The sequence below is a fragment of the Helianthus annuus genome, chromosome 15 (assembly GCF_002127325.2).
Source record: "Helianthus annuus cultivar XRQ/B chromosome 15, HanXRQr2.0-SUNRISE, whole genome shotgun sequence".
Lineage (NCBI taxonomy): Eukaryota > Viridiplantae > Streptophyta > Magnoliopsida > Asterales > Asteraceae > Helianthus > Helianthus annuus.
The window spans coordinates 30,735,496-30,807,584 of record NC_035447.2 but is presented as its reverse complement, the minus strand read 5'-3'; the positions used below and the strand labels follow the sequence as shown (position 1 = coordinate 30,807,584).

At 36.0% G+C, this 72,089-nt stretch overlaps 2 protein-coding genes and 1 non-coding gene across 6 annotated transcripts; 2 read left to right on the top strand and 1 right to left on the bottom strand.

The window, feature by feature from the left end:
• The first annotated feature begins 41,569 nt into the window (after positions 1–41,569).
• LOC110911252 lies at positions 41,570–44,971 on the top strand. Of its 4 annotated transcripts, XR_002576913.2 has the most exons (4): positions 41,587–42,016; positions 42,423–43,596; positions 43,690–43,811; positions 43,924–44,270. XR_002576913.2 is itself a non-coding variant. In XM_035984018.1 (3 exons), exons 2-3 carry the CDS (start codon positions 41,954–41,956, stop codon positions 43,509–43,511), a joined length of 1,152 nt encoding a protein of 383 aa, XP_035839911.1. In that variant the 5' UTR covers positions 41,586–41,885; positions 41,939–41,953; the 3' UTR covers positions 43,512–43,672. The 4 variants fall into 4 exon arrangements, 1 of the variants encoding a protein (XP_035839911.1); XR_004881299.1 differs by lacking the exon at positions 42,423–43,596 and having other exon boundaries at positions 41,570–42,016; positions 43,924–44,971; XM_035984018.1 differs by lacking the exons at positions 43,690–43,811; positions 43,924–44,270 and having other exon boundaries at positions 41,586–41,885; positions 41,939–42,016; positions 42,423–43,672.
• A 2,562-nt stretch (positions 44,972–47,533) lies between these two features.
• TRNAD-GUC lies at positions 47,534–47,605 on the top strand. The gene has a single exon. It is a non-coding gene; the product is annotated as a tRNA-Asp (tRNA).
• Positions 47,606–49,150: 1,545 nt separating this feature from the next.
• On the bottom strand, positions 49,151–52,339 carry LOC110911253 (serine/threonine-protein kinase D6PK). The gene is made up of 3 exons (XM_022155851.2): positions 52,052–52,339; positions 50,731–51,720; positions 49,151–50,147 (listed from the first exon to the last, which is right to left on the bottom strand). Exons 2-3 carry the CDS (start codon positions 51,708–51,710, stop codon positions 49,313–49,315), a joined length of 1,815 nt encoding a protein of 604 aa, XP_022011543.1. The 5' UTR covers positions 51,711–51,720; positions 52,052–52,339; the 3' UTR covers positions 49,151–49,312.
• Positions 52,340–72,089: the final 19,750 nt, after the last annotated feature.

Below are 72,089 nucleotides of genomic sequence, written 5' to 3'. Positions count from 1 at the left end.
GCGCCATGTGGCGTCCTAGTCAGCAAGGGGGGCATTATAGCAAAAGTGGTGTAGTGGGTATAATGCCCCATAATGCCCCATTCAATCCTTAAACAAAAAAAAAATTAATAAAGCAAAGAGGCTTCCATTGGTCACATCCCTCTTCAAGTCAAACATGGCAGGAAACATGGCAGGTTCTTGGAAGCCTCCCATTGGCTTATAGCATTTGACCCTTTGACCCATCCATATTATTCAAATAAAACGCCCAGCATGATTTTCGATTTAGCGTGATTTTTAAAACGCTCGGCTTCAAAATTTTTTAATTATAACGCCCAAAACGCCCGGTGTAGTGGGGGGAGGGGCGTTTTGGGGCGTTTTTTTTCAATTTTTTTAGAAATCACGCCCCACTACACATGGTCTAAGACCAAGTGCTATGAGGATGAACGGGGATGCTAAGGTGGAGCACGGCTCCGAGCATGAACACATGTCATGTGTAACGGTACTGCAATGTGTGATGGCGGCCTCGCATGAGGAGAGCTCAGTGAGAAGGGGCGAAGGCTTGCGGGAAAATGATCGGATGAGGAGCACCACGAGCTAATGTGGATGGAGCGGGATCTCAAGGAGGTATTTACTGCAACGGGGAGTGGGAAAAGGAGGTATAACACATACCTCAATATGACGGCAACGGAGAGTGGGAAAAAGGAGGTATAACACATACCCCAATAGAGTGGTCTTCGTACCGAAGCCCAAAGGAGACATAGTTTGGTTAAAAAAATCCAATATTTATAGTAAAATGTTAAAATCATCCTTAAGGTTTAAATGGATTTGTCTATTCCATCCAAAAAGTTTTTTTTTTTTCAACTAGACCCACAAGGTTTGCGTCTTGTTGCAATTTCCATCAAATTCGCTAACTTTGTTAGTTTATTCTTTTAAGAAGGGGTATTATTATCTTTTTATTTCTTTCGTTCTCTTTTTATATTTAAATAAAAAACGATAAATTTCTTATACATTTGTTTTTGTTTGTTAATTTTGTTTACTTTTAAATAAAAAAACATTAATTGTTTTTTTACAAAACCCACTACATAACACATCCATCACTACCACTACCACCTAACACATCCACCACTATTACCAAACCATCATTATCACCACCACCATGCCACCATCAACCCACCACCACCACTATCCAACCATCACTGTCACCACCATTGTTTAATGAAACCTTAAAACCACCACCCACCATAAACCCTAAACCACCATCGCCGCACAACCACCACCACAAAACAATCATCACCGCACCAACCTCTATCACTGTCGCACAAGCACCACCACCACAAAACAACTGTCGTCGCGTCAACCTCCATCATTGCGCAACCACTCTGCAAATTGGAGATTTGGGTATGAATGGTGGGGGGCATGAATGGTGATGGCAGGAAGAGGCTAAAGTGTGTGTTTGGAGTGGTGGGGTGGGGTTTGGTAAAAGGGTTTTATAAATAATTTTATTATTCTTTATTTATAATAAAAACAAAAATAAACAGGTAGAAGGTCCAAACTTCCTTTGAACTAATGTTAATTTTAAACTGGGTTACCGAATTGGATAGAACTAGCAACAAAACGTAAACCTTAAAGGTGCAGTTGCAAAAAGAAAGGATGGAGGTGGCAAATCTGCTCAAACCTTATGAACAATTTTGACATTTTGACTCTTTTTTTTTATCAACGTGAAATAGGTAGTTACAATATGAACCTTTATAAGTTAATTACATATATGATTTATACCATTATAATGTCCCATTTGTTTTTTCCTATCATCTTTTGACACTGGTACACTTACAGTTTTTATTCATCTATTATAACTTTTGAAACATGATGTTTAAAAAAATTGAAAATTTTAAAATATCAAGGCGACGTGCTTATTTTTATTTACGTTTCAATATTATTTGTTTTTCAAAACCAAGTTTGTGTGATAATATACAGTCATCGAAGCACAACCGTACGAGTCATCAAAGTTTCTTCAATGTTTTTTTTCTTTTTGTTACAACTTTTTTTCCTCTTATAACTTTTAGAATATGATGTTTTACAACATTTTGAATTTTTCCTTTGGACGCATTTATTTTTAAAGTAAGTTACAAATTCTTTATGTATGGAAAAATTTATAAAGTGTGGCCTTTTAAAATGATTTATTTCATATATACATATACAAACATTAAAAATAATAAAATATCATATATACCCAACCAAAGCTATATGATTTTATATATAATTTTACAAACATTGAAAATGTAATATATATATACATACACACAAACGTATATAGGATTACGTTCAATTGTGAACAAATTCTTGAGAGTGAACTGCGTGAACTAATCTTGGACCTTGATCATTTTTTAGATTAAAATGGTAAGATTGACATTAGGCAAATATTTTTAATTAAAATCCCTTAATTTTCTAATCTCTTTACTCTCTCTCTCTCTCTCTCTCTATCTATCTATCTCTCTCTCTCTCTCTCTCTCATTTTAATTGTTTCTTCATTATCTACACTTTCTATAAAAGGAGAAATCTCAATGACATAAGAAAAGCTGATGTGTCAGCAGGAGAGGGTGTCCAACAAGGCTTTTCTTATCTCATTATTACATCATAAATCCTAATATATAAATCACTTTAAAATACATTTAATGTTCTATCGAACCACTGCTTATGTATTCAAGTGTTAAAGATCTGGCCCACATTCCAAAGGGCAAACCACTGCCCATCTACAAGAAAGTAGCAGATGGTTCCTTTGGTAAACGTATACCTAGCAGCAGATGTTTTGAAATTGCGGGTAATCTGAATTTTAAAATGCATGGGGATATGTAATTTTCAATTAATGCATGTCACTCGCCAATAAACATCTGTTGAGATTCAAAATTCTGGCTCCACATTCAAAATTCAAACCATATATTCTAACCCTATAAATAAGGGTTAATAATCTGGCTCCACATTCAAAGCTCTCCCGCTCACATCTATGAGCGTGTCTCTCCCTCTCAAATGCATCTTTCTCGTGATTCAGCCGCTAATCTTCGATTACCCTTCTTTGTTCGAATGTTTGGTGATTATGTTTACATGTTATCGTTCCAGTATCATTGTTCCAACATCGTCGTTTCAATGAAGCTTCCCATCACACAACAACCTTTCAGTATCGATGTTGCAGTATCATTGTTGCAACATCGTGATTAGTTGCATGTGATATCTTCTTCGATGGGATACTTCCATGGTTTTATAGAAAGTATATATAGATTCGTGCAATATCGTGAAAAGTCAGATGTAGTACAACAGTTCTGTTTCGCCCTTTGCATGTTAGGTTTGTTTCTTATTTTTGATTAACTGTTGATGATGTTGAGAGTTTTTATAGACACTGAAATTTTAGAATATTTTAAGATGCATGTTTATATTATTAAAATGAGCTATTACATAGAAAAATACAAATTTAAAGAAATATTTATTAAGGATTACACGCTAGAGTTAACACTTGCTAGGATTTCATAGACTCTGGCCTTTCTCCATGTGATTTCATGTTCTCTTTTGATTTTCAGGTCAGTTAGCATGTTGCAGATTTTCTGATCCTGTTTTAGAAGTTGTGTCAGAAACTCCTCTGCATTCTTCTGGAACTCTGATGGAGGAGAGTGGAGGACTTCATCAAGCAATGCTATGCTGTTCCAGGTTTTGTTTTAATTGGTATCATTTATTATGTCGATTTTCCTATTTAGTTCATCGTCTGTTCTTTGTTCTTTGAGTGACCACATGGAGAAGTGTGTTTTAACATTGCTGGTGTCTGACCAGTGGTAGAAGCTGAAGTTTGCCATGTAGATTTTTTGTTGGTTTTCTGATTTGGAACAATTTTTGACAGAAAGTGATTTGTGGGACAATTTGTTGATGTTTTGAATCAAAAGTAATCATCGGTCTTTTATAGAGTTTAAAAACGCGTCTACATGGTAAATCAAGAGGTTAATTGTAATTGTGATAATCTGATTTAGTTCTTTGACACTGAAATTTTGTCCCTTGGGTTTCTTGGTATTTAATTTTACAGTTTTCCCATAAAAGTTGGGGTTTGGAAAGGTGTTTGCATTAAAAGATTGTTGTTTTAAAATATACATTAATTAATTAATATGTTTATATTAAATGTACACGTTTTCGTAATACCAAATTTCAGTATATAAACTCATAGTCACTTCACTTGTTTTTCATCACGTTTCCTACAAAGATATCATAATTTCAGGAAAGTCGAGTAATATAGTTTTTTCAAATGGCATCATTCACAAATGCAAAATCAGATGATTTCAAGCAGCGTTTTGTCAGGCAAATCGAGGAACAGGTGTATGAAGATAGGGCTACTCTTCAAGAGTTGAAGAGATGTTTTGATGGATTGCAAGTTGGCCTGTTCACTAGAGAGCAGGTTTCCAGAGATCTTATGCGGATGCCTTCAACCTCTGTTCGTGAGCTTTGTGTTGTCAGTAATATAGAGTGCGGTGATAGAGACGTGGAGTTCATGGCGATGTTGAAGGATATACAACGAGAGGTTCAGCAATCGATGGAGTTGAAGCTAAAGTTTCTTAATTCTTGATGTTATTGTTAGATTTAACAACTAATGTTGTTCAATATTTGATGTTATTATTATTATTGGAGTTTTAGTTTTAATGTTATGAATAAATGAATAAATTTTAGATTATGTTCATGTTGAATTGTGTTTGAACATGTTGTGTTTTGTTTTTAGTTATTTAGTGTTTGAGTAAGATTTAGATTATGTTCATGTTGAATTGTGTTTGAACATCTGTTTGGTAAGTCAACAGAGGTTTAATGGTATGAAGGGTTGGTTTGATGATGAACAGATGATAAAAAGATAAAACAAATGTTTAGAATTTGATCAGAAATAGCAGTTTTTTGAAGAATTTGTGCTCCTGCAAATTACAGAGAGTCAATACTTCGAGTTGTAAAAGGTCTGTTGTAGTTAAAGTTTGGCAAAAGAGAACATTTGCTGATGATGAAAAAACTGTGTATTCTAACGACTGTTGATACTAACAGTGGTTGGGCTAATGATGAATATGTATTGTTATATAACGTCTGCTGTAAGTATTATTATATAATTTTGTTTATCAATAACAGTTTTTTGGAAGAATTTACGGTATATTTTGGTGTTATAAAATTTGTGTTGTAGCTAAAGTCTCAAAAAAAAGAACACCTGCTGATGAGTAAATTTTTGAAGATGCAAATGTTTGCTATGGGTCAACAGATGTTAACGAACAACAGATGATATTCAATCTGAAAATGCTTAACAAAGGATTTGATACTAACAGTGGTTGGGCTAATGATGAATAAGTATTATTATATAAAGTCTGCTATAAGTATTATTATATAATTTTTTTTTGTCAACAACAATTTTTTGGAAGGATTTACCGTATATAATAATGTTATAAAAGGTGTGTTGTAGCTAAAGTTAGACAAAAGAGAGTATCTGCTGATGAATAAGTATAATTATATAACGTCTGCTATAAGTATTATTATATAATTTTTTTATCAACAACAATTTTTTGGAAGGATTTACCGTATATAATAATATTATAAAAGGTGTGTTGTAGCTAAAGTTAGACAAAAGAGAGCATCTGCTGATGAATAAGTATTATTATATAACGTCTGCTATAAGTATTATTATATAATCTTTTTATTAACAACAATTTTTTGGAAGGATTTACCGTATATTTTTGTGTTATAAAAGGTGTGTTGTAGCTAAAGTCTGACAAAAGAGAGCATCTGCTGATGAATAAATGTCTTAAGACGCAAATGTCTGCTATGGGTCAACAGTGGTTGGGCTAATGATGAATAAGTAGTATTATATAACGTCTGCTATAACTATTATTATATAATTTTTTTTATCAACAACAATTTTTTGGAATGACTTACCGTATATTTTTGTGTTATAAAAGGTGTGTTATAGCTAAAGTCTGACAAAAGAGAGCACCCGCTGATGAATAAATGTCTGAAGATGCAAAGGTCTGCTATAGGTCAACAGTGGTTGGGCTAATGATGAATAAGTATTATTATATAACGTCTGCTATGGGTCAACAGTGGTTGGGCTAAAGTCCATTAATTTCCAGATTTTAACAATTTCAGTCCACACCACTGACACTGGTGTGGACTGAAACTGTTAAAATCAGGAAACTAATGGACTGAAACTGTTAAAATCAGGAAACTAATGGATGATAAATGTAATTTATAAACTATTGGACTGGAAGTGTTAAAATCAGCAAACCACGGGGATGAAAATTGAAGTTTACTCTAATTTTTTTTATCAACAACAATTTTTTGGAAGGATTTACTGTATATTTTTGTGTTATACAAGGTGTGTTGTAGCTAAAGTCTGACAAAAGAGAGCATGTGCTGATGAATAAATGTCTGAAGATGCAAAGGTTTGGTATGGGTCAACAGATGTTAACGAACAACAAATGATATTCAATCTTAAAAATGCTTAACAGAGGATTTGATACTAACAGTGGTTGGGCTAATAACAGATGTTAGAATTACGACTGTTGAGTTACACCGATTGAAAAAAAAAAACTGTTTTTGAAACTTCTGCTTGCCTAAAAATACATCCACTGTTAAAGGTTACCGTCTGTTGTCATAATTTCTGTTTATCCTAATGACTATTGATTTACTAAACTGCTGACTGCCATCCATTATGACAACAGAGGTTCTGACGTGGGCAGATGTTAGCTAAAAATAAAACAACTGCTGAAAGTTATCATCTGTTCTCATAACTTCTGTTTATCTAACGACTGTTTGACTCACACTGTTCCCAACGACCAACAGAGGTTTCCAAACAACTGTCATCGGTTGGCGCAAGAGAGCTTCTCACGTGGATAGATCTTAGCCATCAAATATTTATAATTACTGCTACGTCAGCATTCACTTCTTCTCTCTATATAAAAGCTGTTTCATCCCTAAATCGAGGTTCTACCGCTGCAGTCTCGAATTCAAAATTCTCAAAAACAGTTTCCAACATATTAAAAACCCTCCAATTTAAATCCTGTTTCATCCCCAGATCACCTTCTTTTCCGATCATGTCTTTGAACATCAAAAACCCTCACAACTACCTCCCCATCTTCGAGAAAACTAGCAAAAATACAAGCTATCACTCAATAATTGACCTTTTAACGTCATCGAAATACAAATCAATTCTAACTGCTGATGCTCCGTGTAACACCTCGAAATTTTGTGTCCAATAATGTGTTGACACGTGTCATGAGTTTACACGTCGTATTAAATATTAAATAAAGGACTAAAATTGACAAACCTTGAAAGTATGTAAATTCGAGGGTTAAAAATGTCAACGAGGGGTAAATATACTGTATAGTAACCCTAAATGATGCTCGTACCTTCAAACGAATGGATCATGGATCGTACGGAGCGAAATGCGGAAGAAAGTGAGAGATTACAAACCACAGGGGTTAAATGTGTCAACATGTTTAATTTATACCTCTGAGTGACCCTTTGACGAACCCGAGGCTTTGTAACAACAAATTACGCTCACTAGAATATACAATATAAATTTCGCGAAGTTTCGTTTTAAAACGAGAAAGTTATGATCAATTTCGTATGCGAGGGGTTAAAAGCGTCAACAATAAAAGTTAAGGCTTTTCGGATAGTAATTAAACTAACCAAGGACTTAACGGTATGGGTAAAAGTCACGAGGCCCTTACTCGCAATTAATCAAGGCCCAAATCCCAAAGTTACCCCTTCGAAACCGAAAGGCCAGGTCAATGATTACAAAAGATTTGAAAATCTTGGAAATCAAGCCTCAGGCGGGTCGCGTTAAAGAAACGAGTGAGCTAATACGGGCCGCGCGCCATATAAAGATCCGATGTCTGACATGAGGATTCAGGCGGCCCGCGTGAGCCTAGCCTGAACCTTAATGCGGGCCGCGTCAAGGTGCCAGATGCAGAAAAACATCACAGATTCACTGTTTGACCTTGTAATCGACCTTGGATGCATTAATTGAAGCATGGGCGCCCCCTACATGTCCCCTAACACTCAGGGACAGCTGCTGATCATCCATGAACAATTATAGGATAAGTTGTAATGATCTTATGCCCAAAATTTCACTATAAAAGGCAATGTAATGCACCTTTGTTCATCACACCTTCAAACAACTCATCTGCTCATTTCTGGAGCTCAAAAGCATTCTTCTAACATCTCTGGTCGTGCACCAAGCTTCTGTAAGTATGCCTAACCCTTTGTGGCTTAGTTTTCCATAGTATTAGCTTAAAAGTCAATCCGTCGTAATTAACGATTGACTTTACGATAAATCACAAATGGTCCAGTGGTTTGTCGAATAAAAGGTAGCTATATGTTGGTAATCATGTGGGCTTTAAACCCCAAAAAGGGCACCCTCTGATTCCCACTCTAACTAGTCCGAATGTCGAGTCAAACTTGCTTAGAAAAAGTCAACAGAATGCTATTTTACGAAATTATGCATAATCGGTAATGTAGATGGCGTGTAACCTGTTTTAACACTCATAAAACATGATAATAAGTATATTAACTAGTCCAAGCTTGTTTGATCCGACCATTTACTGTTTTGACCCGGTTCGGAACCGAAAGTCGCGAAACTTTGACTTCAGTTCTGACCCGTTATGGTGCGATATAGATATGCCTTAGGACTCTCTTAGGACCAGGTTATATGATGGTATAACCCTCTGTGACCGGTTCGTTGTTTGTCCGAGTCTTTTACACCTTTCCGTTAAATGCTTAAAAGTTGACCGTAACGCCCTTTTTAATTTAAAACGAGAATTTCGGACATGTGAAAGGACCATAACCTTAGTTACTGATTTCTAAGCATGTCCCTAAAATTTCACTTCAATCCGAGGTCCAGAATAGGAGTTATGCTAAATAGCGCAATTACGGAAACTTTAGTAATTAAATGGCGCAATTAGCATAACGCCTATCTAAACCCAGATTTCGACACCAAACCTTTTACACACTGATGTAAAATAATATTTTGGGATTTTTAAAGATTTTTAATTATTTTTACCTGCTCATAACCTGCGGTTATGGCATCGGTTCGATAATTACCGAAAATACCCTTTTCGGACATAACTTGAGTTCTACAAGGTCTTTTGACCCGATTCCAGTTGCTACAGATTTTAAATAATAAATAAAGTATTTTGGACTTTATAAACTGTTCGGGAAACTCAGATTTCCTGTAGAACTCAGAAACCTCTTTTATAATCTTTAAAAAGACCGAAATACCCCTACGGGGCATAATATGAACTTAAACTCGTTACGGGCATTATGGAAGGTATCCTACTGATGCCACAACCCCTTTTAAAGCATATTGACTTAGGAAACTTGTGTAGGACTCTTACGGATACCCGTTGCGCCTTTTGCGCGCACGGTTCGGTTTACGTAACTAGTTTACATAAACTAGCCGAAATGGGTCAAACCTTATCGTTTTGACCTCAAAATCCAGAGTGTGGTTATTATACCCATATAAAACAAGCCTTCAAACTTGTTGGGTCCAAATCACATTCCATTCCCGGTTTTCGCCTTTCACGCGATTAAACCGTAATTATCCTTTGAAACTGACCGGTCTAAGCTAAGGCTAAATTAAAGACCCGTTAGGATTCTAATAGGTTATTTTAAACCTTTGTTCCAGAATAGGAGACCAGTAAAAGATAGTTGCATTATTCGATTAAGGATTTATACTTGCAAAGGTAAATACTTTTAACTTATTTTCCGTTATACGGGCTTGGGTTACGGTATATAAAATACCGCTTGATCGGGCATCAAATCTTCCATCGTTTGGTGGTTAATTGAATAATTTGATCGGCTCGTTTAAACAGTTTTGTTTACTTAAACGCCTTTGGGGGGTTAATGACCATGTCCCGGATATCCTTGGCAGCATTTTACGAAATGGCCACGACCTAAGCACGGAGTGTAGGCGTACACTCATCAGTGCATAAATAGTTGATGTGGTGTGTCTATTGATCTTTAACCCGGTACGTCCGGGCTACTGAACGCATAAGGAACATGTAATTCGTTCACGAGATTATAAATTTAAATAATTCTCCCAAGTTATAAAGAGTTTGTGCCTTGTGCATTCAAATCAATTTTTAATAAACCTTTTACAAAAAGTGTCGGTTGAATGTATTTACCAGTGTAAACTGACGTATTTTCCCAAAAAGATTAAATGCAGGTACTAAGCGTAATTGGCTGGATATTTCTCCTTAGCATCATTAAAGAGTCTCGCAAGCTTAAGATGCCTACGTCTGTTGAACAATACTTATATTTTTATTTGATCCCCTGTGGATACTTTCGACTATTCGTAATACATTGATATTACAAACGATGGTTGAAATATATTTATCTTTATGCTTCCGCTGTGCATTCATATAATTGTGTGGTTTGACTATATTGTTGCCAACTACGTCACGGTAATCCCCCACCGGGCCCACCGGTGAGACACGTGGAAATCGGGGTGTGACAGGTTGGTATCAGAGCCAACGTTGAGTGAATTAAGCACTATCCTTAAGTGTTTAATCTCAATGACACAATTGCACATACTTGAGTCTAGACAAGAACATAGAACAAATTCGAAATTTTATTCCAGTTTGTCTTTTATTGTTTATTGTGATTTAAAGTTTTGAAAGCAGGAAATATGCCACCAGCAATTAGAAAAGGAAGAGGAGGAAGAGGCAAAGGGCCGATCACTACTCACAATGATCACGAGGCCGGACCTTCGAACATGCGAGCTCTTTCGACTACAAGGAGTGAAGAACCTCAGAGACGTAGAAGAAACCTCTTTGAACCTGCAAGACATTCTACCTCGCACAATTCAACACCTTCATACCGTCACTCTTTTGGACCAAACTCAGAAAATGAACCCAATAACCCTCAACCTTCGTTTATACCTCTCCAGCGATCTCTTTCGCACCATTCTTATGGCGATCCTTCTCCTTTCTTCCGAGGACAGTTTAACCCGGCAGATTATGTCCAAGAACCAACAAGTTATAACCCTTTAGGACCAGAGGATCACTTCTCTGAAGACAACGTGGTAGATATGGATGAAGATACGGATCCCATAGAACCTGCAAGGGGTACTCCCAATCATCCAATCGAGATCTCTGATGGGTCATCATTCCACGGAACACCCTATCAAGGTCCCGACAGTTATCAGGCGAGGTTTGACCAATGTGATTGGTACTTCACACTTTCTCATCATTTCTCGCCTCATGACCAACAGCAGCAACAGATCCCTCCGAGGATTCGCGGTTCGTGGCAGTTACGCCACCGCCTCCACCGCCACCAGTTCAACAAGCACCTCCTGATCCGCCAAGGCATAGAAGATCAGGTGCGCGGATGTCCACCCGAGGAGGGGAATTCCATTTCAGTACCCCTCGCCACTCGAGTGCGAGTCACTTTCCGTCAGTGCCTGAAAAACCACAATTAGGGGAACCTTCGAGTCACCCTGCAGAGGTGAATTCTGCACCAATTGCACCACCTCCGCCACCTTTCGGCTATGATAACCCTATACCAGCGTACGCCGGTTCCACCGCGTACAATCTGTTTGAGCAGCCGACTCACACGCACTACAACTATAAGTATGATGCCGATCCATACGTGGTAGCGGCTAATTACAATGCCCTCCATGGAACCTCTTGGAGACCAGATTACTCAGCTCATGGGTATCCAGCACCTCCTAGACCTCCGGTTCAGCAACCGTCGCAGCAGCCACATTTTTCTCCACCGGAGCAAGAAGAAATCCTCCACCGTCTAAACCGAGTGGAACGGGACTTCGAACAAGAACGTAAGAGTAATCGGGGATTCCTCAAAGGCCTAGCAAACCTACTAAAAGGGAGGAAGAAACGAGATCATTAGTCTCCTTATGTATTTTTGTATTTACTATTACAATTTAGTCCCTGCGTGGACATTTATCATGTTTAGTCCCTGCGTGGACAATTGCATTTCAGTCCCTGCGTGGACTTATCTTCTAGTCCCTACGCGGACATCTATCTTTGTATTTGGTCCCTGCGTGGACTTGTTTTCTATAAACCTCTGCGTAGGTATTTATTTATTTAAAAAGTCCTGTTTAAGGCAGCGTGTAATCATTATTATAATTAATGGAATGTTATGTTATGAATTTCATTTTTGTTATTATATATGAAATAAATCAAAAACCATTCCTTTTTAAATTAGTCTGCCTAAATAAAGGATCTTAATGGTGAAACCTAGCCAGGTGTCATTACAAGACCCGGCCAAGATGGTAAGACCTGATTTAAAGATTCAGATTCCCTGTTAACCTCTGTAAACATGTTAACGTTCTTGGCAGATGTGATTCGTTAAAATCGCACGCGTCATTCTTATATGAGAATCCTTCTAAGGATTTCAAAGCCCAAATTAATAATTTATAAATCATGGGTTAAGTCGTCAATAAAGATGATCATTTATTAAACATCCATTAGCGATGTAGTGCCTACGGGCCAAACTTATTAAACATCCATTAGTGATGTAGTGCCTACGGGCCATACTTATTGTCATATAAGACAAAAGGCAGTTGTACTCTATGACTCCCTGTCAGAAAAGGTAAAAAGGACTACGGTTCAAACCTTCATGCCTTGATTCTCTGTAATCCCGGCTTATATTATAAAAACGTCCTTGTGACTAGGCTTTTGTGCCACTAACAATATTGTTTGTAATTAGGATAAGTTATATTCAAATCCTAAATAAAAGTGAGTAACAAATTAACCAGATATGGTCTATGATTACCATGGTTAATGAATTGCCATAAAAGACAATTCCATAATAAACTCCTAAATAAAACTTTGTCGTTATCTTCTGTAGCAGATTCAAGTTACAATGGCTGATCCAAATGAAGTGAATAGTCATTCAAAAGAGGATGAAAATGATAACGCCCAGATTCATATAACGGGCGCGGAATTGAAAGCTCTAGTCGACGGCGCTGTTAAGGCAACCTTGGATCGACAGTACGAAGAATACACCAAGTCCCGGAGCAGAACCTTATCTACACCACACTCAAAGCCAAAAACCCACTCAAAATCTCACAGCAAACCACCCTCGACTCCGTCTAAGCCTAAGAAGGACGACGATAGGCACTCATCCAATGAAAACAGTGTCCGTCCTAAGGAAAAAGTGTTTACTGATGCATCTCGCGCCAGGGGTTGCACCTATAAGTATTTCGTATCTTGCAAACCCCGAGATTTCACTGGGGAGAAGGGCGCGGTAGATTGTATGACTTGGTTAGACGAAATGGACACAGTCGTGGACATTAGTGGTTGCGCAGAGAGAGACGTGGTGAAATTTGTGTCGCAGTCATTCAAGGGTGAAGCCCTGGCATGGTGGAGATCTCTGGTTCAAGCATCTGGGAAGGCTGTGTTGTATAACATGACGTGGGAGGAATTTATCGCTCTCATCAAGGAAAATTACTGCCCTCAACATGAGGTTGAAAAGATAGAGTCTGATTTTCTATCGTTGGTTATAACAAACCTTGACTGTCAAGCTTACCTCACGAGCTTCAACACAATGTCCCAGTTGGTTCCGTATCTGGTAACCCCGGAACCAAAAAGAATAGCTCGTTTTATCGGTGGTTTAGCCCCCAAGATAAAGGCAAGCGTAAAGGCCTCTCGGCCAGCTACCTTTAGATCTGTAGCTGAAATATCTTTGTCCCTCACTCTGGATGCGGTCAGACAAAGATCGCTGAGGAACAAAGAAGCTGAGAAGAGAAAACGTGAAAATGATAATTCACGAAGATCGAGCAAGAAACACCGTGGAAACAGTGACAACAAGAAAGGGTCTGAGTCGAGGAAGGATGGGCATCAGTCTGGTGAGAAGCCCAAGTGCCAGATTTGCAAGAAACAACACTTTGGAAAGTGCAGACTCGAATCGAACTCGCAGACTCAGTCAAAGTCATTTGCTTGCGAGATATGCAAGTCCAAGGACCACAAGACCTTGGATTACAAAAAGCTGAGGATGCAACTTGCTACAGTTGCAATGAGAAAGGGCACATTAAAACCAACTGCCCTAAATACGCCAAGAAGCCTGAAGAGGCCAAGAAGACCAATGCAAGAGTCTTCAGGATGGATGCGAAACAAGCTGTGCTAGACGATAACGTGATCACAGGTACTTTCCTTGTAAATGATGTCTTTGCAAGAGTACTTTTTGATTCAGGCGCTGATAAGTCTTTCGTAGATCATAAATTTTGCAAATTGCTAAATATGCCTGTCAAAACCTTGAGTATAAACTATGAGGTAGGGTTAGCAGATGGCACCATAGAAACCGTCTCCACTGTGTTAGATGGATGTGTGATATCCATTAAGAACCACTCTTTTCCTCTGTCTCTACTTCCCTTTAAGTTAGCCGGTTTTGACATAGTTCTGGGTATGGACTGGTTATCTCACAACTAGGCCCAAATCGTCTGCAACAGAAAGCAAGTGGTGATAAAGACTCCGTCTGGTGAATCGCTTACCATTCGGGGAGATACCCAGTATGGACTGCCTGAGCAAGTGACTATGCTCAAGGCTTCAAAATGTTTAAAGAAGGGTTGTGTCATCTACATGGCACAAGTGATTATTGATGAGCCTAAACCGAAGATGGAAGACATCCCCGTCATTTCTGAATACCCAGAGATTTTCCCTAAAGATCTACCTGGTTTGCCACCAGAGAGGCAAGTGGAATTCAGGATTGATATCATCCCTGGAGCAGCACCTGTTGCTAGAGCACCTTACAGGTTAGCACCAACCGAAATGAAGGAGTTAAGGACACAACTGGATGAACTGCTAGCTAAAGGTTTCATCAAACCTAGTTCGTCCCCTTGGGGAGCACCTGTCTTGTTTGTCAAAAAGAAGGATGGATCGATGCGTTTGTGCATCGATTATCGCGAGCTTAATAAAGTCACGATAAAGAATAGGTATCCTCTGCCCAGGATCGACGATTTATTTGATCACTTACAAGGGGCAAGTTATTTCTCGAAGATTGACTTAAGGTCAGGCTACCACCAACTGAAGGTTAGAGACGAAGACGTACATAAAACCGCATTTAGGACTCGTTATGGTCATTACGAGTTCCTAGTGATGCCTTTTGGGCTCACTAATGCACCGGCCGCGTTCATGGATCTCATGAATCGCGTTTGCAAGCCGTACTTAGACAAATTCGTCATCGTTTTCATCGACGACATTCTTATCTACTCGAAGAACCAAGCTGACCATGAGAAACACCTTCGCTGTATTCTCAAACTCCTGCATCATGAGAAACTCTATGCCAAATTCTCTAAGTGTGAATTCTGGCTTCAAGAAGTCCAATTCCTTGGACATATTGTCAGCGAGCGTGGTATCCAAGTGGATCCCGCTAAAGTGGAAGATGTCATGAATTGGCAAGAGCCGAAGACGCCTACAGAGATTTGTAGTTTCCTGGGGTTAGCAGGATATTACAGGCGCTTCATCGAAAATTTTTCAAGGATTGCTGCACCCCTAACTTCCTTGACCAAGAAGAAAGTAAAGTTCGTTTGGGCCCTAAACAGCAAGAATCCTTTGATATTCTGAAGCAAAAGTTGAGCAACGCTCCTGTGCTGACATTGCCTGAAGGTACCGAAGAGTTCGTAGTTTACTGCGACGCATCACACACTGGCATGGGATGTGTGCTTATTGTCATGACCCCCGACCCACCCTGGACGGAATCGGGAGCCGTGAGCAGTCCAGTGGTACCCGTGGTATTTAATTTAGGCGGCAGCGGAAGTCTTTTATTACAGGATCTTTTCACCGTAAAAATGCTCGTTTAATGTATTATACAAAGTTTTAGGGATAAATTCCCATAATTTACAATAAGTTGATTTCACCCAGAAATCATTATTTTCCAAAACATGTTTTATTTATTTATTCACAATGAGCCACTTCTCTGAGCTTGTAGTGCTTTACTGCACTTTTCCTGGATCACACAGATCACCTGAAACATGTTTGAAAAAGGTTTTGTCAGCGGGGAAATACTGAGTGAATCATTCTGTTTTCTAAAACGACCCGTTAGTTATAAATTACAGTATTAAGGGGAATTATAATGTTTCTGATATCAAACCAACTACCCACAGTATTTGTCACTCGACCAACCATTGGCTAGCCCATTTGTCCAATGGTGTCTGTGACTGTGGTCAGATCACCCCTTGGCCACCCGTTTGTCCAAGTGTGACGGGAAACAAGTAATGTATACAAAAACCCCACATACCGGCTGTAATATGGTGATTACATAGACTTAATCCCTGTAATTATAACCTTTGAAAATAACTTGGAGTTTTGTAATACTTACTCACAAACTGTGAGAAAACAATTTAAAAAGAAGAATGACTCACATTGCAGATTAACGAGCAAGATATAAGCCTACTGATTAGCCTTGATTAAACCTAATTTAACACAATGCACACACAGGCAGGTTAGTAACTAATACAGCAGTTACGTCAATTCACGAGATTAAACCCTCACAACGATTAGTCAGTGCAATAATTGATAATTCAATCGGATTCACGACGAATAACAGAGCATAGTCCGAATTTGAACAGCACTCAAATATTCAAGTCGAAATCACGATGAATAATCCAAGTACAAGCTCAATTGAGCAGCACCTGGACTATCGTTGGATAGTTATAATCGATCGGACGTTGAATCGTAATAGCGATCGAGTTATTACCCTGATTGCGGCAGCACTTCGTGTTTAGTGTGTGGTTGTGTAGTATTCAGACGATATCTCCGTGTATAAACGGAATTTGGACGTCGAATTATCACAGAATTTCAAGTGCCAACATCCCCTATTTATATCTGAAAAATGCACTCCCTCGCGCCACGCGAGAGAGACAGGTGTACCCGTCGCGTGGCGCGACGGGTCTACTTACTAGCCTAGGTTTGTTTCGTGTCCAGTAGCTTAGATGAGTTGACAAACAAACGAATTTTACTTCTCCAGCAAGAATTTTAAGATAATTACTAGCTAGGTTTTACCCCCCTCGAGTTTTAGGGGCCCTGATCCTGATTCCGATTGTTATGAAAATTTTAGGGTTTATGCGGAATCACTTGGGTGTTTCAATTAGGGTTTTCTTATTGCCTAATTATCATCCTAATTATTGATTTTCGTGACAGTTGTTACATCCTCCCCACCTTAAGAAAAATCTCGTCCTCGAGATTTATTGGAATAAATGAGGATATTTGCGCTTCATTTCTGATTCCAGTTCCCAAGTGTACTCTGGTCCTCTTTTGGATTCCCATTTGACTTTTACTAGCACTAGTCGTTTGTGCTTGAGAAACTTGATCTTCCGGTCTTCTATTTGTAGGGGTTTCTCTATGAATTTCAGCTTTTCATTTACCTCTATATCTTGAAGAGGTATTACCAGGAATTCGTCTGATAAACATTTCTTGAGGTTGGATACATGAAATACATCATGTACTCCAGCTAACTCTTCTGGTAGTTGTAAACGATAAGCTACTGGTCCGATTCGTTGGATCACTGGGAATGGTCCAACATATCTTGGACTCAGTTTTCCTTTCTTACCAAATCGTACGACTCCTTTCCAAGGAGAAACTTTTAAAAGTACTTTATCTCCGATTTGAAATTCTAAAGGCTTGCGACGATTGTCTGCATAGCTTTTCTGACGATCTCGAGCCGTTTTCAATCTTTCCTTAATCTGAGTTATCTTGTCAGTAGTTTCTTGTACAATCTCAGGACCTGATAATTGACTTTCTCCTATTTCTGCCCAACATACTGGGGTTCTGCACTTGCGTCCATACAGTGCTTCGAATGGAGCAGCTTCTATGCTTGAATGATAACTATTGTTATAGGAGAATTCAATTAATGGTAAATGGCTATCCCAATTACCACCAAAGTCAATTACACATGCTCGGAGCATGTCTTCTAGAGTTTGTATTGTCCTTTCACTCTGTCCGTCTGTTTGTGGATGATAAGCAGTACTTAGATTTAGTCGAGTTCCCATTGCTTTCTGAAAACTTGTCCAGAAATGAGAAGTAAAACGACTATCTCTATCTGATACAATAGAGAGTGGGACTCCATGTAGGGATACTACTTCGTCCACGTACAGTTGTGCTAACCTTTCCATGCTAAAGGTTTCTTTTATTGGTAGGAAATGAGCTGACTTGGTTAATCGGTCTACGATTACCCAAATCGCATCATTACCTTTTCTGGTTCTGGGTAACTTGGTAACAAAATCCATTGTTATGAGTTCCCATTTCCATACAGGTATTTCTAACTGTTGTAGTAGTCCTGAAGGTTTCTGATGTTCAGCTTTAACTTGTGAACAAGTTAAGCACTTGGATACGTATTCGGCTATATCCTTTTTCATTCCTATCCACCAGAAATTCTTCCTTAAATCTTGATACATTTTATTGTTTCCTGGGTGCATGGTATACATAGATTTATGAGCTTCTTCTAAAATCTTATTTCTTAACTCTCCTCGTTTAGGTACCCAAATTCGTTTCGTATGGAATTTCCAAATTCCATCATTTCCTTGTTCTAGTTCTTTTAGGTAACCTTTCATTCCTTCAGCATCATCTTGGATTGCTGTTTTCTGAACTTCTTTGATTTGTGCCATTAAATCTACTTGTAGATTTAACCTCAGAGCACGGACTCGTTTCTGTTTCTCATGGTACTTACGACTTAAGGCATCTGCAACTACATTTGCCTTTCCTTCGTGATATTGGATATCACAGTCGTAATCGCTTAGCATCTCCATCCATCTTCTTTGCCTCATGTTTAACTCTTTTTGCCCAAATATATATCTTAAACTTTTATGATCTGTATAAACAGTAAACTTACTTCCATACAGATAATGTCTCCATATCTTAAGGGCAAAAATTATGGCTCATAATTCTAGATCATGAGTCGTATAATTTTCTTCGTGCTTTTTCAATTGTCTAGAAGCATACGCAATTACCTTCTTGCGTTGCATTAACACACATCCATAGCCTAATTTTGAAGCATCACAATATATTTCAAAGTCTTCTGTTCCTTCGGGTAAAGCTAAAATTGGTGCATTCGTCAATCTATGCTTTAAAATCTTAAAGGCTTCTTCTTGTCTAGGTCCCCATTCAAACTTAGCAGCTTTACAGGTTAACTTAGTTAATGGTACGGCTATCTTAGAAAAATCTTTGGTAAATCGTCTATAGTATCCAGCTAAGCCTAAAAAACTTCTTATCTCCATAGCTGTTTGTGGGACTTTCCACTTTGTAATTGCTTCTATCTTAGCAGGATCTACATGGATACCTTCATGATTTACCACATGACCTAAGAATTGTACTTCTTGTAGCCAAAATTCACATTTCGAGAATTTGGCATAAAGCTTTTCTTTTCTTAACAAGGTTAAGAGAACGTGTAAGTGTTCACAATGTTCTTTTTGGCTTTTGGAATAAATAAGTATGTCGTCGATGAAAACGATCACAAATTTATCCAAGTATGGTTTACAGATTCGATTCATCATGTCCATGAATACTGCTGGGGCATTTGTTAATCCAAAGGGCATGACTGTAAACTCATAATGACCATACCTAGTTCTGAAGGCAGTTTTAGGTATGTCTTCTTCTTGTACCTTCAACTGATGATATCCAGATCTTAAATCTATCTTAGAGAAATACCTAGCTCCTTGCAATTGATCAAAAAGATCATCAATCCTAGGTAGTGGGTATCGATTCTTAATCGTAACCTTATTCAATTCTCTATAATCGATACACATTCTCATCGATCCATCTTTCTTTTTCACAAACAGTACTGGTGCACCCCAAGGGGATGAGCTCGGTTGTATGAATCCTTTGCTTAATAATTCATCTAGTTGCTTTTCAATTCTAGCATTTCGGTAGGTGCTAATCTATATGGTGCTTTGGCTATTGGTGCAGTACCTGGAATTAAATGAATTCTAAACTCTACTTCTCTATCAGGTGGTAATCCAGGTAATTCTTCTGGAAAAACATCTGGGTATTCTGAGACTATTGGAATATCCTGAAGTTCCTTATCTTTAGTGTTAATGATTACGGAAATCATATACACCATTTCCTATTTTCTCGAATAACTAGCCAATTTCATTACTGATATGAATTTCAATGGCTTTCGAGGTTTATCTCCAGTAATCAAAATTACTTCTCCTGTGGGGGTTTGAATTTCTACGGCATTCTTATCACATAGGATTCGAGCATGGTTGGCTATTAACCAATCCATTCCTAATACTACATCGAATCCGGCTAAATTCATTGGTAACAGATTTGCAGAAAACTTATGGCCTAATAATTCTATTTTTCCTTCTTGCCAGATTTTATCTATGTTTACAGAATTTCCTTCTGCGGTTTCAACTGTGAAAATTTGCCTAAGAGTGGTTAAAGGTAACTTAAGAGCTTGACAAAATGAAGTATTAATAAAACTTTGGTTTGCACCAGAGTCAAATAATACTTTTGCAAATACGTCATGTACTAGGAACGTATCAGCTATCACACCTGGAATGAGTTCGGCCTCTTGAGTGGTCAGCTGGAATGCACGTGCATTTTTCTTGGTTGCTCCTTCAGCGGGTTTAACTTTGTTATCTACTGGTTTAGCTAGCTTAGAACATTCGGATTGAAAATGTCCCATTTCTCTGCAGTTATAACAAATTCTTGTTTTCTTCCTGCAGTCTTCTTCGCGATGTCCTTTTGCCTTGCAAAAATTGCAAACTATATTGCATTGTCCATAATGCTTCTTTTTGCAATTTCTGCAGAAAGGAGGTGATGAGGATTGCCCTGTTCCTCTTTTCTTGATATTACCCATACGAAACCCTTGGGTAATCTTCTGAGCTATTTCTTTCTTACGATCTTCCTCTCTTGTGCGTACCAATTCATCCGTTAGGGTGTTAGCTAATTCTACCGCATCGTCAATGGTACGAGGTCTCGCAGCTTTAACGATGTTTCGGATTTCACTAATTAACCCCCAGATGTAACGGGAAATGAGTACCGGTTCTGGCGAAGCCAGTGTTGGCACCACCCTTGCGTATTCAAAGAATGTCGAAGTATAGCCCCGGCAATCTACCCCTGTCATGCGGTGACTTAGGAATTTGTTTGCCATTTAATCTTTTTCATATTCGGGACAGAATTTTCTTTCTACAAGATTCTTAAATTCTTCCCAACTCATAGCATAGGCTATCCTTCTCCCTTTTGCCTGGAGGATCGTGTTCCACCATTCTAGTGCTCCTTCTTTGAACAGATTTGATGCATACATCACTTGATCCTCTTCGGCACATTTGCTTATTGCAATTACTGCCTCGGTTTTCTCTAACCAACGCAGTGTTGCAGTTGCCCCTTCATTACCTGCAAATTCTGCGGGTTTGCAAGCAAGAAATTCTTTGTAAGTGCAACCAGGCGTTGCAGCTTTTATTCTCTTAGGGAGTGGGGCCTGTTGCGGATCATGATCGTCATGATTGCCGCCTCCATTTATGCTGTTACTGCCGTTATCTTCTGGAATACGTTTACTAGGAATTAATTGTGGTTCGGCAGGTTTCTGAACAGCAGCCACAATTTCTGGAATAGCATTGGCTATCCCTTGGGCGATAAAGTGCTCAATATCTTGTCGGGTTATATATTGATCTTCTGGTTCTTGCTCAGATTGATTTACTTCATTAATTGGTTCATTGTTAGCGTTTTCCATCTGCTAATTAATAGGAATTTATTAGTGTCTAACTTATTAATAACAATTTAGTACAGATGAATACATAAATTATTACAATATACAAGTATAATCAAAATTGTCGATTTCTCGATTTTCCTTTTGTTATTGTATATTGTATATGCATCCGTACACACCGTATCTTACAAGGTTTTATTGCCCATTTTACAGATTTTTTAGGTTACTATTTACACTATTACACAATATGGCTTCCTGACTTTCCTATTCCGTTGGTTGACTGGTAGTTTCAGTAACGACGTTCCCTCTCGTCGTACTTCCAAGAGATCTGCTCCCCCATTTCCCGAATCCTATTCCCGGTGCCTATCAGTTCTTCACCAAACTGACGTAACTCAGCTAAATTTTCATAGCTCATTGGCGGATTAGGGATAGGTTCTGGATCAAACTGTGGGAGAAAACTATAGGGACTATTAACTATATTTTGGAATTGCCAGTCATTAGTCCACCATTCCTCCATTTGGCCTAATGGTCTGGTGTGAACTAATGGGTCTGGAATAGCTGGTCCTAGGTTTAGTGGAAATTGGGCTGTAGCAGGATAAGAGAAAAGATTATCGTTGATAGGCTCTAGAACATCACAATTATCCAGTAGGCGATCTATTTCGTCCTGGAACGTGATTTCCTCAGACTGTTTAGAGCTTTCGCCAATTTCTATTCCCTTTTGCTTAAGATCTATTCCTATTTCCTTTTCTGGTGGTTTCGAACTTTCTCCAGTTTCTATTTCCTTTCCCTTGTTCATGCTCACAGGATTTTCTATTTTAGGAAGTCTCCTAGTAGTTGGTTTCCTACGACGTACTTTCCTCCACCCTACGTATCTTCTTTTCTTTTTAGGTTTGGCTTTTTCCAGCGGTGGAGCTTTGAATTCCACAAGTTCTTCTATGTCAGCAATGTAACCAGTAAAGTCGTAAGAGACTTCGATAGGCACTGGATATAAGTTGAGATTCTGGAATGCTTCCGACATCTCATTCATGCTGCATAGTATATATGCAAAATACAAGAATGCAATGTTAAAACTTTGGAACAAAGTTTAACAAACAAACACTGAAGTTTTATTGCATACTAATTTATACAAAGGACAACAGAAATAAACACACTAGGACTTTATTTATTTACTGGATTGTGATTTCTCTTACTAGACCCAACTTATCGAATATTTAGAGATTGGCATTTTCTGCTATAGTAGCTAGCATATAGAGATTTGCCCATTTCTTGTCTATTTTATCTTCCCAAGGTGTACTATTACCCAACTCTTGGACTTCTGGGTTAAACCTAACTCTCTTGGTTCGGGGTTTCTTTTTCTCCTGACTCTTTTTAAGTATCGAATCCCTTTTCTCTGGGGAAAGAGGATTCTCATAGTTTGCCTTGCGGACAAAGATTCCTTCTTCTAGGTTTACTGGGTTTCTAGAAGAAGATGCAATATCTATTTTGTGGTAGATAGCAGACAGCTTTTGTTTACCCATACTGTAATTAACAAATAATCAGTTAATACAACAAATAATCACAGAATGATAACTAGTAGGATTAAGTATCTTGTCAAATACTTAATTCCGTAAATAGGCTTAAATCAGTGGCTCGATTAGTGGCTCAATAGTTATTAATTATTAATTATTAGCTCTGATACCACCTTCTGTCACGACCCCCGACCCACCCTGGACGGAATCGGGAGCCGTGAGCAGTCCAGTGGTACCCGTGGTATTTAATTTAGGCGGCAGCGGAAGTCTTTTATTACAGGATCTTTTCACCGTAAAAATGCTCGTTTAATGTATTATACAAAGTTTTAGGGATAAATTCCCATAATTTACAATAAGTTGATTTCACCCAGAAATCATTATTTTCCAAAACATGTTTTATTTATTTATTCACAATGAGCCACTTCTCTGAGCTTGTAGTGCTTTACTGCACTTTTCCTGGATCACACAGATCACCTGAAACATGTTTGAAAAAGGTTTTGTCAGCGGGGAAATACTGAGTGAATCATTCTGTTTTCTAAAACGACCCGTTAGTTATAAATTACAGTATTAAGGGGAATTATAATGTTTCTGATATCAAACCAACTACCCACAGTATTTGTCACTCGACCAACCATTGGCTAGCCCATTTGTCCAATGGTGTCTGTGACTGTGGTCAGATCACCCCTTGGCCACCCGTTTGTCCAAGTGTGACGGGAAACAAGTAATGTATACAAAAACCCCACATACCGGCTGTAATATGGTGATTACATAGACTTAATCCCTGTAATTATAACCTTTGAAAATAACTTGGAGTTTTGTAATACTTACTCACAAACTGTGAGAAAACAATTTAAAAAGAAGAATGACTCACATTGCAGATTAACGAGCAAGATATAAGCCTACTGATTAGCCTTGATTAAACCTAATTTAACACAATGCACACACAGGCAGGTTAGTAACTAATACAGCAGTTACGTCAATTCACGAGATTAAACCCTCACAACGATTAGTCAGTGCAATACTTGATAATTCAATCGGATTCACGACGAATAACAGAGCATAGTCCGAATTCGAACAACACTCAAATATTCAAGTCGAAATCACGATGAATAATCAAAGTACAAGCTCAATTGAGCAGCACCTGGACTATCGTTGGATAGTTATAATCGATCGGATGTTGAATCGTAATAGCGATCGAGTTATTACCCTGATTGCGGCAGCACTTCGTGTTTAGTGTGTGGTTGTGTAGTATTCAGACGATATCTCCGTGTATAAACGGAATTTGGACGTCGAATTATCACAGAATTTCAAGTGCCAACATCCCCTATTTATATCTGAAAAATGCACTCCCTCGCGCCACGCGAGAGAGACAGGTGTACCCGTCGCGTGGCGCGACGGGTCTACTTACTAGCCTAGGTTTGTTTCATGTCCAGTAGCTTAGATGAGTTGACAAACAAACGAATTTTACTTCTCCAGCAAGAATTTTAAGATAATTACTAGCTAGGTTTTACCCCCCTCGAGTTTTAGGGGCCCTGATCCTGATTCCGATTGTTATGAAAATTTTAGGGTTTATGCGGAATCACTTGGGTGTTTCAATTAGGGTTTTCTTATTGCCTAATTATCATCCTAATTATTGATTTTCGTGACAGTTGTTACACTTATGCAGAAAGGCAAGGTTATTGCCTATGCTTCAAGACAGTTAAAGGTGCATGAAAAGAATTACACCACCCATGACTTGGAGTTGGGTGCCGTTGTCTTCGCACTAAAACTGTGGAGGCATTATCTGTATGGTATCAAGTTTGTGATCTATTCTGATCATAAGAGCCTTCAACATCTGTTTGATCAGAAGGATTTAAACATGAGGCAGCGCCGTTGGATGGAGACTTTAAATGATTATGATTGTGAAATCAGATATCATCCCGGCAAGGCGAATGTAGTCGCTGATGCCTTGAGTCGAAAGGAAAGGGTGAAACCCATCCGAATCAATGCCAAGAGCATTGAAGTGAAGAACAGTTTGATTGAAAGGTTGTTAGCTGCACAGAGGGAAGCTGTGTTGGAAGCTAACTATCCTAACGAAAAGCTAGGAGTAACTGAGGAGCAGTTATCTCTTGGCAAGGATGGAATTCTAAGATTGAATGGACGAATATGGGTTCCAATTTATGGAGGACTACGAGATGTTATCCTCCAGGAAGCCCATAGTTCCAAATATTCCGTCCATCCTGGAGCTGATAAGATGTACCAGGATCTAAAGGCAAATTATTGGTGGATAGGCTTGAAAAAGTCTGTAGCCACTCATGTAGCTAAATGCTTGACATGTGCGCAAGTCAAAGCTGAGCATCAGAAACCGTCAGGTTTGCTACAACAGCCTCAACTTCCCGAGTGGAAGTGGGAAATGGTAACTATGGATTTTATTACCAAGTTACCCAAGACGAGGAAAGTAAATGATACAATATGGGTTATAGTTGATAGACTGACTAAGTTAGCACATTTCTTACCCATCAAGGAGACTTATAGCTCTGACATGTTAGCCCAGCTATACGTTGATAAGATTGTAGCCTTACATGGCATACCTGTGTCTATTATCTCTGACAGAGATACTAGATACACGTCTCATTTTTGGAAAAGTTTCCAGCAATCTTTGGGCACACGTTTGAATTTCAGTACGGCTTACCATCCTCAGACAGACGGTCAGAGTGAGCGTACTATTCAGACGTTGGAAGACATGCTACGTGCATGTGCGATCGATTTGGGTGGTAGTTGGGATAAGAACCTACCATTAATCGAATTTTCCTACAACAATAGCTACCATACCAGCGTTAAGGTTGCGCCCTTCGAGGCATTATACGGTAGAAAGTGTAGATCGCCCGTTTGTTGGGCGGAAGTTGGAGATGTCCAATTATCAGGACCAGAGATAGTCTTCGAAACGACGGACAAGATTGTCCAGATTCGAGACCGTCTCAAGGCTGCCCGGGATATGCAGAAAAGTTACGCAGATCCAAAGCGTAAAGATTTTCACTTCAAAGTAGGTGATAAAGTGTTGCTAAAAGTATCACCCTTGAAGGGAGTGATGCGATTCGGTAAGAAAGGCAAATTGAGCCCGAGATATATTGGACCATTCGAAGTAATCGAATGTGTCGGATCGGTTGCCTACAAGTTAAACTTACCGGAGGAGCTCAGTGGAATTCACAATGTGTTTCACATCTGCAATCTAAAGAAGTGCTTCGCTGATGAATCACTGGTAATACCACATACAGATGTGCACATAGATGAGAGCTTAAAATTTGTGGAAAAACCTTTGTCGATTGAAGATTGACAGGTAAAGAAGCTTCGAAGGAAGCATGTACCAATTGTTAAGATCAAATGGGATGCCCGTAGAGGTCCCGAATTCACATGGGAGGTTGAATCCACGATGAAAGAAAAATACCCTTATTTGTTTCAGTAAATCTCGGGTCGAGATTTATATTAAGGGGGTGAGGATGTAACACCTCGAAATTTTGTGTCCAATAATGTGTTGACACGTGTCATGAGTTTACACGTGGTATTAAATATTAAATAAAGGACTAAAATTGACAAACCTTGAAAGTATGTAAATTCGAGGGTTAAAAATGTCAACGAGGGGTAAATATACTGTATAGTAACCCTAAATGATGCTCGTACCTTCAAACGAATGGATCATGGATCGTACGGAGCGAAATGCGGAAGAAAGTGAGAGATTACAAACCACAGGGGTTAAATGTGTCAACATGTTTAATTTATACCTCTGAGTGACCCTTTGACGAACCCGAGGCTTTGTAACAACAAATTACGCTCACTAGAATATACAATATAAATTTCGCGAAGTTTCGTTTTAAAACGAGAAAGTTATGATCAATTTCATATGCGAGGGGTTAAAAGCGTCAACAATAAAAGTTAAGGCTTTTCGGATAGTAATTAAACTAACCGAGGACTTAACGACACGGGTAAAAGTCACGAGGCCCTTACTCGCAATTAATCAAGGCCCAAATCGCAAAGTTACCCCTTCGAAACCGAAAGGCCAGGTCAATGATTACAAAAGATTTGAAAATCTTGGAAATCAAGCCTCAGGCAGGCCGCGTTAAAGAAACGAGTGAGCTAATGCGGGCCGCGCGCCATATAAAGATCCGATGTCTGACATGAGGATTCAGGCGGCCCGCGTGAGCCTAGCCTGAACCTTAATGCGGGCCGCGTCAAGGTGCCAGATGCAGAAAAACATCACAGATTCACTGTTTGAGCTTGTAACCGACCTTGGATGCATTAATTGAAGCATGGGCGCCCCCTACATGTCCCCTAGCACTCAGGGACAGCTGCTGATCATCCATGAACAATTATAGGATGAGTTGTAATGATCTTATGCCCAAAATTTCACTATAAAAGGCAATGTAGTGCACCTTTGTTCATCACACCTTCAAACAACTCATCTGCTCATTTCTGGAGCTCAAAAGCATTCTTCTAACATCTCTGGTCATGCACCAAGCTTCTGTAAGTATGCCTAACCCTTTGTGGCTTAGTTTTCCATAGTATTAGCTTAAAAGTCAATCCGTCGTAATTAACGATTGACTTTACGATAAATCACAAATGGTCCACTGGTTTGTCGAATCAAAGATAGTTATATGTTGGTAATCATGTGGGCTTTAAACCCCAAAAAGGGCACCCTCTGATTCCCACTCTAACTAGTCCGAATGTCGAGTCAAACTTGCTTAGAAAAAGTCAACAGAATGCTATTTTGCGAAATTATGCATAATCGGTAATGTAGATGGCGTGTAACCTGTTTTAACACTCATAAAACATGATAATAAGTATATTAACTAGTCCAAGCTTGTTTGATCCGACCATTTACTGTTTTGACCCGGCTCGGAACCGAAAGTCGCGAAACTTTGACTTTTGCTTTGACTTCAGTTCTGACCCGTTATGGTGCGACATAGATATGCCTTAGGAATCTCTTAGGACCAGGTTACATGATGGTATAACCCTCTATGACCGGTTCGTTTTTTGTCCGAGTCTTTTACACCTTTCCATTAAATGCTTAAAAGTTGACCGTAACGCCCTTTTTAATTTAAAACGAGAATTTCGGACATGTGAAAGGACCATAACCTTAGTTACTGATTTCTAAGCATGTCCCTAAAATTTCACGTCAATCCGAGGTCCAGAATAGGAGTTATGCTAAATAGCGCAATTACGGAAACTTTAGTAATTAAATGGCGCAATTAGCATAACGCCTATCTAAACCCAGATTTCGACACCAAACCTTTTACACACTGATGTAAAATAATATTTTGGGATTTTTAAAGATTTTTAATTATTTTTACCTGCTCATAACCTGCGGTTATGGCATCGGTTCGATAATTACCGAAAATACCCTTTTCGGACATAACTTGAGTTCTACAAGGTCTTTTGACCCGATTCCAGTTGCTACTGATTTTAAATAATAAATAAAGTATTTTGGACTTTATAAACTGTTCGGAAAACTCAGATTTCCTGTAGAACTCAGAAACCTCTTTTATAATCTTTAAAAAGACCGAAATACCCCTACGGGGCATAATATGAATTTAAACTCGTTACGGGCATTATGGAAGGTATCCTACTGATGCCACAACCCCTTTTAAAGCATATCGACTTAGGAAACCCCTGTAGGACTCTTACGGATACCCGTTGCGCCTTTTGCGCGCACGGTTCGGTTTACGTAACTAGTTTACATAAACTAGCCGAAACAGGTCAAACCTTATCGTTTTGACCTCAAAATCCAGAGTGTGGTTATTATACCCATATAAAACAAGCCTTCAAACTTGTTGGGTCCAAATCACATTCCATTCCCGGTTTTCGCCTTTCACGCGATTAAACCGTAATTATCCTTTGAAATTGACCGGTCTAAGCTAAGGCTAAATTAAAGACCCGTTAGGATTCTAATAGGTTATTTTAAACCTTCGTTCCAGAATAGGAGACCAGTAAAAGATAGTTGCATTATTCGATTAAGGATTTAATACTTGCAAAGGTAAATACTTTTAACTTATTTTCCGTTATACGGGCTTGGGTTACGGTATATAAAATACCGCTTGATCGGGCATCAAATCTTCCATCGTTTGGTGGTTAATTGAATAATTTGATCGGCTCATTTAAACTGTTTTGTTTACTTAAACGCCTTTGGGGGGTTAATGACCATGTCCCGGATATCCTTGGCAGCATTTTACGAAATGGCCACGACCTAAGCACGGAGTGTAGGCGTACACTCGTCAGTGCATAAATAGTTGATGTGGTGTGTCTATTGATCTTTAACCCGGTACGTCCGGGCTACTTAACGCATAAGGAACATGTAATTTGTTCACGAGATTATAAATTTAAATAATTCTCCCAAGTTATAAAGAGTTTGTGCCTTGTGCATTCAAATCAATTTTTAATAAACCTTTTACAAAAAGTGTCGGTTGAATGTATTTACCAGTGTAAACTGACGTATTTTCCCAAAAAGATTAAATGCAGGTACTAAGCGTAATTGGCTGGATATTTCTCCTTAGCATCATTAAAAAGTCTCGCAAGCTTAAGATGCCTACGTCTGTTGAACAATACTTATATTTTTATTTGATCCCCTGTGGATACTTTCGACTATTCGTAATACATTGATATTACAAACGATGGTTGAAATATATTTATCTTTATGCTTCCGCTGTGCATTCATATAATTGTGTGGTTTGACTATATTGTTGCCAACTACGTCACGGTAATCCCCCACCGGGCCCATCGGTGAGACACGTGGAAATCGGGGTGTGACACTCCGGTTCATAAAGAAACACTCCGACAATTTTGGTTTAATGCTGAAATAAAGGCTGAAGATAATAATGCAGTTGCCATCACATCTAAGGTTAGGGAAAGTGTGGTACGAATTTCTCCCTTTACAATTTCCACTACATTTGAATTGGACGACTTGGCTGGTAAGAACAAGTTTGAAAAAATTGAACTTCATACAAAGTTCATTGAAAGAGGGTATGATGCACAATTAAAGGAAGTTACTATCTACAAACGAAACTTCCCTCCGCCAATGAAATTTTTGTTTCATACTCTTTTAATTTGTCTCTCAGCCAAGACCACCGCATTTAATGAGATACCTTTGAACATTCGGTATTTGGGTTATGTTATTTTAACAAAATCTGATTACAATTTATCAAAAGCACTATTTTCTAATTTGTTGAATAATGTGAAAAATGTGAAAAAATTGAAAAAGGTGTTCGTAGTAATGCTTTTTTGTTGTATCCAAGACTTCTAAGCTTCTATCTACGAAAACAAGTGTCACAAACAGATTTTGAACAAGGTGTAGCTTTTCAAATAAATAGTCTTATAAGTAAAACTTTTACTAAACTTATGGATAAAGAGACAAAGTTTCAACAACTGAAACAAAGGGAGATGAGCCTCTTTTCGATGCGTCTGCATCAGTTGCTCAAACTTCTGTTGTTGAGCGAACTGCTCATGCTGATCATGATACCACAACCGGTATTGTGAAACACACACCAGGAAAACGCAAAAAGAAAGCTGTCACATCCAAAAAGTCCATCAAAACTAAACAAAATAAAAAGGTTCCTCTGGAAGATGAGATCCCAGAGGTTAATGCAGTGACAATACAAATGTCACTTGAAACCACTGCTGCTACTTCTTCACAGTTATTGGAAAGATCTCAACCCATCCAAACTCCTCATGTATCGTCACAAAAGGATCATGTTGTAAGTACAGGGACACCACAACATGAAGTAGAGCTTTCATATGAAAGTATGTTTAAAAGTCCCTCTCCCAGGGCAATCACTCTTTCTACACCACAACCCTCGGCTCAAGTTCCATTAACAATATTACCTCTGTTAGAAGCAATTGAATTTCAGAAAGAAAACAGTTCCTCTAATGCACACATTACTGATAGAAGATCGCAACAAATGGCTACGTCTGAACCAATTAAATCTTCTATTCTACAAACAGTTGAGGAGGATATCTCCGTTGAGTATTACGAAACTCTTGGTGGTAGTTTAAGTGGAGCAGCGACTACAACTGTTGAACCTATTGGTGATCAGTTGGACAGTGGTTACATCATTAAGACTCCTTTGAAGGCAACTACTGATGAGGTTACAACTGTAATCTCTGCTTCACTGGGAAGTCCCCAGAACGAAGAAAAGGCGCATCTATTTCTGATGATATGGAGACTTCTCCTATTATCAAAATAAAAACAATCACTACAGGTGGCAATTCAAATGATCCTATTAAAGTAGGTGATGAATTTACTTATAAGGAGTTGACAGTTAGAGTGTCTAACATTGAAACATATGTTGCTGAAATGAAAGAATTGATTAAGCAGATGATAGAGCTTTTTAAAAGTCAACCTAGCAGACAGGAAATTGCCAATGAGCTTTGGAATTCTATGCAACCCATCTTTCAAGTTCAGAGGAATTTGGCTGAAAGTAACCGTAATTTCAGTTTGGAATTTATCAGAAATTTGGTTGATGCCAGGTATAAAGACACACAAGCAGACATTATGAACATTAAGGAACATCTGTTGGAACTTACCGGTTCCACTTCTACATCAATCTTTGAGAAAGATGATCATGATGATAATGATGCCAAAAAGGGGGAGAAAGATTCATTGAGAAAGTTGCCAACAGATTCAAAAGCTAATCCTACAGAAATTGTATTGCCTGCTCAACCTAAATCCCAACCTTCTCCAAAAAAACCACTACAAAAGAAGGAGAAAATACCTTCCACACCATCATCACCCATTTTGTCAATAGATGTTGGGAACACAAAAGTATCAGCAGATGTTTACCAAACAGCTGCTGAGACACCAGTTGTTTCAGCAGAAGTTTCTCAAACATCTGCCATGATCATTTTTACTACACCAACCACAATCCAAGCACCTCCAACGTCACAAAGGTTTCCCATACATTCATCTTCACTACCAAAACATTCTCCTTCACCAGAAATCATCTCCACACGTAAGAGAAAAATTCATATCGATAGAATCACAAAAATGAACAATGATCCTCTGGTAAAGCCAACTCAATCTAGTTGGAAGAAAGTCAAAACAATGGATTCAGATGAGGTATTGAAGTTTAAAAGAATGAGAGCAGAGCTTGTGGCTGCTGATTATGGTCAAGTTAGATCCATTGCCAGATGGTCTAAACTGAAAATTGTTGAGACCTACAAAAAGCTGGAAGAAGATAGAGCTGAACATTCAAATGTTCTTCAAAAGTCAGTCTATCCTACAACTGCTGCTCTGTCTCCAAAAATCGGTACTCCAAAAAATCTTCTCTCATCATCTGATTTGTCTGAATCAATTTTAAATTTAGTTAGCGGACCACAATCACCAAACTCATCTTCAATAATTCTTTGCCCAAGAAAACCAACTGATCCAAAAATATTAAAGTGGAAGTCATGTTCAAAAACCCAAGTATTGACTTTGATCAGATCATATGGTAGTGTTGAAGAGATTAAAATGGATAGTGCATATAATCTGAATGCACACGATCTCCAAGATTGGTTGGACCTTCAACTTGAGAGGGATGATGAAGAAGACATGTTCTCCCTGGACTTTGAACTACAATTCAAAGGACAAATTAGGGAGATGTTGATAGAAGGGTTTTCATATCATCTGTTGTATAGGGAGATTGTTGAATCAGCATCTGTTACATTGTTTGCAGTAATATATTTAACCAGATCACAACATGTAGCGAAGGACATCTTGCTGCGTAACAAATTCTTGAATGAGGTTTGATGTGTGTTGTTTAGGCAGGTGATCGTATGTTCTTAGTTAATGTTTGGTAAAGTTAAGTTGTATTTGAATTTTATTAAGTTTGTTAGACATCTTTCATATGTACTCTCTTTTTTGAATAAGAGAACTGAAATAATCATATGTAACTCATGAATTTAATTAAGTTTGTTAGACATCCTTTAGACATCTTTTATTAAGTCTGTTAAATATCTTTTATGTTTACTTATAGTTGCCTTTTAGCTATAATAGATAACACATTTTGCTACAATATCTATACACATATCTATATGTTCTGTCAATATGTGTTATGCATGGTTTTCTAAGAAACGACCCGTGTGCACGGGTCTTACCGCTAGTTTTAATTATAAGAGATTGAAGGGCTAATGCTTTTTTTAAATCAACTCTTATGTTCTTTTTAAAATTAAATATTAAACCTAATTAAATTATGTTTTTTAACATATGTATATATATGTTAGTATATACAAGAGTTATACACTTGTGTATTATTACATCTTGTTCTCACAGGTCGATATAAACTAGATTTATACACTTGTGTATTATTCAATTACAAATGTATATACAGGTCGGTATATACCTGACGTATACACCTGTCTTTTATTCAAGTACATAGTGTATACAGGTCGGTATATACCAGACGTATACACTTGTGTATTATTACATATTGTTTCCCCTGTGCATCTTTTCATCAAACATTGATCTAATACATATATGTATAGAGAATGTAATTAAATATTTTTAATCGTGTTCTAAATGCAGTGTCGAAGCTTGACCCGAATGACGAGGAGGAATTTATAGAACCGGGGGGTCGAAAACGTATATACCAAAAAATTTCTATACGAAAACTACATGTATAACACTAATGAGCGAAAAGTTCGGGGAGTCGGCCGCCCCTCCCCGCCCCTTCTATACTTCGCCCCTGTCTAGACGGAACAATATTTAATAGTTTTTATATTTTTTTAAATTATCAAATATTAAGTTAGGTAATATGTGAGACAAAAAAGTATAGAGAATGTAATTAAATATTCTTTTAATTGGAAAGAAAAATCACGAGAGAGAAAAAAATCAATTAATTAAATAAAGAGAGAAAAATAGAATTATACTCTTTTGTCTATTAAAATACATGTAAGTTACAAAAGATAATTACAATCTTGCTACTAAAGAAAAAATCTAGATCTACAAAATCAATTGTCATGATAAGTTCATTTTGTTCACAAATACATCATTGTTCACTCATGAACCCTACCCTACGTATGTATATATATATATATAGATATATATATATATATCAACCAAAACTATATAATTTCATATATACTCTAACAAAAATTGAAAACATTATATATATACACACACATGCAACCAAAGCACACATGGGTGCCACTAACTCTTTGGTCGTCGTCGTTGTTTGGTTTATGAGTTGGATTCATGTATCATCATATACCATTATCTACTTTTCTGGTCTTCTCTTCAGAGCATTACCATTAGAATCTCTATCTTGTTTTTATGGTAAATGTTACTCATACTTTACTTTACACCAATAATCTTAAAATACTCATTCACTAAGGTTTAAACCTGAGATCTTCTATCTGAAAGACACGGGGCTTCTGCCAACTGAGCTAGCAACACATTGACATTAGAATCTCTATATCCGTCTCTAAAAATCACTTTTGTCTAAATTCATCTATAGATTTTGTTTAACCTTTCACATCTTATATCTATCTTTATACTCTTTTTCTTGTGTTATTTCTTTCTTTTTCTTCCACAATTGAGGTACAAACCGAAATGGTTAAAGTACAATCTTTTAACTTTTGCATACATCCGTCTCTAAACTTGAAAATTTGTATATTATTTCAAAACCCAATTTCCAATACATAATGTGAATTTTCGACAAAAGATTATCGGTGTGGAAAGCTAAAACTATTTTGATAAGGGGGAGACTCACCCTGATTAATTTTGTGCTGGAAAGTCTCTCTATCTAGTATTTCTCGTTATACAAGGTTCCAGTGGGAATTTTAAAGATTCTCGAAGCAAAAACGAGAAAATTCTTTTGGGCGGGTTCTAATGAAAATAATAAAATGAACTGGGTGGCTTGGGATTGGATCACGTGGCCCAAATCAAAAGGGGGGTTGGGTATTAACAGACTTAAAGAGATCAATTTGGACCTTCTTTTTAAATGGGGGTGGAGGTATAAAGTCGAAAATCAAAATTTATGGAGAAAGGTGGTGGAAGCTTGCCATGGTAATAACAATCAAAGGAGCTTCCTACCGCTTAATGGAAAAATTTCGGGATGTTGGAAAAATATTGTGAATTCGATTTCTAACCTGAAAATTAACGGGAAGGCTTTGAACAGTCTGATCTTGGGTAAGGTAGGGAACGGGGAGGAGATTCGTTTCTGGTTGGACACTTGGATGGGTGATACGCCTTTTGTGGAAAGATGGCCACATTTGTTCGGTTTGGAACTGTCTAAATTATGCAGGGTTTCAGACAGAAGGGATGTGAACCAAGGAAATAGCGGTTTTTTGTGGAATATGTCTAGACAACCAGAATCGGATGCTGAGCTTAAGGAGTGGCAGGAACATCATGAGGTTCTCAACAGGACGTCATTTTCAAATAATGAGGATTTATGGATGTGGAACAGCGACGATCAGGAAGGATTCTCGGTGAAGGCCGTCAAAATGGCTCTAATTGAGGATAGAGGAGTTAGTCATCCCCTTAAATTTGAATGGTGTAAATGGGTGCCGATCAAATACAATATTATGGCATGGAGAGGTAATCTGGATAGATTAGCTACAAAAGTTAATTTAAGAAGAAGGAATGTGAATATTACTTCGGTTATGTGCCCTTTTTGCGTAGAGTTTGAGAAAACGGCGGAGCACATATTTACTGCTTGTTCGGTGGTGGAGAGGTTTTGGTCGGCATTCAGCGCTTGGTGTAAATTACCACAGATATATGCTTTCGACTTCAAAGACATTATGGAGATACACGACTTCACGCGTCTAGGTAAGAAAGCTAAGAGTCTCATTCAAGGTTTGGTGATGATTTTGTGTTGGTGTATCTGTAAAGGAAGAAATAAATTGGTTTTCAAACAGATTAGATGAAGCCGCAAGATATTCTAGGGGAAGTTAAATCGAGGGGTTATGGGTGGGTTAGAAATAGAATTCCTTGTAAATGTATTAGTTGGGGGGTTAGTGTAAATATCCGTTGTATATGTTGTCATTCTCTGCCCCCATTTGAGTCGGGGGTGATATTTGTTGTTTGGCTTTTTACCCGTTTGAGTCAGAAGTGTGTTTTAATGAAATTTACTTTAAAAAAAATGCCCTTCCAAGAAAATAGAAAAGAAATCTATAAAAATTAAATATGGTGAAGAAGATGGAGACTTCAATCTGACTACTGTATCGTGCATTAAACACACGTCAACTAGTCAATTCCAGCGATGCCAAAGGCATATTCTTTCAGCAAATATTGTTATCCCTACAAAGTTTATTCCAATACTTTGTTTTAAGATTTATTTTGCCAAACGCTCCGCAGAATCACATGTTTGTCACCATTATTGTCCAAATGCTATTGTTATATTTGTGCTACTTTTTTTAACGGCAAATTTCTTTTTATTTCTGTCGTTTTGAGACTTGAACCCAAGACCTCCTTATGCCTTTATTAAAAAATTAAAACGATTCCAAACTTAATAAACAAAATACAAGGGCAACTATTATACACTTGGGTCATTAAGCATTGTACTCCTGATGATACCGGTAACTGACCTCGTCATCATCCGGTCCACTGATCTGACTGATTTCATAAGTCGGATGAGGGCATGAATATTCTTTAAAATATATTATTGTACTTTTTTTATTTTTTTGTGAATTTATGTAAATGAAAATTCAAGAAGAAATTTATTCTTTGAAAATTTATTCACCAAAGATCCGGTCCTATTACGAGAAGACTCATGGACTAACCATTAATGCATTGCAATTAATTTCACGTGACTTACACGTCTAAGGTCATTTGAGCCCTTTCCACTTTACCTCCCTTTATTTTTTTTCTGTACTCATTTTTGTTACAATTTTCAATAAGTAAATACTTCTTTTTGTTTAACCTTTCACATCTTATATCTATCTTTATACTCTCTTTCTTTTTCTTCCACAATTGAGGTACAAACCGAAATGGTTAAAGTACAATCTTTTAACTTTTGCATACATCCGTCTCTAAACTTGAAAATTTGTATATTATTTCAAAACCTAATTTCCAATACATAATGTGAATTTACTTTACTTTACTTTACTTTACTTTACACCAATAATCTTAAAATACTCATTCACTAAGGTTTAAACCTGCGATCTTCTATCTGAAAGACACGGGGCTTCTGCCAACTGAGCTAGCGACACATTGACATTAGAATCTCTATCTCCGTCTCTAAAAATCACTTTTGTCTAAATTCATCTATAGATTTTGTTTAACCTTTCACATCTTATATCTATCTTTATACTTGAAAATTTATATTATTTCAAAACCCAATTTCCAATACATAATGTGAATTTTCGACAAAAGATTATCGGTGTGGAAAGCTAAAACTATTTTGATAAGGGGGAGACTCACCCTGATTAATTTTGTGCTGGAAAGTCTCTCTATCTAGTATTTCTCGTTATACAAGGTTCCAGTGGAAATTTTAAAGATTCTCGAAGCAAAAACGAGAAAATTCTTTTGGGCGGGTTCTAATGAAAATAATAAAATGAATTGGGTGGCTTGGGATTGGATCACGTGGCCCAAATCAAAAGGGGGGTTGGGTATTAACAGACTTAAAGAGATCAATTTGGACCTTCTTTTTAAATGGGGGTGGAGGTATAAAGTCAAAAATCAAAATTTATGGAGAAAGGTGGTGGAAGCTTGCCATGGTAATAACAATCAAAGGAGCTTCCTACCGCTTAATGGAAAAATTTCGGGATGTTGGAAAAATATTGTGAATTCGATTTCTAACCTGAAAATTAACGGGAAGGCTTTGAACAGTCTGATCTTGGGTAAGGTAGGGAACGGGGAGGAGATTCGTTTCTGGTTGGACACTTGGATGGGTGATACGCCTTTTGTGGAAAGATGGCCACATTTGTTCGGTTTGGAACTGTCTAAATTATGCAGGGTTTCAGACAGAAGGGATGTGAACCAAGGAAATAGCGGTTTTTTATGGAATTTGTCTAGACAACCAGAATCGGATGCCGAGCTTAAGGAGTGGCAGGAACGTCATGAGGTTCTCAACAGGACGTCATTTTCAAATAATGAGGATTTATGGATGTCGAACAGCGACGATCAGGAAGGATTCTCGGTGAAGGCCGTCAAAATGGCTCTAATTGAGGATAGAGGAGTTAGGCATCCCCCTAAATTTGAATGGTGTAAATAGGTGCCGATCAAATACAATATTATGGCGTGGACAGGTAATCTGGATAGATTAGCTACAAAAGTTAATTTAAGAAGAAGGAATGTGAATATTACTTCGGTTATGTGCCCTTTTTGCGTAGAGTTTGAGAAAACGGCGGAGCACATATTTACTGCTTGTTCGGTGGTGGAGAGGTTTTGGTCGGCATTCAGCGCTTGGTGTAAATTACCACAGATATATGCTTTCGACTTCAAAGACATTATGGAGATACACGACTTCACGCGTCTAGGTAAGAAAGCTAAGAGTCTCATTCAAGGTTTGGTGATGATTTTGTGTTAGTGTATCTGTAAAGGAAGAAATAAATTGGTTTTCAAACAGATTAGATGAAGCCGTAAGATATTCTAGGGGAAGTTAAATCGAGGGTTACGGGTGGGTTAGAAATAGAACTCCTTGTAAATGTATTAGTTGGGGGGTTAGTGTAAATATCCGTTGTATATGTTGTCATTCTCTGCCCCCATTTGAGTCGGGGGTGATATTTGTTGTTTGGCTTTTTACCCGTTTGAGTCAGAAGTGTGTTTTAATGAAGTTTACTTTAAAAAAAATGCCCTTCCAAGAAAATAGAAAAGAAATCTATAAAAATTAGATATGGTGAAGAAGATGGAGACTTCAATCTGACTACTGTATGGTGCATTAAACACACGTCAACTAGTCAATTCCAGCGATGCCAAAGGCATATTCTTTCAGCAAATATTGTTATCCCTACAAAGTTTATTCCAATACTTTGTTTTAAGATTTATTTTGCCAAACGCTCCGCAGAATCACATGTTTGTCACCATTATTGTCCAAATTCTATTGTTTATATTTGTGCTACTTTTTTTAACGGCAAATTTCTTTTTATTTCTGTCGTTTTGGGACTTGAACCCAATACCTCCTTATGCGTTTATTAAAAAATTAAAACGATTCCAAACTTAATAAACAAAATACAAGGGCAACTATTATACACTTGGGTCATTAAGCATTGTACTCCTGATGATACCGGTAACTGACCTCGTCATCATCCGGTCCACTGATCTGACTGATTTCATAAGTCGGATGAGGGCATGAATATTCTTTAAAATATATTATTGTACTATTTTTATTTTTTTGTGAATTTATGTAAATGAAAATTCAAGAAGAAATTTATTCTTTGAAAATTTATTCACCAAAGGTCCGGTCTTATTACGAGAAGACTCATGGACTAACCATTAATGCATTGCAATTAATTTCACGTGACTTACACGTCTAAGGTCATTTGAGCCCTTTCCACTTTACCTCTCTTTATTTTTTTCTATACTCATTTTTGTTACAATTTTCAATAAGTAAATACTTCTTTTTATTCTTCGTAACACTCAACTCACCTCCCCATTTTGACAATTAGTGACATGGCTATCACATAACATTTCACGCTCACTTTTCAAGCTCTCCCACTCCGTATAGTTTAACCATGATGAATAATATGATGTTCTTATCGTTTTCAAACCGCCATCACAAATCAACTAGTCAAAACAACGGCCATGATATCAACATTATTGAGAAAATATCCAGTACCAACTATCACACGTAATAGAACTGCCTCAAATGTGATAATATCAGTAATGAACTTTAGTTTAACTGATATTAGAGGAGAAGTGGAGATTTAGGCTAAAAACCACTGGTCTCAAGTTCGAATCTGATCTCAATCGGGTTTTATCGAAGTAGACTTTCGGACGACATATTTTCCCCGAAACCGGAAATGATGGGCTTACGTCACTCAACACTATTTGTGATTGCAGACGTATGGGACCGCCTTTTATAACCGTGATCTTATTCGTTGGTCTTTAAGATAATAATAATAATAACAATAATATCATAATCCATTATTGTTTTTTATCAACCTTAAGATTTGATTAAGGGCATGTTTGGCTAAGCTTATTTAAGGTAAAAAGGACTTTTTGTGAAAAGGACTTATTAACTTATAACTTTTTGAAAATGAGTTTTTAAAAAAGTGTTATAATTAGCTTATGGGATAGGAAAAACCAATAAGTCAATAAATTGTTTTTAAAAAAGTGTTTGGCTTAGCTTATTGATGTAAATTGACTAAAAGGGACATTCTTTCATAAGGAGTGTTATAAATGAGGGGTAATCGGGTAATTTGGACTTTGAAAAGTTAAAAGCTAATCCAAAAGTCTCAAAAACCCACTAAAATCTGTGAGTGGAGTTTTTATAATATAAAGAGTATAAAAAGTGGTTGTGAGTGGAGGAGAGAGAAAATATTATTGTTCATCTGTATATTTGAGGGGACACTGTTCACCCCCTATAATTTTTTAATATATTTTGAGGGTGGACGGTATGGATGGGGTGAGTTAGGGTGTTTGAGTTTTTTCTACGCAATGATATAAAGTCATGTCAACTCCCCCTTCACTCACCATTTTCTACTCAAACACTAGGTATGGTTTAAACACCTACTCGATTAAAAAATAAAAAAATTTGATTGGTTCTTCTCTCCTCTCTTCTCTCTCTTTCCTCCCTTTGTTCTTCTTCACCTTCGGTGAGTATACACCGAAAAAACACTCTCTCTCCTACTCCCCATTCAAACACTAGGGGTGGTTCACCGATCGGTGAAACCATTCCCCGAGCTCGGTCCCCACAACCATACCGACTAACCTGAAAGTGATTGTGAGTGTAGGAGAGAGAAAAAGTAATAATAAAGGTATAAAATAATATTATTTAATTGAAAATGAGACAGAAGATGTAGTGTTTTTAGTGTAATTTAGGGTGAAAATTTGATGGAATTGATATGAATGCTCTAACTTCTCAAAAACTCCTTTTTGATGCCTTTTTCTCCTTTTCAAAAAGTCATTTTGAAAAGAACTTTTAGGTTCGCCAAACACTAAAACTTCATTTTTGCTTTTTGATTAAGTCAATAAGGCTGGAGGGTGTGTCGGGCGCCACCCTTCGCCACCTGGACACCTATAGCTCCCCCCTCCACCATCTACCACACCCTCGGCGCCATAGCCGGGGCGCCATTGAAGCTCCGCCACCGCTATGGCGAGCGGCAACGTCCATATGCACATATTCAGGTGGGGCCCACTAGTTTTAAACCAATCAATTTTTTTTTTAATTTTGTTTAATAAGGGGCTCCATCCACACCCTATATATTAAAGAGGGGCTCCATTATTGATGTGGATCCTACGTGAACTTGATAAAGCCCCATGGAGCTCCAACGACACCCTGTAGCCTAAGTATCTTCATTTGATAACTACCCTTTTAAATTCTCTCTCTCTCGAGATCGAAAACAAAAGAGAGAGACGTAAGCTGCGTACGAACACATACAAAGTCTGTATCTATATATATCTACATTTTTCGTTGGAGAGAGAAGAGAACCATAGAAGCGAGCAAATGGCTACAATTTTGAGCATTATCGTATAACGAGCTCCCGAAATTTTGGTCGGATTTTTGGGCCACTTTTTATTTAACCACAACCCTTTTCATCTTCGTTTTCAGTTCAATTTTATGCATATTCATTCACCCACGAACCCACCAATTTGATCAGGGGTTTTTGCTGATTCTCCAACAACAGTATCCCTCAGGATTGTGGAGGGCTCAAATCAGCAATTTTGTAATCGTTGTTTTGAGCCCTCATCATTCATCATGCCTGATGGTTATTCGTCTTCCAAAAAGAAGGATGGCTATTGGGACGACGTTTGTGGTCAGGTATACGAGTATTCATCGAGTTTGTTGGAATTGTTTGGTTTGTTTTGGGGGTTTTAATGAATTGATTTGAATGTGGTTATGTTTCCGATTGGTTTGTGTTGTTGTTCACATTTAATTGGAGCTAGAAGTGATTGGATATGGTTGATTTTTGTGTTGATTTTAGCCATGTAATGCATTTTTTATCTGAATCTCTATATAGGGTGTTAACTGTTAAGGATGTGTACTAGTGTGTTCATAAATCGTTGAAACTGACCGAAGTGTTTAAACTGAAGAAGTCAGCCGGTTTGATATATTTAGGGTCCGGTTCACAGTTTTATTTTAACGGTTTGACCGGTTTGATATATTTAGGCTTTCCATAATCAAATCAAACTTTCATGTTGATGTTTACTGGTTTTACACTTTGTAGGAGCCAAGCAAAATGGCGCGAATCCGTTGCTTGATGCAAACCCTTGACATACGAACGTTTATCGTGTTGTTTCTAGTCATTCCGATCGGTTTCGTGGGTGTATACTTCCATGGACAAAAGATTACCTACTTTCTAAGACCCTTATGGCAATCACCACCAAAACCTTTCATTCCCATTCCTCATTACTATCACGAAAATGTTTCGATGGCGTCGCTTTGCAAACTCCACGGTTGGGAAGTAAGGGATTACCCGCGTAAAGTATATGATGCGGTTTTGTTTAACAACGAAGTTGACATGCTTACGATTAGGTGGAAAGAACTAGACCCGTATATTACACAGTTTGTGCTTCTTGAATCCAACTCGACATTCACAAGCATACCCAAACCTCATTACTTTGCGATCAATCGCGAAAGATTCGATTTTGTCGAACCCCGTTTGACGTACGGCACGATTGGTGGGCGTTTCAAGAAAGGCGAAAACCCTTTCGTTGAAGAGGCGTATCAGCGAGTGGCGCTTGACCACCTTCTTAAAATCGCAGGCATTGAAGAGGGGGATTTGTTGATAATGTCGGATGTTGACGAGATTCCGAGTGCGCATACCGTCGATCTTTTGCGATGGTGCGATGGCCCGCCTGCGATCGTTCATCTAAACTTGAAAAACTATTTGTACTCTTTCGAGTTCAACGTTGCTCACACCAGTTGGAGGGCTTCTGTTCATCAGTATCAAAAGGGTACAACAAGATACGCGCATTACCGCCAAACGGATTATTTATTAGCGGATTCGGGGTGGCATTGCAGCTTTTGTTTCCGCAAGATTAGTGATTTTGTGTTCAAGATGAAAGCTTACAGCCACACGGACCGATTGAGGTTCGCTCACTTTCTTGACCCGAAAAGGATCCAGAAAGTGATCTGCAATGGCGATGACTTGTACGATATGCTTCCCGAGGAGTACACGTTTAAGGATATCATCGCGAGAATGGGCCCGATTCCTCATTCATATTCAGCAGTCCACCTTCCTGCATATTTACTAAATCATGCTGATCAATACAGTTATCTTTTGCCCGGTCATTGCATACGCGAAGTGGGTTGAATCCGTTTTCGGTGTAACATTTTGATGATACATATAGTTTTAACTTTTAAGCAGTTAATTAGGTTGTGCTTTTGTTAATTAGGAGGTGAGTTAGTTGTATATTCTTTCCTGTTTTCTTGCTATACAGTATACATTTGCGGCAATTGAATTCTTGTTTGAAATGGTTTTGGTCCTGCAGCTCTGACTTGTACTGTACAAGATGGTCAAATGGGTTGGATGTATGGATGAGCCTTTAGTGGTAGCTTGAGGTCAACTGGTGTTCATGATGTTGACTGAAAGTTAAGTGCACATGTAAACAAAGTAGGTGTTTTCTAATGAAGTTTCCAATGAATTTAAGAGGAGTGGACTTAGGAGACTTTAGAATAGTCTTCTTGTCTGGTTTGTGATGTTAGTGTTATATTATCTTTCTTAGGCTACAAGGAGTGATGCTACTTCATCCTTGAGGATGGAGCTTTACGTAGGCAGCCACGTCATCCAAGTTGGAGGATGAATCGGTGAGGATGGAGCGCGGAATGGAGGATGACACGGTTGAAGAGAGAGAGAGGGGTTCCACCTTTGTTGCGTCATGAACAGCGAGAACATGCCGTCGGAAGGGGCAGACCCACATGGTCCGGGTCGGGGTCCACGGACCCCAATCTTTTTTTAGAAAATAAGAGAACTGGTATGTTAAATTTTTCAAGGACTCCATAAAATAAATTAATTGGACCCTTAAAAGCAAAGATGGTGTGGTGGTAAATCCCTTGTGTTCCAACAAATAGATCTCAAGTTCAAGTCTACATGCCTTGTTTTTATAGTTTATTTTTTTTTTCCATCAAAATTAAACTAGTGTTTTAAAACAACACAATCACCTATTGCCCCTCTAATTTGCTTCTTTAAAATGATAAATTGAATGTCGATTTTATTTAACACTTGATTACCAAATAAAACTTCCAGCATATAATGTAGTGGTTTCATGTCGACTAAATGTTTCTACATTATTTCCTAGCCATGGACCCGACTACGATGACCGACCCGAAAATTTTAATGTTTGGTAGTGAAATCCTAGCCCTGACCTGACCATGATGGCCGACCTAAAAATTTTAATGTTTGGTTGTGAAAAATCTTTACACAAAAAAATGGACCCCAATGAAAAAAATATTGGGTCCGCCACGGCCGTCGGTGGCCACCCCGGAGTGGTGTTGCCGTCCCACTTGGAGCTCCAACTTTGATGCCGCCCATATGTCGGGCACCACTCCTTATAGCCTTATATTTTTTTTAATGGATGTGTGTGTGCCTTTCTCTACGTGGTTTCGTATAGAACTCCTATTTAGGTTGAAGTGGGCTGAATTGGTTTAATTGAGGTGCCAGATTCTATTTGACTGTACTATGTACAACAACACGTTTACGTTGTCCGATTACAATAGTGATTTTTTTTATTATTATTATTACTACTACTGCCGTCGCTGCCGCTGCCCCTACCCCTACCCCTACCACTACCACTACGTAGGGGCGGATCCAACATATAACAAGGGGCGGATCCAACATATAACAAGGGGCAACCCCTGCTACGGCTTGACGCTCCGGCGGTAATGTAAAATTAGTGTAAATTTTGGAAAAATATAACGTTTTTTTGATTTCGTTACCATTTTTTAATAAAACGTTACGGCTTGACGGATTTTCTAGATCCGCCACTGCCACTACGACTACCACGACCACTACCACTACCACTACCACCACTACTATTACTTTTGGAAAACGTATCCAACAAGCTTGGAAAATTTTGTGAAACGGGTAGGGTGGTCTACGTTGTCCGATTACAACAACGAAGGTGCGTCTAAGTTGGACCATTTACAACAGTGATTTTAAACTAGTTATTGTGTATTTGTGTGCGCTGTTGATTACATTAATGTACAATGATGCTTTCAAAATGTTAATATATTTCACATGAAGTAATTGTATGTATACAATGATATGTTTAAAATCACTTGTATTGAATTTACGAATATTTAAAAAGAATTATTATTATATAATTACTTTTGGAAAACGTATCCAACACACTTGGAAAATTATGTTAGTAGGGTGGTCGTGCTCATGCCGTACACTATTTGTTTGTGATAATGTGAATTCATGGCCCTAAAATTCTTATTACAACATGACAAACTTGAAGAACAAGAGCAACCAATAAATACTTTACATTTGTTTGAAAATGGAAGAATTAAGGTTTAGAAGATTGGTTTTATAATATAAAAAAAATTATTTAACAATGGAAGAATTAAGGTTAAGAAGATTGGTTTTATAATATAAAAAAATAAATGTATATAGGAAACTTTACTAAGAGCATCCACATCACATGGGTTTTCTCTCATCTGGATTCGAGTTGGCCAACAGGTGAAAGAGAGAGGTTAGTGAGGGAGAAGAGAAAGAGAGGGTGAGGGAAGCTCGGACGAGACTTTAGATGAGTCGCGAGGGGAGGTGGATTCCTCCGGAAGGGGGGTGACGGTGAGGCAAGTTCGTCCGGCGATGTATGTGCTCTAATTCTTATGTCAAAATAAGTTTTATAAGATTTTTCATTTTCTAGACTATTTAAGATTTTTATTTTGTTTTTGAAAGGAGTTGTTTCATCCTTATTCCTAGTAACAAAGAAAAACATTTTCAATAAAAAATCAAGTAATTTTCAAAAAAAAAATCAAATAATCAAAAAATTGATACATCATCATGTCACTATGCTTGAGACAACAAATAAGAAAGTAAATTGATACTCTATAAGTTTTATAAGATATTTCATTTTCTAGATTATTTAAGATTTTTATTTTGTTTTTGAAAGGAGTTGTTTCATCGTTATTCCTAGTAACAAAGAAACGTCAACATTTTCAATAAAAAATCAAGTAATTTTCAAAAAAAAAAAAAAATCAAATAATCAAAAAATTGATACATCATCATGTCACTTAAGCATCCTTTTTACATATAAAAATACTAAAAAAATCCTAAATCAATAATTTTAATTATATAAATTAAATTATACTACAGTCTACATACACCAACTATTTCTAAGAAAAACAAAATGTTTCAAGCCGACATGCTTCACCCCATAAACTGTTTTGACCCAACTTGCATGAGAACTCTCTACAAAATCTCATGGCATTCAATCAACATGAATCAAATATTCAAACTCACTCACTCCATATAGTCAGTCAGCAAGCACCCCAATACCATCTCAAAAGAAATTATAAACAACTTTTGCCATCTCTTTAGTAAATAACTAATGAGTTAAATATGATTACAAGGACAGATTACTAGAACAATAAACAAAATAATGTAACAATATAACTTAGGAGGTTGTATGGAGTAAAATACATTTTGGAGGACTTTTGACATGTTTGAACTAAATGTGAACAGTTCTAATATATTATTGGTTAACGTGAGTTATATTGCTTCTTCTTCTTTCTTTAATTTTAATTAATTCACATTTTTAACCTTGAACTTTAATAGAGTAATTATACGACTTCTGAACTCTAATAATTCTTTTTTTTATAAATGATTTATGAGTATACCATGAACTTTAATAGATTTATCATACGGATGTTTAATAATAATTCTTTTTCTATAAACGATTTACGTTTCGACTCCCGAACTCTAATAATACGGCCCTTGAGGTTTAATATAGTTAATTGTATCTTTTTTTTTCATTCAACAAATATGTGTTCTTTTATCTTTTTAAAAAGTTTAATTCATTTTTTTTATTTTACTTATTATTTATTTAACTTATTATAATTAAAGCTAAGTTTTAACTCTAGATGTTTTATTTAATTGTGTTGTTTGCTTTGAGATGTATACTTGTCTGGTTCGAACTTTGTTGCCTCAAGGTCAAGCATATATTTTTATTTTGTTTTTCAAACAGAGCCTCAACATATATTATAACCAATCTAACCACCCACAAAAACATTCTTCGGGTGGAAAATACAAATCTCGATTCAACTTTTGTCAAATAGTATTTGGATAAACAAGAATAAGTTAACTAGACAAATAAAAAATAACATAACAAAGTCGTTGTAGTATAGTGGTAAGTATTCCCGCCTGTCACGCGGGTGACCCGGGTTCGATCCCCGGCAACGGCGAATGTATATTTTTGTTAAATTATATTATTTTTATTTAAGTATTGTTCATTAGAGTACTCTTTAAGAGCAAAGACAAAGTGTGCAGCTACAGAAACCAGTTACAACAGAAGTAAAAGATCGAATCGAAACATCATCTCATATGTAAATTACCCACGCCTGATTCAATCAGTTTTGATGAAAATTTTGCCTCCACCAGTAACTATGGTTTTGCGAACGAGAAACAAAACCAGTGGGTTTTAGCGGTTTGAATCGACACAAAATCAAAAATAAATAACTATAGTTCGCCTTACACAATCAGTTGGAAGTTTCAAACGTCGGCCAAACCATAAAACCGTCACAACTAACACATTAAAACTCAAACTGACATACTTGCTTCAGTTTAGATGGTTCAGTAGATTTCACGGTTTATGAACACGGTACAGTGAAACGTTGCCCCTATAATGATTTTCTTGATCCGCCATTGATGGGGTCATCACGATAACGGTTATAATGGTTTCAGTTGTATCTGCATATAAACGGTGACTTATGAAATTAAAAATGGACACGAAAAAAGTGTTGGTAAGTCGACCCAACTCGGTTTGACACATTACCAAACATGTCCGACACGCTAGCTCATTTGACATGATCTCAAATGGTAACTTGTTATGTATGAGTTCTCACAAGTGTGCAATACAATTGCAAAACAGTAGGCAGCAACCATGAGATGAGGTTATAAACTTACAACTGCAAAATGAAATTTTTCAATTTTTTTTTAAATATACTTATATAATTTTAAAAAGACTAACAATTTATAAGTGAAAATGGGCAAAAAAATGTATTTAAATTCTTACAACAATCCTACATCCTTCAATATGGTCTTCGTAATCATATCTAATATATTAACCGTTTATACAATTCAAAGTGTTGGTTAGTCATCCTGGCCCGTTTTGGCCCGACCGCATTTAAATCTCTCATACTCAGTCTCATTAAAATGTTTTAAGAGGTTTATACATTATATATATGCACATTACTAAAGGGTTTAAACTTTAAACTCTAGTATAAGAAGGATTATGGAGGAGTGATTGGATCCAAACTAAATGGGCCAATCGTTAAGATGCTAGTCATCAGTGGGCATGAGCCCAATAAAACAAGCCCAAATTGAGGGTGCCCTGTGGCCTCTACACTTCTCAACTAAACAAATATAGAACCAGCGGAAAGTCTCATAAAAATATGTCAAATCCTATTTTACTCGTACATGAAAATAATCAGGTTTTGAATTAGGTCTAAACATGTTCGGGTTGAAAATGAGTTGACCCATTCACCCATCTAACAAGTTTAATAAACATGTCGTGTTTGTTTTGTTCTGTAAATAAATGGGTCGACCTCGTTTACATAATTATTACAACCTGCTGACCCATTTATAACACGTTTAGATACACGCGTTACACATGTTGATGCTTTTAAAATTAACAAATATAAATAAAAATGTAAAGGTAGTGTTTGGGTTCATAAGTATATAACTATATATAGTTGTATTATAGCTAAAAAAATATAAAATACACAATATAAAAAAGAAAAATATTGACATTATTAGGATTTTGTTAAACAGTAATAAATTAATTGAAACAAGGCAATTAGAAGCCACCATAAACATAAGAAAGAAAGAAAGAAAGAAAAACACAGGTTCAAGTTCCTTTGAAATTCAGTAGCATCCATTGACAGACAACACTAAAAGAAATCAATCTCTAAGTAGTTACCGGAAGGTTTCACATCTACTCCCACCATTTCCGGCGCCGGTTTCGGTACATCCGGCGGAGTAGCGCAGCGGATCAGCGCCCAGTTCACGCTCTGAAAAAATGGGTGCTGTTTGATCTCGGTTGCCCCTCGTTTATACGCCAGCCGATGCTGCGGCTCTTTCACAAGTAACCCCCTGATCAAATCCCTCGCCGCAAAACTAACCGAAGGCGAATCGGGAAATCTCAACGGTTGCCCGACAACGTTAAACAAAGTGGCCCGGTTACCGTTCCCCTTGAACGGAGTTTTCCCGAACAAAAGCTCGTAAAGAAATATCCCGAACGTCCACCAGTCAACCGCGCTGCCATGACCTTCGCCTTTGATGATCTCCGGAGCTAAATACTCGTGGGTCCCGACAAACGACATTGACCGGGCGCTCGTGGGCTCCGCAATGAGCTCAGGCAGTGGCGAGACTTGATTCTGTATTTCGGTTTTCGGTTTTGGTTTCGGTTTCAGTTTCTTTTCTTTTTTCGGTTTGCTCATGAACCGAGGGACGAAACACGAGGGCTGGATGCAGGCGGGTTGAACCACACATGAGGGTTCGATGCAAGCGGGCTGGACACAGTAGCCGGAGTTCTTTGCTTCCACAGTGGGGTTGGTGGATCGAACCAGCTTTGGGTTCACGGCGCATCTCAATGAGAGGTCGAAATCCGAGAGCATTATGTGACCGTCTTCTCGCACCAAAACGTTCTCCGGTTTAAGGTCTCGGTAAATGATCCCGAGCATGTGTAGATACTCCATAGCAAGGAGAACTTCCGCCACATAAAACCTGCATTTAGGTGCTAATCATAATAAGTTATACTGAAAAGCATTAATCCGACCCGTTTACTTATGAATGGATCAAGCATTAATTTGACTCGTCTACTTATGAATAGATCAAGCATTAATTCGACCCGTTTACTTATGAATGGATCAAGCATTAATTCGGGCCGTTTACTTATAAATAGATCAAGCCTTAATTCTACCCGTGTACTTACGAATGAATCAAGCATTACTTAGTCCCATTTGCGTATGAATGGATCAAACATAAATTCGACCCATTTACTTGTAAATAGATAAAGCATTAGTTTGACCCGTTTACTAATGAATGGGTCAATTAGTGACGCTTTTTCACAAATGGGTAAAGTCATATGTAAAATAAAACGGGTCGAAAACAGTGCGCATTGTCACAATATAGCTTTTGCACCATTTATTAAACAAATTGACATATGGTGATCTGGCTCAACCCACTATGACTCGTTTTGGTTCGTACAAAAATGATATGTTTTGACCCAAACCCGTTTGATCCGTTTCCTGACACATTACACGTCCCTTTTACTGCCTCTTAACACAAATGCAAAGAAAATTCTAACCTTGCTGCATGTTCGGAGAAATACTTCCCGGGTTGTTTTTGTCGAAGCGCGTGCAAATCTCCACCCGGGCAATACTCCATCACCAAACACGACAATTTCTCGGTGTCGAAATGAGTATACAACGTCGGAAGAAACGGGTGATCCAGAGATTGCAAAATCTCCCTTTCCGTTTGCGCCCTTAATAGCTTATTCCTACTAGCGAGAGCCGCTTTATCCATCACTTTCATAGCAAAATAACTCCGTGTCCCAATCAGTTCGGAAAGATAAACACTCCCGATATCCCCGCATCCCAACCGTTTCAAATGCCGAAAATGCTTCATCTCCAACATTCCCATATCGTTCATAGACCTCACGACTCGAACCGCCTCCCATCGCGTGTCGTTTTGCTTATGCGGTTTGTAAATCGCGCTAGTGAAACTACCCAAACTACTCTCCTCACTAACATCACTCCCGGTGCTTTCTCTATACACGCTCGATTTATTGCTTTCGACATGATCACCCGAAACCCCGACATCACCACTTTCGATAGACTTCCCGATACTACTTCCACCTTCGCTTATTTCAGTATTGGTAAAGCTTTGTTTCGCTTCGGTAAACTGTGTGATCGAGTATAAACTACTTTGCGGGCTCGGGCAAAACCGTCCAGGATCCACGGGCTCGGTATCAGGCTCGGGCTCATCGTGCTTAATCCCAGCCGCTTTAGCTTCTAACGCTAAAATCTGTTTGTGAAAGTAATCTTTCGCGGTTTGATCGAGAACCGCATTGGGTCCCAACCCGTTCGATTTCCCTTTATTCGGATCATACGATGTTTTATGAGATTGTTTCGAAGAACTTCCAATATGTGCCGATGTGTGGGTTGTGTCGGGTTTCGAGTGCTTTGACGGGTGATGAGGCGGGCGGGTTTTACCCGGTGGATTGTACCCTAATAAAGAGTTATGGCTAGTTGACAAAGAACTGACTCCTTCAACAAGTGAATCCATTCAAATCAATCTGCAATTAAAAATCAAATTGCACTAAAATCAAACCTTAAAACAGAGCAAAACAGAGCAAAAACAGAGCAACGAGATCTGAATCATGATTTTAACACCAATCAATTCAACATTTTGACGTCAACCCAAAATTACCCAAAACTTTATTAACAACAATCAATTCGAAATTTCTGAAATAACCCTAAATTGACAACAGATTTCTCAAAAAGGTTAAAAACACTCTGTTTCGCATTTCTAGGGTTTGTCACAAATTTACGGAAAACATAATCAACAAATCAAGAATCTAGTAAAAGGGTATTACAATTAACCTCATTAGAGATGAACAAACATACCTGATTAAAGATTCATAACTGTAAAAGTGAGGTTGAGCTGCGGTTTACAGATCCGATAGAACAAGATGAAAACAGAGGAAATCAAGAACAAGCAGCAAATTGGGAGAAAATTGGAGACCCAGATGACATTAGTGCAATAATCAGGTGGATTAAGTAGGGTTAATTATTTTGTTGAAGAGGGAATCAGCGAATGTGGTTGATTCTCTCTCTAACTTTCTCTCTCTAAAAGCAAGCACAAGAACAAGGAAGCCGTCTTTTATTATTTTGGAAGTCAGCAGTTTGTCTCCCTCTCGTTTAACTCTTTTCCTTTAACAGTCCCCCGTGTTTTTTTGGGGCTTTTCAAGGATTTTTTTTTTCTTGGTTCGTGTTACCGACCGACTCACTTACTGGGTATCTAACGAGTTGAGTCAAACCTGAGCGTGATAAAAATGAGCTTAAAGTTAGATTTGCTTCGTCTATGGTTTTAGTGCGACTCGAATTTGGCTCTTTGTTTTCTTTTAAGATCGAGTCAGCTCACTTACTATTTATTAAATATTTTTTTCTATATATGATTATAATCTTATATTTATGAGAAAATATGTATATAATTAAACATTTTTATTGTATTTCTGTATATAAAAAAACATTAAAGAAAACTAAGATTTCTATTCGTAGTCGATAAATCTTGAGTTTAGTAACTTGACTTTTCTATTTAACGGAATTGTATAACCCTTATTTACCTTAGGTGGGTGTTAATGTGGAGAAGGTAGAAGCTCTTGACACAAGCATATCGAGCGAGCCCTAGAAGCAAGCACCTTTGATCGCCACAACCTTCACGCGACTAAATCGAGACTATCATCTTAGATCAAGTCCAATTGTCGTCATCCCACAAGTAATGGTACTCTTCCTTCTATTGTCGTTTCTTTTCGAACGTCTCCATCAAAGGGGCTATTAGCGAGTTGAATGCATGGTTCTATATGATAATTATGGTAAGTTGGTGGATCATCCTTTAATATGCTTCTATACGCTCACTAAAGTGTGTGTGACGTAACCGAAGAAAACGTTTAAACCCTAAAGTATTACGATTGTTGGCACGCTGACGTATACAAAGTCAACAAGCATCACCATTTATACACGAGGTAAACGATTCATAGTTTTATGCCACATATACATCACAGCCTACTTTAGCAATAGACCTTCGTATATGCGTGGTTTTGCTATTAGTGTACCTTTTCGTCAATACAAGACAAAAATATAAACATTCAACTCGATCATAATCACGTCGCATCTAAAACAAACACTTGTAAAAAATATACCCTTGCATATGATCATTTAATCTTCTACCAACATGTAAACCTAATTTATTCATTTACATGTTGTTAAGTGATCTTTGAATGTGTGTTGTTTTTCATATTGTTTTTCACCGATTTATTGTTTTCCGATTCTCTACGTTTTTTATCCTTAAAAGTGAAAAACGAATCAAATCATTTTGATCATCAAATCTTGAAAACCTAATCAAATCGGATTTTCTTAACATTTCAATGTTAGTTTTGATAAGTTTATAATCAACTTTGTAACGCATCTAAACAGATTGTGAATATCATTGTTCATTAATCCATTAGTTGTCCCGTGAAGGAGCACATTAAATTTTGGAGTGTAACATGTCAGAGACAACCAAGTGAGAGTAAAATATTTACTCGTGTCTTGCAAATAAAATTAACTTTTTATAGGGTCTGCAATTATAATAAAAGTAATCACATGGTTTTTCTGTTAATTTATATAACTCACCGCAAATGGTGCTGCCGTGCCACGTGGTTTACCATTTTTAATTACAACACTTTAGTAGTATCACCATATGTGAAAAAAATAAAATAGTATCACCATATGTGAAAAAATAAAATAGTAGCACCATTTGTGAAAAATTAAAATAGTATAAGATCATTACAAATTTGTAATGTTTAATACCTCCTAGAACCATTTTTAGCACATTCTTTTAAAAAAATGTGTAATGCTTAACTTTCTAATCATGACTTCTAACTATTTTCTTCGCATTTAGCATCATACTGGAAACTCCCCTCTCTCGTCATGTCCCTATAATGCCCATAAAACGGTGTTGGGGGAGTTATCCCGCCCCTTTATTGCCCATTAGAGCATTCACAAACAAGGGCGTAGCTTAAGTAGGGCGGGAGTGGGCGGCCGACCCTCCGAACTTTTTGCTCAGCAGTCAGTGGCAGAACCAGAACTTCTTTATCAGGGGGCCATCATAAGACTCTCTTTTCTACCGGCTACAACTAGAGAGTCTAAAACATGTTTTTTCCTAGACAAATCTCATATTGTACATATAAAAATCTTACAAATTTCTATGTCGGGGGGTCAGCGGACCCTCTTGACCCCCCTCTGGTTCCGCCCCTGTCAGCAGTGGAGAGTATTTAGTTTTCGTATAGAAATTTTTGGGTAAATACGTTTTCGACCACCCGATTCGATAGAACTTTTTGGGTATATACGTTTTCGACCCCCCCATCGGAAATCTCAAGCTTCGCCACTGTTTACAAATCACAATGGTTCCCCTATATATTTGTGAGTGAGTTATTTATATTACAAGAAATGATTGTGAGTGGATAAGAGATAAAATGTTACTGTTCATCTATAAATATACGGGAACATTGTTCACCTTTATGAATATTTTAATAGTTTTTGAAAGTGCTTTTGAGAAAAGAAGAGATAAAATGTAATGATAAATGTATAAAAAATATTATTTAATTGAAAATAGAAAGAAAAAGTAGTTTTTTTTTTTGTGTAATTATAGGAATTGAAATAAAGAATTCAACGTTAATGCTCTTATGCATTGTCTAATCATAAAAAACTATTACAAGGATAAAGCATAAATATTTTGTAGTTTACCACGGTGTGTAGCTAGGGTTATTAAACGGGTCGTGTTCGCAGATTGGTGGGTTCAATCCGACCCGAACTCAAAAATCGAAGCCTATATATGAACCCGAATACGATTTGAATATTCGCGGGTTGACTTGAACACGACCCTGGCAACCTGATTTTTTTTTTTTTTTTTGCAAATTAGTGTATTTAAATTAAAATTTACTAAAAAACACAAATGTATATAATAAAATTACATTTAAATTATAAAATCTTATGTCAATTTCTCATTTTAAATTATAATTATCGCATAAAATACACACCCAATTTAATTGATGACATAAAAACATATGTTAAAAAAATCTAACTTTTAATAAAGGCTTCCAATTATTGTCACATGATATTTTCTCCTTCAACCTCACATGGATGATTGGTTCGGTTCAATTAATCTAGTTATTTAAACACACATGTAAGCATAAATACTGGTTAGCAAAAGTCATAACATAACCATCAGGTTATCACTTGGTTCGGTTATCTCAACTTAGTATTTAGAGTTACTTACATAGTAGTCCATGTGGTTTGCACAAAATAAGATACTTAGGTACTAATAGTTTAACAAACAATTAATGTTAATACCTTCAAACGTTACAAAATGAAAAGTTAATAAACTATTAGTACCTAAGGTTGAAGGGGGTGGTCACTAGTGATACAATTCTATCACTACCAAACACCAATCAATTCATGTCATGTCATCACCCAATATTCTATCACTAGTGATAGAAATGTAGTGGGTGTAGTATCACTAGTGATAGAATTCTATCACTCCCAAATTTTTGTAATTTTCATTTTAAAATTAGAAATTATAAAACACTAAATTATAAATTTCAATTAAATTATAAATTTCAAACAGAATGAAGGTTCGTGTGAAATGAGAGTTCCAAAAATATATTAAAACATGCTACTTCAAATGAGGGTAATTGAGGGTTCGTCGAAGAAGGGTTCGTCGTAAACAATAAGGGTTCGTCGTAATTGAGGGTGTTCGTCGAAGAAGGGTTGTTGAATATAACGCGTGATTGATTCAACGCGTTTTAAATATAACGCGTGACCACAAGGGAGGCGGCGGTGTTCGTGGTTTTATAACGCGTGGCCGGGCGTCCATCACGGACCGCCCCGCCTGGCCTAAGTTTGTTAGTTTGTGCAAATTATAGAGACTAACTATTATTTATTTATAGCTTGTTTATTCGATTTTTATGCTCAGCCGTATGGGCATATATAAATCCTAAAATAAATCTGTACTCTCTCTTCACAAGACTGTTTTTAATGCAAAAAGATAATCATCGTGTTAAACTATGTCATATTCATAACTTTTTTCTGAGATTAGTAAGGTTTTTAACTTATAATGATTTCTCTTAAGAATTTGCAGTGTTGATATTTTATTTAATGTAAATAAAGTCAAAGATATTTATAATTCTAATTCTAATTTATTACAAAAATAATTATAAATGAATACAAAATATATGATTATAATATTATGTAGAAGACATTGATTTTATCGGTCTCATGCTAACATATTTACTTGTAAACAAAATGTTTGTTTCAATCAAGGCAAGTACTTCCAACCCAAATGTCGTTGATAACAATGCTGGTTTTATATAAATTAACTCGCTCAAAGAAAAAAAAAAAAAAAACCAGATTCCTTTCTGGGATTGTGTTATATTGATTATTGACATAAATATATAGTCCAAGGTTCTTCTTTGCCATTTCCAAACTAGAAGGCAACTTTTGTTAATAACTTCAAAGATCAAGGAGTTTGTGCCTACTTACCCAATCTTTGAGGTTGATCACATGCTATTTGAGTATTTGGCCTCTTTGATGATGTATGTAACAAGGGTGATTAGAAAATCGAAATGACTGAATCGCAACTGAAATAAATAACTGAGAAAATAGAACTGAAATAAAACTGAAGGTTCGGTTTTCGGATTTTTAATAACCGATAATTTCGGTTCGTTTTCGGATAACTATTTTCAATAATCGAAAAAACCGAACTGATAACTTATAACAGTAGGCCTAATCCATATATTTTTATGTTTAAGTCTAAGTTGTTTAAGTGTTTAACCCATGCTAGTAGAAATTATTAATTTTATTCTTGAATATTAAGTGTTTATAATAAAAACATTAACATTTTTATTTATAATTGAAATGATTTATTTATTGCCTACACGAAATAACAAAATTTAATATTAAAATTAAATAATCTTTAAAGTATTATAAATGAAATGTCTTAACAAAAACTTTGAAGAAACATAAAAATTAATTAGAAGGTTATGTTTATGTGAACAACATTAATTAAAAGGTTAAAAATGATAACTTAAGTGTAGACATATAAGAAAAATTCTTAAATTTAAATTATACTTTTTACTTTTTCAATCTTACATAATTTTGTTTCAAAACCCGAAATAACCGAAAAACCAAATTAGTGTAAAAACCGAAACCGAACGGTTTTAAAAAAAACGAAAACCAACATTTCGCTTTCGGTTTTGGTTTTACCCAAAAACTGAACCGAACCAAACCATGCACACCCTAATAGTGTATCCATCTCTTATTATATGTCATACCATTCCATGATTTGTGATTAAAATGCAAAAGGCATCCATTCTAATAATTAAGGAAAAGGCACTTTTACAATTATGTATTACCTCATGAAATGAATATGTAAAAGCAATGGCTAAAACTAATTGAGGGCTAAAAAGGCTGGGTGATGTGCCACAAAATTAAGGGGCAGGATCCATTTGGCAGCATATTCTACACAACAATTGCAAAACACTCCACATGACATGATTATGACCAACCCAATCAAGAGGTTTCCTTTATAGCAAACATTTCATTTTTCTTAAATCTAACCCAAGTTGTTTTTTTTCCTTTTCTCAGTAAGATCCGAATGCGACACAAGAATAACAAACATCCGTGTAGCTATAAAATTGAAAAAAAAAAATCATAATATTATGTAACGTCTGAAGAGACTCGCGATAAATCCATCATCATAGTAGTTGATTGATTCTACTCAATAACAAACAATAAGATATTTGACCTGGATAGAATTTACCCCACCAACCCAACGCAAGGCATATAATGGCGTCGTCTTCAATCAAACTAATTTTATAATGTATTACCATAGTTGGATGTACTACACCTTATATATCATCTTATCGCATTTATTAAAAGGTCATATATTATATGGAGTTAAGGCCATGGAGTATGGGGCTTGGGTTGGGGTGTGGGTTGGGGGAAAACGCCCAAGCCACCACCCCAGGTGGGCTTGGGTTGGGGCGTGGCCCTTGGGGCTTGGGTTTCAAGCCGGGCATGGGGCGGGAGAGCAAGCTGACATGGCGGGTTGTGAATGGCCCATTCAAACTAGTCGTTGGGCTAGCCGTTGAGGGCTAATTTAAAAAAAAATTCCTTTATAAATAGAGTTAATTACACAAATGGGTCCTGTGGTTTATACATAATTTCACCTTTGGGTACTAACTTCTTTTTTTAACAGGTTTAGTTTCTATGGTTCAATTTTGTAACACCTTTGGGTACTAACACCAAAATTAGTTAATTAATTACTAAAATACCCTTGCATTTTTTTAAGTTTATCAATTTAACACATTTGGGTACTAACACCTAATTTTATTTAAGTTTAAATCAATTTTACAAAATCTATTAATTTTTTTATTTTCATTATTTTATTATATCTCTTAATTAACATAAACTCTATTTATTTTTTTTATTTTCATATTTTTATTAAATTTTTTTATTTAACATAAAATCTACTTGTTACACCAGTATTTTTTTAAATAGATTTTTTAAATGAAATCTACTAGCTATATAGTTTTATGTAAATTAAATTTTCGTTTTTAATTTTGGATTGAAATGATTGATAATAATAAATATCTTTCATATAAAAAAAATTAAGCCTTTTTTAACTCGTTTTTTTGTTCATTTACATTTTACTATTTTAAAAAGATATTTAATTTGCATAAAACTATATAGCTAGGTATTTTAGATAAAACTATATAGCTAGGTATTTTAGATAAAACTAAAAAAATTTAAGCCTCTTTTTAACTTGTTTTTTTTTTTTGTAAAATAGATATTTAATTTACATAACACTATATAGCTAGTAGATTTTACAGGTGCAACTAGTAGATTTTATATAAATTAGATATCTTTCTAAAATAGTAAAATGTAAATGAACAAAAAACGAGTTAAAAATGGCTTAATTTTTTTTACATGAAAGATATTTATTATTATTATTATTATTATTATTATTATTATTATTATTATCAATCATATATATCCAAAATTCAAAACGAGTAAGGTTTACATTATTTAAAACTAGTAAGAAATTTAATTTACATAAAACTATATAGCTAGTAGATTTTATTTAAAAAATCTATTTAAAAAAATACTGGTGTAACAAGTAGATTTTACGTTAAATAAGAAATTTAATAAAAATATGAAAATAAAAAAATAAATAGACTTTATGTTAATTAAGAGATATAATAAAAAGGTAAAATAAAAAAATAGATTTTGTAAAATTGATTTAAACTTAAATAAAATTAGGTGTTAGTACCCAAATATGTTAAATTGATAAACTTAAAAAAATACAAGTGTATTTTAGTCATTAATTAACTAATTTTGGTGTTAGTACCCAAAGGTGTTACAAAATTGAAACCATAGAACCTAAATCTGTTAAAATAAAAAGTTAGTACCCAAAGGCGAAATTATATATAAACCACAGGACCCATTTGTGTAATTAACTCTTATAAATACTTACCACATTTAACATTTTTCTCACATAATATCAAACACATAAAACACAATCTTTCCATGAGTTCTTCAAGTTATAGTGAATCGTCATCATCATCTGACGATGGTGCGGAAATATTTCTACAAACGATCGCGGCGGTGGTGAAAGTTATCGTGGAAGACGAAGACGATGAGGAAGAGATTCAAATACCTAAACGGAGGAGAAGGTACATCGCTCGTGAACGGTACACCGCTAACGATTTTTGGTAAGCGATTACTTCTCAGCGGAACCTAAGTATGATGAAAAAATGTTTAGGCGTCGTTTTCGTATGAGTAGAAACTTATTTTTAAGGATATCTAGAGATCTTGAGGAGAAATATGTTTATTTCCAACAAAAACCCGATGTAACCGGGCAATTAGGATTTAGTACGTGGCAAAAGGTCACGGCCGCACTTAGGCAGTTAGCGTACGACAATAGTTAGGACATTATGGATGACTATTTAAAAATGTCTGCACGTGTATCTAGAGAAACTCTTCACAACTTTTGTTCGTGTATTCTAGAACTTTATAGGAAAAGATATTTGAGAAAGCCCTCCTTCAGTGACATGCAACAAATATTGGAACATCACGCAGATTATCATGGGCTACCCGGGATGCTAGGTAATTTAGATTGTATGAAATGGCCTTGGGAACTTTGTCCTACCCAATGGTAAGGCGCTCACACTAGTGGATTTCACGGGGTGCCAGCCATCATGCTTGAAGCGGTTGGGTTCTTCGGTATGCCAGGTTCACATAATGATATTACCATCATAAACCACTCGCCTCTTTTCAATGATCGGGTAAATGGTATAGGACCCAAAGGAACTTTCTTTGTACACGGGGTTGAGTACGTGTACGGGTACTACCTAGTTGATGGGATTTACCCAGAGTGAGGGGTTTTCATAAAATCGTTCACAAGACACGGTACCACAGATCCAAAGAGATTAAAGTTTAACAGGGTCCAGATGGCTGCACGTAAAGACGTCGAGCGAGCATTCGGTGTTTTGAAGAAAAGGTGGCGAATATTGGCGATGCCTTGTCGACTATGGGACAAGGATCAGATTGGAAACGTGATGTACACATGTATCATTCTTCACAACATGATTTTGGAGGATGAAGGTAGAGCGGTCGTAACCTACTATGATGATGATGACCCCCAACCAGGTAACGTAACAGACGAAGATAAAGCGGCAAATGAATTTTTTATAAAGTCAAGGGATATACATCACAACCTTCGATCTGATTTGGTGGAACATGTTTCAACGATTCTTGGGTTGGAAACTGACGAAGACGACGAAGAATGATAGTTTTTTATTTTGATAATTATTTTGTATGTTTATTTTAATAATTATGTTGTATGTTTATGTAGTTTTTGGTTACAAATATATATATATATATATATATATATATATATATATATATTAAAAAAAGGCTGATGTGGCTTGGCCATGCCAGCCATGCCACGCCCACCATACCCCCTTCAAAGTGGGTTGAAGACTTGAGTTTTGAATTTCCACGTGTCAACCAATGCCCCAACCCAAGCCCCACCATACCCCATGGTCTAAATGCCCGGATACTTCATATGGTTTGGTCTTTTTTCACATTTAGTCCCTAACTTTCTAAAATTACCTCTATAGTCCTCAACTTTTCAATTTTCGTTCCTGGATAGTCCCTGGTGCGGATAGAGGTTAGTTTTTTCAGTTAAGTGGGTGTGAAATGAGTTACACAAATTTAAGTGGCTCGTTGGCAGTTTCTCAAGCTCGGCTCAGGCTCGACTCGTTTATTATCTATTAATTAACATATTAAATAAAATAATATAAATAATAGACTCGTTTAGGCTCGCGAGTTTGATAATGAAGCTTGGGCTCAAGCTTGTTTACTAAACAAGCTTATTTTTAGGTTCCAGCTCGGCTCGGCTCGTAAACAAGTTTAAATAAGCTTAACTCGGCTTGTTTACTAGACAATTTTAAACAAGGGGTATATGTTATTAAATATTAATAAAAACTAATATTACACTAGTGGAGAGTTCAAATGAGAAGAAACTTTATTTAAGAAGAAAAAAGAAGAAATTTCAACCAATAAAAATACTTCATTTTTTACTTCATTTAATATAAGTATTTAATGTTACTATAAGGGTAATATGGTAAACCTACAAAGATCATTAATTAGTAGTATTCCTCTTTAATAGCTAACTACATTAAAAGTTGTAACTTATCTTCAAAATATATATTTTTTTCAAAAAAATACAATAAAATAATTTAGAGTGTAGGATAAATTACAATGTGTAATATGATAAATTACGGGTTGTGAAGGATAAATTTCAACATATGTAGGGTAAATTTTGAAAGGTGTAGGGTAACTTTTGATATGTGTAGTCAAAAAAACATTAGTGTGAAGGATGATAGTTTTTATGACTAATTAATTAGTCAAAGATGATAATAAATGAGATAAATGAAAAACTATTTAATGTTTTACAATTATACCCTTTGTTCTTTTTCTTCTCAATTAAATTTTCTTCTCAAATGAACCTTCCCCTATTACACTAAAGCTCGATATGGCTCGACGAGCCTGACGAGCTTCACATGCCAGACTCGAGCTTGAACTCGGCAAATAAACGAGCTTATTCTAGGCTCAAGTTTGGCTCGGGCTCGATAAGGCTCGGCTCGTTTCAAGCTTTTTCTCGAGCTGGTCTCGAGCAGCTCGCGCTGCTCGGCTTGTTTGCACCCCTGTAGGCAAATAGTACATGCATAGCTAGATGAAGTTGGGTCGACCCGAAAACACTATTTCAAACAACTATTTTACCCGTTACTTACTCGTTCAACAATATATGAAATATAAATTTCCAATTTCATATGTTTATAACTATTATATTAAGGTTTGGGGTATTACAGCGGGGGCGGTGGTCGAGGGTGGCGTCAGTGGCGAAGGGTGACGACGGCGGTGGTTGGGCGGTGGCGGGTGGCGGCCACGTGGGGAGGCGGGTGTTGGCGACGACGGTGGATGGCGGGTGGTGATAGTGGTGGGCGGTGTGAATGATGAACGGTGAGAGTGAATGAAATGGAAAAAAAGAGGGGTCGGGTGACATGAATTTGAAGGAATAGAATGACTTATATAATTAGTGATTCCATTACCTTGACCGACCAAACACATGTTTCTTCATTCACTCGTAATAGTTCATTCCATTTCGCATCTCATTTCTGCATACCAAACACTACCTAAGGGATATAAATGGTGGTTTAGTGGGTTGGTGTGTTTTGGGTTGATGAATTAAATTGTTCAATCCAAACACAATATTTTTATTTACGTAGAAAACATCAATAGTTTGTCCACACTTAAATTTGTGCAACTCATTCACGATTCATATAACCTATTTATCTAAATATGTCAAATGGGTTGGCGGGTAGTAATCAATGTAAACGTGTTAATCGATTTGGTTACAGAATGGATTAGACATGTCAAAAACGGGTTAGTGAATCGACCTCTTTAATTAAAGAGTTGAACATGTCAAACTAAATAATAAACCGGGTTAACTCAAACATTCCTCATTAACTAAATGATACAACATTTAGAATCATTGATTTGCGATAGGTACAATCATTTTACTTATGTTTCACAAGGGAATGTTTAAGATGTAATGCATATATATCATATGCTAATGAGAACTAGAAAACCGTATTAGGACACCCACTCATTGATCCTTCATCCTTGCTTCACTTATCAATTTCATTCATGTGATGTATCGTTAAAAGTTATGGGATTTTGAATGACACTCGATGCTCAAGTGATGGTCATTCATGTGATGTATCGTTAAAAGTTATGGGATTTTGAATGACACTCGATGCTCAAGTGATGGGAAAAGTTGTAACATGATGTGACCTTTCAACATACCCAATGGAACTCACTAAACCTAACTTTTGCTTTTCCATCCATCCTTGTCTATCAATAGCGACTTTGTTATCGCATTTGATGGCTCTAGTATGGATGATAAGCGTTACCCCAAGAACTTCATTTTATAAGCCTTCTTATTTTCTCCCATTTTCAAGTTCTAAGTTCTAACATATAGGCACTAAGCTTCCATAATAGAGTGAATGCATTATGCATGTTTGGTTCGCTTAGATAATTTGGTTGTGTTGCTAGATTTATTTATTGTTGTATCTATGGAGATAGACGTATGTGATTATCAGGCATGTTGGAGAGGTGAATACGTCACTAGGAAAGTTTGTTATATACATACATTAATAATGTCTTTCATCTTTGAGTTTCGAGTCTTAGCATATAGAAAGTTACAATCAAAATGTGTGTACTGTTTTTTTTAAGGTTTTTAAAACTTATCATCATAGTAGGATGAATCACCTATACGTACTTATTTTTAAGAAGAAACATTTGGCATGCCATATACATTGTTTTTGGATTAACTTGGCTTTGTTATTTCCTTAAGCATTTAAAACTTATCATCATAGTAGGATGAATCACCCATACGTACTTATTTTTTTAAGAAGAAACATTTGGCATGCCATATACATTGTTTTTGGATTAACTTGGCTTTGTTATTTCCTTAAGCATTAAGCATCATAGATGTTTACGCATTGAATCTTGAAGTGGCGTCAAGCTTTTTGTTCCTTTACTTTCGTTCTTAGGTTTATGATGAGGATTACCCGCATCATGTAAAATTATAATATATCATATTAAACTTTACATAATCGAATATCATATTACCCATTTGGCTAACTTTTGTAGCAATTATCAATGTTTTAAAAACCGGTTTTTAAATTAAACCGGATTAGGCTAAAATATGGTTCAACCGGTTGAACCAGGTTGTACCGAGCGGTTCAACCGGGTTGACTAGTTAACTGTATAATTTCATAAATTACAAAATCAACTCAAAAATTAATAAAAAAATGCATGATTACATATTAAAATATAATCCAAAAGCTAATCCATAATAAAAAATAATCCAAAAGATAATTGAAAATCATTCAATATTCCAACAAGCTTTTTTTAATGAAAGTGTACAATATGTTTAACTCATTTTAGTGTTGAATACAAGTTCATGATCGCATAAAAGATGAAATTCACTATTATCGCGATCCTCATCCACTAGAGGATAACTATTTTCGTTTCATATACAATATTAAATAAGAAATTTTAGTTACGAATAATTATAATATATAAAAATTACGTAAGATAAGTAACATATATAATAAAAATAAGTAGCAACCCAAACTAAAATAACCTTGGGCCGGTACCGGTATTACGTTTCAAACCGGTATACCGGATTTTACCGCCGGTACAAACTTTATGCCGTTTCACTTATTTACCGGGGTGTTTCGTACCGGATTTACATCTGAAAACGGTAATACCGATATAACCGGTCGGTATTTACCGGTTTTTAAAACACTGGCAATTATACAATCATTTGAAACAAAAAAACATTAAAATTGAAGCTTTTAATAACCTAAAACAAAACAAAAAAAAAATCTTTCATGTGTTTATAGCCTAGTGACATCTTTGGGGGTTGGGGGATAAAGCTTTTGGGCCAATATGTCTGTCTTGGGTTCGATTCTCACAAGAAAGGGTTTTCTCATATTTATTGGGTTTCCTCCTGAATTGGTGTATAGGTATTATGCTTAGTGGAGATGGATATGATCGGGTGGTTCCGCTGGTGGCATGGCCGACCCTTAGGGTGGGTGGGGAGGACCACCGGGCAAGGCCCGACACTTCGAAGGGCACGTTATTTAAAAGAAAACATGATATGTAAATGTAAAAATAAATAGATTAATAGGGTATACTCATACAAACACCAACATTGGCCCACTTACGAAATTATTTTTATGGTTTAAATTAGTTATTAGCTCATTGCCATTAGGTTTAAAGCTTTAATGAGCCCAATACCCAATTTCGTTAAAGCCTAAGGGCACGTTTTTTCGAGCTCGAACAACGTACATGAATTCTCAGGGCCGATCCTAACTGGTGGCACGATAATACTCTAATAATCCGTCAGTAATCCAGATTTGCCGTTAAAAAAAAAACAAAAAAGAACACATACAATGTACGAGGTAGATAACCTCACGGTTACAAATTTTATTGACTAATTATTTTTGGATTAACTTAGCTTTTAATAATTCTCATGAAAATGCCAAAATAACAAACTACAAGCAAATGACTATGGCAAAGGATACTTTTATCCGTTTAATTACTAGCTTTTGTGCATCTTAAACGTGTAAAATTGAATACTTGATGCACCATGTAATGGGTTTGGACTTTGGACAAACCATGCAAATGGGTCAAGAGTACCTTTAAAGAGAGGTGAACAACTTAAATACACCGGTTTTTTTGACGCACCGGTAATTTAAGAGAAAGAACCCTTAAGAAATACACCAATATGTCAATTTAAGAAAAAAAAAAAAGAACTCTTAAGAAATATATGGTAATACCACTGGAAATAGAAAAGAATAAAATACCTGATTTTATAATTAGTATATCAATTTAAGAAAAAAGAACTCATAATAAATATATGGTAATACCACTCAAATCGAAAAGAATAAAATACTTGAATTTATAATATATAATCTTTCTATACTAATAAACAAAAATCCTTTTTGTATACGTGTCATTCTCTGGTAATTTTTCACCCTTATTTTTTTATTTATCTCTTTTATTAAATAATAATAATAATAATAATAATAATATTAAACATCAATTTAACTAAATCTATTTATCTCTTTTGTTTTCATAATATGAAATTGATTTCTTTTTTAACTCTAAAGTTTCAATCTTTGGCAATTTAAGTCTAAAATTTCAATCTTTGGTATTTTAACCCCTTTGATTAATTTTATTTTTCACTTCCAATTCAAAAGTTTTCATCTTTTGCAATTTAACCTCTTTAATTTTTTTTACTTTCAACCTAAAACTTTTTATCTTTCGCAATTTAATCTCTTTCCAACAAATTTAACGGTCATATGATTGTTAAAATGTCACAAACCCTCCACTTCACCTTCAATAAAGAGTAGCCGAGCTTTCCTAGCCGTTCGCCTACCCGAATGGGGGGGGGGGGGGCGGGGTTGTTTCGCATGCGGCTTCGAAGCTGAGCACCCTTAACCGAGGATGCCCCTTCCCCCAAAATAGCCGAAAGTATTCAAGTAATTAATATTTTTTTATTCCTAATTCGATTTATATCATTGCTTATTTTTGCTCTTTGCATATGTTTATATATGTATTGTAGATGTGATAACTTTAACTAATTTTTTTTTATGAATAGATTTGTTTGAATTATGTTTGATCTCTAGGGGGTCAAATGTTAAAATGCTTATTTTTTCAATTATTTATGAATATTTCATTTATTTAATTATTATTTTTAAACTGTGGTGTATAAATCATTTATGAGACACATGCCACTCATTGGAACCATTTATTTTTTAGTTTTCCCACCAATCTATTCTACCTAATGATCAATAATTAATTTTTTAAAAGATAATTATACAATTGAATTCAATATAAATTTAATTATTAATTTTAAACTCATATCTTAACTTCATAAAAACAATTAATATTTTGAAATTTTCATCAGACGTAATTATTTATCCTTGAAATCTAATGTTATGTTATTCAATTAATATAAATATAATATAATCACAAATTTTAAATCACCGTTTAGCAATCCTTCGATATTATTATTATTATTATTATTCTTATTATTATTATTATTATCTAATCAAATATTTTGTTAAAATAATACAAATATAAATATAATATTCAAACATAGATCATTGTGTAATTTTATCATCATAAACTATAAAAAAATTAATACCATAGTCTCATGTTAACATAAACATTGTGTATCCTTATTATTATTAACTTAGTTTTGAGAAAGTGTAATGACATATAAATATAAAAAAAATTCAAGAACTATCCTCGCAATCACTCTATCTATCATGTATCGAGTATATCCGTTAGTTTTTTTTAAAGATATAACTTTTTTATTATCTTATCCGGTATATAAAATTAGATTTATTCAACATGTGTAATGCACAAGGTTTTTTTAAAGATATAACTTCTTTTATTATCTACTATACAAAATTACATATATTCAACCCGTGTATATGAGGGTTTTAAAAATAAAACTTTTTAGAATTATTATTTGTTGTATAAAATTAGTTTTATTCAACTTGTGAAATATACAGGGTTTTTAATTATTTAATATATAAAATTATATTTATTCAACCCGTGTAATACACGGGGTTTTAACCTAGTTAGTTTATAAAAGATAATAATACTGTTTATAAAAGTTGAGGTTGGATCATGTATAAGACATAAGTTTCATACGAAATATACGTGATAATTAGAGGATGACAAGTGTAATTGGGAGTAAGGGTAATTTAGTCATTTAGAGAACAAGTTCCCCCTTGATTTTGAAGCGGCTATAACTTTTTCATACGTTAATATTTTTTTTTTTTAAATTACACCCTATTAGCGAGCATTTCATTTTCTTTAATTCAAGCAGCCTATTGGTATATATATTTTTTTTAAAATATACAAGGTTTTGAATACTCATTAGTCTGTTACATGATTACGTGATTTTGAATACCCAGCACATTGCTACGTGATTTTGAATACCCATTACGTGATTACACATTTAAGATAAACCATTACGTGATTACACTTTCAATATAAATCTATTACTTGATTAGTTGATTACACACTTAATATGATTTGTTATAATTAATGTTATTACAATTATGCTTATAATGTAATCATTCAGTATGTTTCACATAAAATACTATAATGAAATCACGTAATCAAGAAATAGGTATTCAAAATCACGTAGTCACTTAATAATGCATAGTCAACGATAGCTTCGTACTTACGTAATCACTTTGTGTAGTATCATATTCTATAGTGAAATCACGTAATCGGTATTTGAAATCATGTAGTCATGTGCTGGGTATTCAAAATCACGTAATAAGTATTCAAAATCATGTAATTTTTTAAGAAAACTATAGAAATAAGCTGCTCGAATTAAAGAGAATGAAATGCTCGTTAATACGGTGTAATTGTTTTTAAAAAATATTAACTTATGAAAAATTTATAGTCGTTTAAAATTCAATGGGGGGGGGGGGGAGTTCAAGTGTGAAAGGACCAGAACCCTTTATCTATTCATTTGTTTGTTCAATTGTTTTAACCTTAAATTTAAGGAAATGCAACAGTCTAGTTTTGAGTCATTGATCTTGAGAGATCAATAGTTGAGCTTGTCTCATACACTTCATACAAGAAATCTCTCTTGTATATGATCTTTTATCTATAAAAGTTACTAGGTTAGTTCCCCGTGTGTTACACGGGTTGAACAATTTAAACTGTATAATAACAGGGTCGGCCCAAGCCCAAGTATTTTGAGGCTTGGGTCTCAGGCCACCAAATGTATAGGGCCTCAAGATTAAAAAAAAAATTATATACTATATGGGTATGAGCCTTGTTATTAAAAGGTTGTAGCCCAGTTGGCGCACATGTCATCTGTGTACCTTAAGGGGGTGGGTTTGAATCTCCTTTAGGCTGATCGACTGTCGTTTATTCTTTTTGGATAAGAAAAAAAAAATAGGTAAAAAGGGCCCCGATTTTGAAACTTGCTTTAGGCCTCTAAAATGGTTGAGCGGACCCTGTATAATAAATATTTCTTGTAAATGCAAATCAAAGACGGAAACACTTATATATATTTGATAAATAATGAAACTAATAATAATAGTAAAAAAATCTCATACATGTGTATACTCATTTAAGTAATCGATACACATTTGATGTTATCCTATATTTTTTGTATTCAATTAACATTTTTGTATTTAGTATTATTTACAATTATTAGAAGATATATATGAAAGAAAAGCGGGAAAACTTAAAAAATATGTGTCTTCAATAAATGACACGTGTCACTATATATTGAGTATAGATGTTACTGAATTTTTGAAGAATAATTTTTAAGTTTGACATATATATTCAAGCTTATAAGTATATAATATAGTCATGAATTTTTAATAAATCCAAAAAAATTATGTGATTAATGGCAAAGTGTGTTTTAGCAAAATCCTAGAATTTAAAACATAAAAGACCAGGTGCAAAAAAACGTGAAACCCTTTAAAACTTCAATAAAAGGGTTATAGTTATCAGATAAACATTTTTCTATTTAATATATTATTTACAATTATTAAATATTTTTGTATTTAATATTATCTACAAATTAAAAGATAAATTGTTAGAAGATAAATATGAAAGAAAGGCGGGAAAACCAAAAAATAGACGCCTCCAATGAATGACACGTGTCACACATTGGTTTACTTTATTATATGTATAGATTTGTATAAGAAAATAATAAAGTGTAAAAGATATATATTTAAGAAATTTAATAAAATTTTAAAAGCACATAGAGTTTTACTTTTTATCTTTTATTAGTGATAACTAATTTTTATTTTATTATACCATTATCATTGACTCATCTTATTTATTGATTTGACTTAATCAATTATCTCAATATATATTCTTACATCTCTAAATGATTTTTCTCATTTATTAGAATCGGCCTATGTTTTTTAAATCCAAAATAATATGTAAAGCTAAAAACAAATTCGATTTGGTTTTTGGGTTTTTTATTTTTTTATTTTAATAATCTGAATCTTAAACTACAAAAGTAGCCACCGCTATTCTTAATCCGTCATTATATGATAGCCAAAGCTATAGTATCAAAAGGATATGATTTGTTTGACATTATAGAAATAAAATAAAATTAAGAGTTAGCTACACAAATAGTCTTTATAGGATGTATCACTAAAAAGGTTAGCATTGTTTAAGATTGAATTTCAATTTGTTAGATGTTTATAGTATAACTAAAACTTCGTTAACGGATATTTTAAAGTTAAACTTGTGTCAAATAATATGTTAATGAATATGTTGAACTTGTGCCAAGAGTTCGATTAAGCCCTCCAATTGCCTTTTAGAAAATAAATCTTGAGTCCGTCACTCACTACCATCCTATATACTTTCTTGATTTATTATTTCGTATGAAAAAATTTAGCCTCATTCATCGACTGTTATCAATGCCCTCAACATTTTCGAGAGATTTGTTATTGTAACTTGAGCAGAATAAACATAGATCTAAAATGTGCAACTTTTAAACTAGACACTAAGTTAGGGCTGGCAATTCTGACACGAACACGATAACACGACACGAACCTACACAAAGTTAACAGGTTTTGTGTTTGACTTTAACAGGTTTCGTGTCTATAACAGGTCGACACAATAAGACCTGTTTAATTTCGTGTCGTGTCGTGTTCGTGTTTACATATTTCGTGTTCGTGTTTTAACAGGTCGTTTTCGTGTCTTAACAGGTCATGTCAGACATGATATGACATGTTAAGACCTGTTAAGACTTAAGACCATTATACAATACCTGTTAAGACCTGTTAATGGCTAAGGGGCTGTTTGGTAGCATCTGAATGACATTAAGAGGCTACCTCTTAATGAAATCATTTTAGAGTTTAACAAAGATAATGTAAAAGAATGTGATATGTGATGGTTTACCATTCAGATGTTACCTCTTATCCAGTCAGACATAAGGTTACCTCTTATTCATTCAGACATAAGGGCCACAAATGATTTCATTAAGAGGCAGCCTCTGAATGGATTAAGAGGCTACCAAACAGGGCCTAAATACCAAACATATAGTAACAGGTCGTATTCATGTCTCAACATGTCTTGTTCCTGTCTTAACAGGTTATATGATATGTTGGTAAATTTTTCGTGTCTTAATAGGTCGTTTCGTGTAACCTGTTTATTATCAGGTTCGTGTTCGTATTTGGAAAATCTGACATGATAAGATTTCATGTCGTGTTCGTGTTTACCTGTTTCGGGTTCGTGTCTTATCGTGTTTGGGTCTTAACAGATCGGGTTAACACGATATGCCAACCCTTCACTAAGTGTTACTCTCACCGAAAATGTATAGAAAAATTATGAATACAAAAGTTTGTTCATGCATTTGAACCAAGAGCACATGTGGGTTTGGTTTGGGTTGGTTGGTGAGGTGTTTGGGTGGGGTTATGAAGACAAATAATGCAAATCTAATGTTTAATTTGAACCTCAATTATTTGCGTTGATTCAATAACATGCGAGATTATGCTTGGCTGTTAACGCTTGCAAGCATCATTGATGTCTTAAATATATTACTACTAGCTTATTTAAATGTACTAAATGTTAAAAGATAAAACGTATATCAAATGAATTACCTTTTTTTATTAAAAAAAGAAGTAAACTTAGCAGTTGTGTATTTTATTTCCAGCTAATTAGTAATTATCGTTTATAGAAACAAAATTCATCCCAC

Bases quoted from the DNA above. Each gene is read 5' to 3' on its own strand.
- LOC110911253 (XM_022155851.2), bottom strand. From the start codon at position 51,710: ATGGATTCACTTGTTGAAGGAGTCAGTTCTTTGTCAACTAGCCATAAC. The intron at 50,148-50,730 runs GTTAGAATTTTC...ACCTAAATGCAG, and splicing joins TTCTCCGAACATGCAGCAAG to GTTTTATGTGGCGGAAGTTC.
- LOC110911252 (XM_035984018.1), top strand. From the start codon at position 41,954: ATGCCTGATGGTTATTCGTCTTCCAAAAAGAAGGATGGCTATTGGGAC. The intron at 42,017-42,422 runs GTATACGAGTAT...TACACTTTGTAG, and splicing joins GGGACGACGTTTGTGGTCAG to GAGCCAAGCAAAATGGCGCG.